This window comes from Bidens hawaiensis, unplaced genomic scaffold (assembly GCF_021521415.1).
Source record: "Bidens hawaiensis isolate Kalapana, Puna unplaced genomic scaffold, B.hawaiensis_p1.1 tig00039051_1, whole genome shotgun sequence".
Taxonomy (NCBI): domain Eukaryota; kingdom Viridiplantae; phylum Streptophyta; class Magnoliopsida; order Asterales; family Asteraceae; genus Bidens; species Bidens hawaiensis.
This window is the reverse complement of record NW_027505589.1, coordinates 75618-138293: the sequence shown is the minus strand read 5'-3', so window position 1 is coordinate 138293 and position 62676 is coordinate 75618. Positions and strand designations below refer to the sequence as shown.

Here is a 62676-nt window from a genome sequence, read left to right as displayed (position 1 = left end):
CCAGCTGAAACAAGTGATGAGTTTTCACTGCATAGGTTTGAAGTGTTTGGTGATCCTTCAGTTTTCAGCAGCTCAATGTGTTGAGAAAAGAGATTGAATTGTGTCTTAAGAGTCTCTATCATATTTTGATCTCTTTCAACCTAGAACACAAAGATTAACGGTTAGATTAGTGTCGAAAACGCCTTTAGATAGAAATTTATAGATCGGGAGTCGGGACACACGGGTCTTACTTGTTTTGATATGTATAGCTCAATCATACCACCATAAACAGGTATCAAAACCTGGGTTCCAATTGTGTCCTGTTAAATATGCATGATAACGTTAACATGCTTGTTCAAATAAAAAATTAATTCACCATTTTCAATAGGGGTGTGCATGAAAACAAAAAACCAATCCCAAACGAAAAATCCAAACCAAAAAAAAATCCGACGGTTCGGTTTTGGTTTTGCATGTAATAAAAGCCAAATAAACAGAACCGAACCAAACCAAACAGAAGTTATAGGTTTTCATACTATTTTTTTTATTTTTAGTAATGTTTAAGAAGTTAATAAATATGCAACTCAAATATTTTAGCCCAAATGTATAATAATCAATTAGATAAAGTTATAAACTAACAATATGATTTAAGCCCGAATTAATTATTTCGGCTCAAACTTTTCAAGCTCAAATAGCAAAACCGAAACCGAACGGTTTTCAAAAACTCTAACCGAAGTTTCGTTTTCCGCTCGGTTTAGCCCAAAACCGACCGATGCATGCCCCTAATTTTCAACATGAATACTGATAACATGCTTACATGACTCCAAGATGGCTGACCCGACAACGCAACTTCCCCATGGATCCTGATTCCGGTTTCAAGTTCAGACATTAAATCAACTTTATACAAACAATTAAACAACCAATAATAATCAATCATAAACAGATAGACAGTTAAAAGATTACCCAGAATACAGAGGCAAATGTAAAGGAATCTTAGCTAGTTTCACACAAGCATTTGTGTTTACAGAGTGCTTATTGTAAGTGTCTCTGCATAGTGGAGAAAGCTTAGGTTTTGTTGCACCAATTTCCTCTTTGACATTTCTACAAACACTTGGTGGGCTGCCATTGCAACAGCAACCAACCCCCTCAATGTACCTGAAACAAGTTCAAAATCTTATAGGTTTAAACAAATTTAAACAGAAAATATTAATGTTTTGATGAAAATACCTAGTGGGATCATCACCAAATTGCCAAACAATGCAGTAGTCCCATGCCATGGTTTGAACAAGAGGTCTTAGCCACTCTGATGCTAATGCCATCATGTTGAATAATAATATTGGTAACTTGGTTGATTTGGGTATGTGTATGACTATTAATGGTTTATATTGGTAAAATGGTATTTGCACTTGGGGAATCTGATATGTACTATCCTTAGGGAGTACGGTTAATATTGACCCTATGTGACAGAGTTTGTTTGATGGAAAATATGATTTACTTTTTGAAATAATATGGTTAAAGTTTTTTATTTGAAAAGAAACTTCGGTTTTCATGTTACTAACAGAGTCTATATGGCATTCGCCTTAATAAGATGTTGTTTAGACCGAGTCTCTACAAGAATAATGATTGTGTTGTTAATTATATAAAAAAAATCAATGTATAGGAGGGTATAGGGATAGTATCCGGGTACCCCTTCCGGGTACTTACCTTTCACGGGTAAATGGTTGCCACCCATTCGGGTAGGGTATGTGGCTTCAACAATCGGGTATGAATTATCTGTTTAAGAGCAGCGGAGATGGGGAATTGCAAGTGGGCCATCATCCATCATTTATATAATTATTTTAAAAAAAATGGATTTAGGTAGTTGAGTGTTTTAGTGTAGAATTGGATAATACATGAATGGAGTGCCCCCTACTCCCAAAGGCTAAGGCCATACGGACTCATCCCATTTTTACCTCACTCCCGGGATCCACATCATCTTCCACATTTCCATGTGTGTCTGTGTGTGGGGGTGGGGGGAGGAGGATGGTGTTCTCGATTCTTTCCGGTCTCACTTTTACCTATTTCTTTCCCAGATTCAATATTTTCTTCTTGAATTTTGATGGATTTTATGGAATTCTTCCCGGTTTTCCCCATTTACACCCTCCAACTCAACTCCCAATTTTTTTTCCCAATTCCCATTTTCCAGAGACCCGAATCCACACTTATGTTGTTACAGTATTAAAATAATTAGAGTATTGAAATTTGGCAGCTACTTTTTATTTCATAAAAAGAACTATTTTGTCTTAGAGCTTATCTTTTAAAAACTAAAATGTTAAGCTCCAAAAAAATCTTTGTCAAACATGTCTTAGTCGTGTTTCTCATTCCCTTATTGAATACAAAAGGTAATTGTATGGTAGTAACCAATAGCCTTTGTATTTCTGTTTTTTCCTTTCCCATCTTCCTCTCCGATTAAGGTTTACGTGAAATTAATTAAATTGTTATTGTGAAATGACTTCATATGAATGTAAGTAGCGTCTAAAGGCTATTGGTTACTACTATACATGAAGTCATTTCACAATCACAATTCAAGTAATAAGTAACATATTTGAGACCTAAATAAATAAAAGAATAATATATTATACTACAGATTTTGGATATTATTAAAAAAAAGTGCCTGCTCAATCTTTTTGGTATTTTGGCAATTACAGTTAATACTTATTACTTCTTTGTAAAAGCTACCTGCTGAGTTTTCTCTAATAAATTTGAAGTTCAAAAAAAAAACTTACAAAGAAGGATAAAACAAATTCAAGAAAGGTGATCTTGAGAAAGCAACCGTTACCTGCAGAATGTAAACTATCAGAGATGCCACATAATGTACCACTTAAAGTAGTACTGTAGCAGAAAAAACATATCATGTTTTGCAGGATTTAATAGGTAATTTCCACACTTTGGTCCCTCTTTTAGTACTATTTATAACTTATAATAATAGTACCAACCAAACAAATAGATGTATTTGTGGTGGAACGGAAATTATCGGATGGGTTAGTAGTCCGTCAGTAATTCAAATTGTCGTTCAAAAAAATGTATTTGTTACTCTAGCGGAACTAGAGGGGGTCCAATTTTCAGTAACATTAGGATCGGCATAGTTTTTAATTAATAAGTGTATTAAACGTCGTGAACTTTATATTCGACTTCCCTAAACAAATAAGAGTTCCCTTTTTCTAAGCTTCATACAACGTTTTTCTAAACAATATAAGGTTGTCTACATAAGATTGAAACGATAATTCAGGTGTCTACTTTAAAATAGTCTTATTGTATTCAAATTTCAAAGTTTGAAATATAGATAATCTGATATTTAAAACTAGTAAGTAATATAAACATAAATGAGTTTTTAGAATCTATAATTGGTAACTATTAAGACCGTCCGTCCGTTGTGGTACGCGGCCAGGGGCGCGAGCAAGCGTGACGTGGCCACGTAGACCACGCACACCATAACGGCAAGCCCACTCGCAGCTGGCATACAGCCGTTAAGATGGGAAGCCCCCCACTGTTGGGCCAAATTAACAAAACAAAAACCATATATGGAGATGATGATGATTGAAAGTGGAAGATGAGTCTGGGAAACAGATACAATGGAAATGGAAGAATAAAACGAAAACCCTAAAAGGCTTTCTTTTTATCACAATTGGGTGCCCAGATTTTGTAAAGCACAATGCCTAGCAATCAATTTTCAAAAGTGTTCTAATTATGTCACTTAATTTTAAAAAGTGTTTCAATTAATTCACTCAATTTTCATGTTTGATTAAATTAAAGGTTTTAACATGTTTTTTTAGCATTTTTCTTTTTTGTTTCACATAGAAAATCTTTTTACCTTGTTTTTTTTAAGTTGACACTGAGTGTCGACGTGAATTTTATTTTTTATTTTTAAATTTTAATATAATTAACGTTTTTAAAATTTTTTTAAATATAACTACATATATTGCAAATTCTGACCCCCACATCTTATCCTTCATTTCTTTTTTGAAACACAAAAAAATCGGTGAGACTTGAGTTGAAGATTTAGTGACCTAATTTGGGGAAAATATGCATCAGTGATCTAATTCGAACACTTTTGAAAGTTAGTTACTATTTTATAAGATTTTCCCTTATTAAAGTAAACATGGATTGGATGTTAGAAAAAGATCAAAGAGAAAGAAAGCAAGAATAAATTTGCATTCTTATATATGTTTTCATTGACTTCTTAAATTGTTATATTGATCGGATATCCGATCAATAGAACAATTTTGGGGAAATATGAAAATAAATATTTGAGAAATTAGAGAGGAAGAAATATGCATTTGTTCTTTTTTTTTTCATGAACGATGTTTAATGTTTTCTTTTTATTATAAAACTATCTATTAAATTATATTATTGTTTTAAATTTTAATAAGAAAGAAAATGTCGTTGAAGCCCCCGTTCACTTGAACCACAACAGGTTCCACAAGGGCTTCAACGAGTGTACATCGGTGTCCAGTCAGTATTATATGATACGATATTACTAGATGAATTCATGATGGGGCTTCAACGGGAACACACAGTTCAACACATGATAATGATTTGTTATTATTGAATAAAAACCCATACAAGAAGACTATATATATGAATAGATACTCTGAGAGTGCCGATATGAACCTTGTAAAAATTATATACCCGTTATTGAAAAGTTCAAAAACAAATCTTTCCTTGTGGAAATCCGAGATTCACCCATTTTGTGGGGTGGCAACGCACAACGCTAAAGATGTTGGATTGCATAGAGCGAAACTCAAGCACCAAATGAAGAAGGGTGCTTGGAGTAGGAAGTTTGAAAGCCGCAAAATTGGGTTTTGCATATGAAGTAGTAGCAAGGGCTAAAAACTGTTCGGGAATGCCTTTGGTCGGACACATTTAATGCCATCCACAACAACAAACATTTGGGGAAATACATTACACTACGTGGAAATCATTGCCAATGTATAATCGGAAATTCGCAATTGTCCCTATTAAATATTAAAATCGATATACTTAGGCTATTAAAAGCAACATTGGATTTGGGAGATAGGATGCTATTTTGGCATGGTTCTTGGGTTGATGAAAAACCTATGAGGTTTTTATTTCCTTATTTCCTACTTCATATGAGCTACAGGTAAACAAATGTGTAAAGTTGAAGATCATATCCAAAGATAACATGACCCAATACACTGGGCATGGCATTGGAAGCGTATAAAGTTGGAGATTACCAATGCATTGAAACTTCATTGATATCGCAACCTAGTACTCCTAGCGCACAACTTCTCGGCTGAAAAGGATAGGTGGGGTGGACCAAAAATGGGTTGGATAACTTCTCAGTTCGCCTAGCAAGGAAGATCATAGAGGAAAAAGTGTTCGACCAATGCAATTACGTACACAATTGGTCAAATCGAGTCCTAAAAAAGTGGATTTCTAAAGGTGTAGAGTAGCCTTGAATAAATTCCCATCAAAATATGGATGGTAATGGGTCGGATTTAGGTAATTCCAAACTCATATCCGATTATTAAAGCCCCTGCTAAACCCGTCCAAAACAATCCCCACGGGTTAAAATAGGTCGTTCATATAACAAGTGTGGTGTGCGGGTGATATTACTTCTCAAGTTTATGATAATTACAAAACAAGTGTGGAGCGTTTAGCAACTTGTGTTTTTTACGCCAATTGAAGCACTTATCAACCAATTCATATGCATGACAATAAGTTTTTGCTTAGTATGCAATGGTTATCAAAATTTAAGCGGCCCACTATTTTTTTTATAATAAGTAAATTAAAATCCAAGCGGCTCACCCAGATATTGTAGATGTCCATTTATATTTTAAAATTTTGAGCGTCTCGATGAGATTTTTGACATATGACGTAGCTGGTTAAAAATCTAGTTGGATAATGATTACTAACATGGCTGCCAATGGGAGTTACGATGAATAGTTTCCTAGAGAGCCGATTCTGATGGACAAAATGGTTACTTTTGATAGAACAATGTCTGATTCATTGCGATTAGGGTTGTAAACGAACACGAACAACGCACTGTTCATGTTCGTTCGTTAAGAAAATAATGTGTTCACGAACACTTATCGAACGAGGTTTTATGTTCGTGTTCATTCATTAAGGAAGTTAATGTGTTCACGAATGGTTCACGAACACAAGCGAACACAAATAAAATCGGCAGAGCCTAGAGATTGAGACCGATGTATTCATCAATGTGAATAATGAAAGCCTGTAAACGAATCGAATGAACACGAACAAGGGCATGTTCGTGCTCGTTCATTTAACTTTAAAAGAACACGGACATTTAATCGAACAAATATTTATATTCATGTTCGTTTATTTAAAAATGGACATTTGTGTTCGTTTGTTTAAAATCTAAACGAACATAACTGAACAAAGATAAATGAACATGTATGAACAAATGTAAATGAACTTAAATGAAAACAATTAAATGAACACAGATTAACAAATATAAAACATTTAAGCAGATTACCTATCCAGATAATATAATTATTTTCTATTAATACATAAACAAACATAAATAAACAGACATAAACGAACGTTCATGAACATAAATGAACGGTTCACGATAGTTCACCGAACGTTCGGTTCGTTTACAGGCCTAATTGCGATAGGTCTAGTCTTTGATATGAATACGTTTAAGATGATTACGTTAAGTGCGTGTTGAAAGTGAATTTTGGCAGAGTAACGATATGAAACTTGATAAAATATGACTTCTGTTAATCATGAAATAGCTTGCAGGGTATATATAGACGATGAGACATTCGTGTCTCATTCGTTAGGCAGGCCTAACAAACCTCTCATTCTTCCCTATACGTTAAGTCATTCGTTAACATCCCCTAACGAATGACACTACAAACGTTAATTCACATTCGTTAACATCCCTAACGAATGAGTACAAAATATGCGGTGTCTCATTCGTTATTATAACTTAACGAATGAGACTTACATTAAATCACCACACTACCTCTATACATTAAACTATTTTCAAAATACATTAAAACAAAGACCGAGACGCAAAACGATGTATTAACAACTTTAACCAATCAGATGGACATTTTGGTCATTGATATTTGTTGGAAATCAGGCCCCAAACTTCAACAAAAAAACACACAATACTTGAACAACTTGTTCCACTCTTTTCAATATTAAACGCAAGAATGCAATAACCCTACACCTCTACTTATATTAACAATAACTCGTTTCCTACTCCAACTATAATCCCTATAATATTCAAACACATAATAAATGAATGTTATTCGAATCACCACTTTAATTCTCGATTAGTCATACTAAACCCAGTTGATATGTGAAATCAAGATTATATAATTGAGTATTATCATATCTTATGATCTTGGTGTCATAATTTGCATTACACTTCCCTCCTCATGTTTAAACATGTTTAAATGATATTTAAACGTGTTAAGTATGTAGAGATTGCGAATCGACTGATATTTAATTTAATTTAATACCAAATTTGGTCTTCTGGAAAGTAGGCAGGTTCTTTGTTGGATCTTGACCCTTACACTCATTATTAGTCAAACAAAGCTGAGCTGGACACCATGAATCTGGACATCTTTCCACCCATCATCTTCTATATATAAATTCATATTCCAACAGCAAAATACATTCAAATATTAATAATATTAATCATGTCAAATTGTATTGATAAAACCATTACAATCCGACAAGTATGGTCTCACAACTTACACTCCGAGTTTAATATTATCCGATCCATCATCGATCAATACCCCTTCATCTCTATGGACACCGAGTTCCCAGGTGTTGTATATCAGCCGTTGGATCAAGTCACATCATACAAGCATCGTCAGCCGTCGGATCATTACAAGCTTCTTAAGTCAAACGTTGACGTTTTGAACTTAATCCAGTTAGGTCTCACCCTCACTGACAAATTCGGTAACCTTCCACGTGTCAATGGGACCCACACAGAACAACGTTGTATCTGGCAGTTTAACTTTAGTGACTTTGATGTGGCGCGTGACGCCCACGCGCCGGAGTCGATTGATTTGTTGAGGCGTCAAGGGATTGACTTTGAGCGGAACCGGGTTGACGGGGTTGACTCGGCGAGGTTTGCCGAGTTGATGATGTCATCCGGGTTGGTGTGTAATGAGTCTGTCGGTAGAGTTGGGTGACGTTTCACAGCGCGTATGATTTTGGGTATTTGTTGAAGGTTATAACGGGGCGGGTTTTGCCCGATGGGTTGTCGGGGTTTTTGGAGAGTTTGAAGGTGTTCTTTGGGGAGAACGTGTATGACGTGAAGTATTTGATGATGTTTTGTCGGAACGGGTTGTATGGTGGGTTGGAGCGGGTGGCGGGTCTTTTGGATGTGAGCCGGGTTGCTGGGAAGTGTCATCAGGCCGGTTCGGATAGTTTGTTGACGTGGCATATTTTTCAAAGGATGAGAGATTTGAATTTTGTTGATGTGGGGCCGGAGAAGTATGCCGGTGTGTTGTATGGATTAGAAGCTTAGCTAATTACGTTTAATTATTTAGGGTCATGTTGGTAAATTTGTTTATTAGAAGTTGATACATTATTTGATAAACATTAACGTGACAATGTCTGAAACTAAAGGCTTATGTGCACGAGTCAATATAAAACATGCTTTTAGGGGATCCTACTACCATTGGCATCTTTGCCGCCTCCACCACCACCATGACACACTACGGCCGCTACCACCGCACACCATCACCACAAGAATTTTTGTAAGCACGTAACCTATTTTAAAACGACTCATTTCAATAAAACAAGTCCTCATTTTGGGTTAGAGCCTGTTTTAGCCCATTTTGGGTCTTTGGAGGTGACCTAGGATGCTGGGAAGTGTTATCAGGCCGGTTCGGATAGATCGTGGACATGGCATGTTTAACGGAGGATGAGAGATTTGTGGAGAAGCATGCCGGTGTATTGCACGAATTGACCACCATCTCCACTCATAACCTGTTTTAAGACTACTCATTTCAACAAAACAAGTCCACATATTGGGTCAGAGCCTGTTTTAACCCAAACCAAACCAAACCAATACCACTTTAAAACGTACCATTTCAACATAGGATTATTTTTGTTATTTTATTAGACCAGGGGTGTGATAGATGGTGTGACCGACGGAGAAAACAGTGATGGTGCCAAACTGCCAATTGACCAAAGGAGTACAAACTACAAACCAAAAATCAAACCAGTTTTATTACACACATAAACTTCATCAAACCTTACATGCATAGCACACCATAACATCACATAATATCACATAACTACAAAGTTAAAACTTAAAATCTTGTAGTACCTCATAAGTCATAACACAAACTCATTTACGAAGCTTTGTAGCAAACATCCCCATCACACACCCACCCTTCATTCGCTTTCCCGTTATCCTTTTCAAGAGCACATTCAGGATGAAGATCAAAGTTACACTCCTCACAGTTATAAGCCCAAATCTTCCCGTCCTTGTCACACTTGTCACACGTAAACCCTTGCGAACGAGTCAGAACAAGCTCATGCTCCTCATGCAACGCATGCTTCACTTTATCCGGCCACCCCTTCGCCATGTCAGCAAACTTAGCTTCAATCTCAGCCAAACGTTCATCCGTGAAGGGGAACACCTCAGCACCATGAAGCATCACAAGCCCTCTAGCCTCCGTTGTGATTGTCTTCCCCGTGGGCCCCAGAGCTACCAACATTGGTATGCCATTGACTTTGAACAAACGGCTCAATGACTGCTTTCGTTTGTCATTGTATGGAAGTGTTAGCCAAGGCATAGTGGCATAGTACTCATCATATGAAGCTTGGTCTCTGTCACTTGAAATGAATATCACTTCAAATGCATCATGTTTGGATTTGATTTCGGCATATGTTTCAACAAGTTTTGGAGTGAATGCACGACACGGTGGGCACCAATGTGCAGAGAAGTATAGCAGGATGTGTTTGCCAACCAAATCAGATACAGGAATCTATGAAAATTATATGAAATTAGTGACTAAAAAAAAGTGAAAATATAAGTATATGATAGCGGCATAACGCACCTTAACACCATCTTTCCCATGTACAAAATCAAGATCGCCCGAAACCAGAACAGACTCCAAAGTTTGTGCTTCTTGTTTAGCCTTTTCGATCTTCTCAAGCTCAGAGAATTTTTCAGGTGTAAAAGGGTACGCGTTAACACCGTGCTCTTCAATGGCATCAGCAACATTGGGATGAAGAGTTTTCCCATCTGGACCAATAACGACTACAGTAGGGAGGACCGAGAGCTCAAAATACCTAACCAGTTTCTCACATTTCTTGTCCTTAAACGGAAGTGAAAACCATGGGACGGATTCAAGCACTTTCTTGAAGGATTCTTCATCATCGTCAAGGGGAATCATTACTACTTCAAAGTCATTACCTTTTGCTTTTAACTCGTCGTATACTTTGACAAGTGTACTAGTGTAATCAGACGATCTTTTAAATGTAGACAGTACGAAGTATAAACCAACTGTCTTCCCTTCAAGTTCGTTTATAGGCACCTTACATAAAAGTAAAGTAATGTGTCACAATCACATAATATATCATGAAATATGAAACAGTTAATATAAAAGTACGGAAAATTGCTCACCTTATCGCCATTAGCTTTAACGACAAAGTCACGAGATGGAGACGCAAGCAGGGATTTCAAAGATTGATTTTTCTTGGCTTCTTCTTCTTGGTCTTTAAGTTCTTTAACCCGTTCAGGGGTAAACGGGTACCCTTCAGACCCATATTCTCCGATGATCTCGACCCCACGATCAGTCAAAAGTTTTCCACTTTCGTCAAGGAACACAAGATGAGGTATTCCATTTACCTTGAAGCATTGATCTAAAGCTTCTCGGGTTTGGGAATCAGAGAATGGAACAGCAAGCCAGGGCATTTTGGAGAAATAACCAGTAAATGATTCTTCATTTTCATCAGCTGATATGAATACAATCTCCAAATCACCTTTTACAGCAAGTTCATTGTATATATCCACTAGATTTGGTGTGAATCTTTGACATGGAGGACACCATGATGCAGAAAAATATAAGCCCAATTTTTTTCCTTTCAATGTGCTAATTGCAACCTGTTAATTACAAAATTTATTAAAAAACATCCTTTAACAAGTGTACCGTAGGAGTGTAAATGAGCCGAGCCGCTCGTGAGCTACTCGAGATTGGATCGTTAGAACTCGAATCAAGCCGACCTTACACGAGCTTGAGCTTTTCTTGACGCTCACTTAATGAACAAGCTCTAGCCTGAGCTTCACATATCGAGCTCGAGCCGGCTTGCAAGACAAAACAACATTTTTATTATATAATTTTAATTTAATATATTTATACATTAACTTTTATCATATACAATTATGATAAAAATAAGGGATAATGACCAAAATGTCCATTTGCCCAACCAATTCCCAAAATGCCCACCCTAAAACTCGTCAGCCCGATCACTTTTTAATCGTTACTTGACGGGAGTGTCTTAACCAGCCAGATTCTATTAAGCGTCATAAAAGTTAAAGGTCGCTATTTGTTTTTTAAAACGTCGGAACCGACAGGATTACTTAGGCGTCTGACAAGATCATTTAGGCTTCTGAAAAGATTTATTTTGGCGCCCGACGAGATTTATTTTGGCTTCCAACAAAATTTTTTTGGCTTCCAACAAGATAGTTGGATAAATAGCTGACTCTGATTGGTTAAAAATCCGTTCGAGTAGTGATTAAAACATGATCGGATCGACGAGATTTAGGGTGGAGATTTTGGGAATTGGTTGGTCAAATGGACATTTTGGTCATTTTTGCTAAAAATAATTCAGTAATATTTAAAACCATAATTATAAACTTATATGTATATAATTACAAAAATATATAAATAAAATAGTTGAATAACTGGTAGATAATAAACGAGCTATCCACCACTTGTGGACTAGTGGTAGAAAGGCTTGGGTTCTCCAGTGGAGCCTCAATTTCGATCCCCACTTGTGGCACTTTTGATGGATTATGGCAATGAAGTATTTGGCTAGGGCTTGTGAGATTGCCAGTCGAATCCCAAGCCTGCCCGGGTTTTCGTACCACCGTGTGTTACACCACTGGCAAGTGGCGGTCGGCGGTATGGCCTCCCGGGGAACGCCCAAGCCAAACTCTGAAGCCAGCGTGGGCCCGGTTAAGATAACATAGTCTGGCCAGAAGCGGTAGCGTAAACACAAGAAAGTCGTAGTACTAAAAAAAGATAATAAACGAGCTGAGCTTACTTACGAGCGGAGCGGCTTGTAAACGAGTTCAAATCAAAGAAATTTAAGAAACTGATGATCTAACAGTCACATATGATCCACCAATTTGTATAAAATGATCCGATTTCAGAGGTCAACACTTAGTGCATCTATAAACTAGCCGAGTAAACCTAATTTCCGTTAGCAGTGAAATCGATCCGACATATATTAATTAAATTGAATACCTGATCACCGTTGTTGCGAACAAGGTAATCTCTTTCAGCGGACGAAAGGAGAGACTGGACATCGTGAACATCAACCTCAACAGTTTCTGCCATTGCGATTTGCGAGTCCGATTATACCCAAAATGTTAATAACGTTTGGGGTTTTAATAAGCCAAAAAAGTTCAGCAACTTCTTGGAAAGAAAGTTGGTAGTAATGAGAGCATATTCCTCACGCTTTAAATCAGAATTTCTTCCTTCTCTTTTTAAGTTTTAGTCATGTTCGGAATTACACGATTCGTATTAATTTTGACGCTATCGGTAATAAAAAAACACAATTACTGAAAAACCTTAAGTTTCGTCATAAAGTTCCAAGTCTAGTCATTACCCCGTGTCATTGAACCAGAAAATGAATTGTGCGACGAAAATGTTCACTTGATCAGTTAATTTATACAAAGTGTTAATTTGACCAACTATTTTTTTTTCTTGTAATGTAATGTCTCCTTTCAGTTTTGTTGACCTCCAAACTTTTTAATCATTAGCTGACGGAGTTTTCAACTAACAAGATTATGCCATACATTATAAAACTGTTAGGTCATTAACTATCTTTTTAAATCATCGGAGCCGCCAAGATTTTTTAGGCGTCCAACGAGATTTGTTTTCACGTTCGACGAGATTTTTTTTGGCTTCTAATTAGATTTGTATCAGCTTCCGACGAAATTTGTTGATCAAAATTTTTTGTTGGTTGAAAACTTTGTCATCTAATGATTAAAAGGTGTGTTAATCAATGAGATTGATAATGGACATTATAAAAAAAATGAAATATTGGTTTTAAATAAGTTCAATTATGCTTTGTTGGCAAATAACAATACCAATTTCACACTCTGCTAGTGGTAGTCACAGCTAAAGATGTATTTGTTTCTAAAGGTCCGCAACTAACTAATATTTAACTCCGTTAGTCTTATGCTGAGGTGGCACCCGTCCACCTTCATCTCCACCAGCACCACGTTGGAAAACTGCAACTCGTCTCAATTCTCCCCGACATCGTTACACTGTCTCACTCACTCACTCACTCTCTCTCTCTGCAAAACACGTTGAAAAATTAGAAAACGAAGCAAATCTTATATTCTTCCTTGCCCAAACCCTAGAACCCGAACCCAATGTTATTTTCAAAAAAAATCAAAATCATTGTTACACGATTTACAAAATAAACACATGGCTTTTATTAACGGAATCAAAGCAAGTCAAATGATATATCAATTACCTCGATTGTGCACGATTGAGGATGGTGGACTTCATCGGAGAAAACGACGGCGACACGTCGGTCAGGTTTCGAATGAAGGGGAAGGTGGCCGGAAAAGTGATCGGAGAGAGAGTGAGTGAGTGAGTGAGTGAGTGAGTGAGTGAGAGAGAGAGAGAGTAACGGTGTCAGGGAGATTGGAGGCAAGTTGCATGTTTCTGGCGTGTTGCGGCCAAATAAGATGGTTGGGTGCCACCTCAGCATAAAACTAACACAGTTAGTCATTCGTTAGTCGCGAACCGTCGGAAACAAATATATTTTTAATTTGGGCTGTCATTAGTGTGAAGTTTGATCAAATAAAAAGCAACTTTGAGATTGCTGAATGACAGATAAATCACAGACAAAAAAATATAATAAATATATATAACAACGGAGCCGTCATAGTATTTTTGAATTCCTCCGAAAGGAAAAGGGATAGAGAAAATGCCTCGAGCCAATGCCTACCTTTTTTGAAACATTTCCGGTTGTTTTGATAGACGGAGACGGGATTGTTAGAGCCGATGTTCTGTTTCGAAAAAGATTATTATTTGTCAATAAGACATAATTAAGATTATTTAAGAATAATATTCTAAAAAAATTGATGAGATGGACATTTTGTTTATTTTTACTTGTCACATACACCTTTTGATATGTTCCTTTTAAATAATGAGATTGATGATGTCGTGATTCGTGACTCATCATGCTCAGAAATTTTGTTTTCTTTCTCTTTGTTTTTTATTATTTTATTAGTGTACTTGTTAAATATATAATTTCCGACGACCATAACTATCGTCAATGTGACAACGTGCTATGATCTAACACATTAAATGAAATAATGAATGGAAAATTTTAAAATAAAATTAATAAAAAAAATATTTTCATCAATCTGGTTTAATCTTATTTATCACTTTCGTTCAAAACATTTTTATAAATAATTGTTAATGTTTTTAGTTTTTAATTTCTTTTTCTTACATGATACATTTTTTGTCCAACTTTATTATTGAGAATCATTTAATGACAAATTTTATATTATTCTACTAAAGACATTGAATTGGTTTAAACCAATCATTTAAGTTTTACTTTTGTTTTATTGTTGTGATTTTTTCCTATCTAATTATATCAGTTCAATTGAACGGCTATGAAGTTTGATTGCTATTTATTGACTTCCTTTTTACAAATTTACTTGTCACTTGGTTAAACTTAGGAAAAGACTGACTAATTATTAATTAGGTTTCATAAATATTCGTTTTCTAGTTTTGACCAATTTTTTTTTTTTTTTTTTTGAAAATTGACTTTCATTAAAAACAGACACAACCAACGACTATCACCAAGACGGAGAAAGACGCCAAAAACCAAAACCAACGATCACGTTACATCAAATAAACACCAACTTTTCCAATCCACTACCCCTATCTTAGATCTATTTTTGTACCAAAGAAAACCCAAAGATTTTATATCCGCAACCATTTCTGCCACCTTAGTGTTCTTGCCCGAAAAAATCTTTTCATTCCTAGCCCGCCAAATCCTCCAACAAGTAATGATGACAATTCCATGAATAATCAATCTTTTATTCCCCGTCGCACCACAAACCTTATGCACTTCCACCAAATCATTGACATGAAAAACAAAAGATCTAGATGTGTGCTCGCGTGATGCAATGGGTTACACAAGTCATGATAATTAGACCATGCATAGTGGTAACTAAGCTTATTGGGGGGAGGTTGTGCGACGTGTGACGTCTCGGTTAGCAATAGTTACTTTTGCAAAAAGTGGTATAATGATAAAAAAAACTTCAAAACCCCCGATTCCAATAATGTAACAATTATTACTTTTTTTATTTTTGAATATAAATTTAATTATAAAAAAATTGATTGGGCTAGGTTTTTCCGCACCACCATTTTATATCTAACGAACTCATCCAAAACTAAGGTGAAAACAAAAGTTTTTCCCAAACTAGTGTTGGTGAAAAAATTATTTACCATTTTGGTGTTCATTAAAAACTATTTACCAAACTAGTGTTTTTCACTCATTTTCTACTTTTTACTTTTAAATCAACATATAAATGCATTTTTATTTCTTCTATTAGTTAATCCATTATCTATTTCTATTTCATACTTACATATTTTCATCTTATTAATCTAATAGTTTCTTTTTTATATATTTTTTTTCATTCAACATTTTCTTTTCTTTTTTTTCTAAATCTTTTTATTTTATTTTATGTATTCTCTTGTTTGATTTTCTTTTGAGTTAATATAATTTCTTATCCTTTTCTTTTTTAAAAGAATATATATTCATTTTACGGTGTTTGTCTTTTGGGTTTAGTTCAGGTGCTGTAACGAACCTAATTAATAAAACTTTATTCGTGTCGAATAGTCGTCGCAACACATAGTTTTACTGATTTTTAGTGCTATTTTTTTTAAATATGTTAATTTTATGATTTTATTTTTCGAGTTTAGTTCTGGTTAGGGGTGCAAATGAGCTGAGCTGCCCGCGAGCTACTCGAGATAGGCTCGTTAAAAAGCTCGATCGAGCCGAGCTTAATCGAGACCAAGCCCGAGCTCGAGCCTAAAAGTAAGCTCGTTTAATAATCTAGCTCGAGCCGCTCGCGAGCCTAAACGAGCTTGTCATTTATATAATTTTTTTAAATATATATTCAATAATAATTAATTAATATGTATAATGTCCTGAAAAAATAAACAAAAGTAACTAAATAAATTTTTATACATAATATTATAATAGAAAACAATATATAAAATAATTATAATTATATAAAAAATAATTGATAAATAATAAACGAGCCGAGCCCGAGTCGAGCTCAAGCTTTAGAATCTACTCACGAGCTTGAGCTCTATGTAAGTTAAACGAGCTGAGCTCGAGCCTAGTCGAGCTCGGGCTCGGCTCGGCTCGTTTGCACCCCTAGTTCCGGTACCGTGGAACATAAATGATACTAACGTGAATTCAATTCCATCAGTAATGGCTAGGTTCGCTATAGTACCGGAATAAACAAAAAAATCGTAAAATATCATATTTAAAGAGGAAAAATAAGAAAAATATACCACGGGTGTTGGTAAAACCCAGGAATTGCGGCGACTATTCGACGCGAACTAGGCCAGTATCGGTTAGGTTATACGATACCGGAACTAAACATGAAAATTAAATTTGTAAAATGAACATATTTAATATATAAAATAACAAATTAAATTGATAAAACTCGGGCGTTGGAAAACCCATACGTCGTGGCTACTATTTGACACAAATTCGATCGGAATTGGTTATGTCCGTTACGATACTAAAACTAAACCCGAAAAATAAAATTCATAAACTGATCAATATATTCTAAAAACAAAACGACAAAAAATTATATATTTTCAAAAAATCAAATAAGAGAAGTAATAAAAAAGAAAGATTTAGAACGAGTAACTAAAGAAAAATAAGAGAAGGTTGAATGAGAAAAAAAATGTATTGTATTGATCAAATTAAAATATATAAGAAAAATAAAATAAAAATAGATAATAGATTAACTAATAGAAGAAATAAAATTACAATAATATGTTGATTTAAAAGTAAAAAGTGAAAAATGGGTGAAAAACATTAGTTTGATAAATAGTTCTCAATGAACACAAAAATGGTAAATAGTTTTTCTAACCAACACTAGTTTGGCAAAAACTCGTGAAAACACAGGGGGTACTTAAGTTGTGGAGCTCGTTTTCCTCCCACAAGTCCACAACTAAACCACTACTTGTGGTCTTAAGGGTGTGCTTGAAACCGAACTTATAAATTTTATTTTTTATTTTAAATTTGAAGTAATATGTAAAATCAATTTATTAGTAACTAAAAATAAAAGTTAGGACCAACATTAATTTTCAACCCAAAATTTTTATGTTTAAAAAGCAAAACCAAAAAAAATAAAAACCAAATCAAACCAAAAACATACAATTATCAACCTCCAATCAGTTGCGTTAACTTTTGTATGATATGAATTAAAATTTGTATTACTTAAAATTTTTAAATGCTCATTTGTCATTCATTATATATCGTATAAATATTGATCATCGCAATGCCACCTCTTTCATCCTCTCTCTCAAATCAGCCCCAATATCCTCCATGGACCGTTCATATTAGGAACCTTCAAAGTAATTTACACAACAGTCATGACTCATCATGCTCAGGGATTTTTGATTTCTTTGTCTTTATTGCTTTATTCCAGTATATTAAATATACATTTAATGCGACGACCATAACCATCTTCAACGTGTTGATTTAACGAACATTAAATGAAAATGAGTAATTTTCAACCCAAAATTTTTATGTTTAAAAAGCAAAACCAAAAAAAATAAAAACCAAATCAAACCAAAAACATACAATTATCAACCTCCAATAAGTTGCGTTAACTTTTGTATGATATGAATTAAAATTTGTATTACTTAAAATTTTTAAATGCTCATTTGTCATTCATTATATATCGTATAAATATTGATCATCGCAATGCCACCTCTTTCATCCTCTCTCTCAAATCAGCCCCAATATCCTCCATGGACCGTTCATATTAGGAACCTTCAAAGTAATTTACACAACAGTCATGACTCATCATGCTCAGGGATTTTTGATTTCTTTGTCTTTATTGCTTTATTCCAGTACTTATTAAATATACATTTAATGCGACGACCATAACCATCTTCAACGTGTTGATTTAACGAACATTAAATGAAAATGAGTAATTTTAAAATTGAAGTATCAAAAACAAAAGGAGTTGCATTACCACAAGACCATTTATGAAATTTACTAAATAAGTTTATATCAAGAGAGAATTTCAATTTGGGTTTATATGGTTTGTGTTCGAGTCGGGGGTCTCACCGGAAGCAGCCCCTCTATCCCTATGGGGTAGAGGTAAGGCTGTCTACATCTTACCCTCCTCAGACCCTAACATAGCTTTGCTATTGGTGGGATATACTGAGTACGATGATGATGATGATGATGGTTTGTGTGCGAAACCCCTTAGATTCCTTCGAATGAAAATGAACCAGTTGACTTCCTATAGTTGGTGAATGGACCACATGCGTCTTCCGTCATCTTTTTGTTATTAACACCAATAAAATGAAAGGCAAAGTGGTCTTTTGTTATTAACCAAACCCTAAGTTTTTCTTCACACTTGCTTGCAACTAGGGCTGACAATTTAGGCACGTACACGAATACACGACACGAACCTGCACAACCTTAACATGTATCGTATATGGCCTTAATAGGTTTCGTATACTAAACAGGTAGACGCAAATCAGCGTGTTAATTTTCGTGTCTAAACAGATAAAGTGTCCATTTACCAGTTAAATATCTGTTAGTACTTGATTATATTTTTTAATCACTAAAAATATATTAATATAATATGTGTTGTGCATTGTACCCTAACTACTTAACGTTAATTCCTTTACACCCATGCCATACCATCGTCCGTCCATCGATAACCACAGCAGCACACTCACTGCCACATCTCTGGAGACCACGTCACCGTTATGTAGATCAGTGTCTAGCATATGGGACGTGGGTCCAAACCAAAGACAGTTAGTTTCACTGTGTACGTAGTGTTTGAGTTTATTATTTAGTTTTGATTGCTCACTAAACAGGTTTTTAAATATGTGTTTCTAAATAGCTTTTATCGTGTCTTATAGTGTATACATAGTATTAACAGGTTCATGTTTCGGTTTGGGAAACAATATACGATAATTTTTGTGTCGTGTACAGGTGCGCTTGTCTCGTGTTTGTGTCTTATCGTGTTGGTGTCTTGTCATGTTCATGACTTATCGCGTACATGTATACATGATATTTCAACCATACTTGCAGCCGCCACCACCACCAAGTTGTTCCTGGTTTGAAAACGAAGTTGCATTATGAAAATGTTATTAAGACTAAATGTGTCTTAATGACGAAGAAATATGAGCATTAGTTAGCGTGACTCACACGACAGCAGCGTAAAAAATTGTGTTAAATAAATGAACGGACAGGATTAGTCATTAGATGTATCAGATGTTTTAGAAGTGACATGATCCAACGTGTCGGTCTCCTTTTTTTCTATATTGTTTATACATACACGTATTCTTTCTTTTGTTCAGTTCACATTCCCTTTTTTAAAGTAATGATTTTTACTTTTTTTCTTTCTTTGCATTACTTTTAAAATAACACTGATCACACTCTTCACAATAACTATAAAATTCTAGTAATCATAAATTTTAGTAAAACTAATGTACTTCTAATATACTGGTATAACTCCTAATAAGATCAATGTTTGTGTTATGGCAAACAAAATCGTAAATTTAGGAAATAGATTATTAGGCGTGCATGAGTTAGCCGTTTTAAAAAATAACAAAAATAAATAAATAAATAGTAATAAACACTCAAATAACTAATGCATACTCATAATATAACAAATTATTACATATAGTATTGTTCTTTATATATTTTACATCTATAGATATATACAACGTTTTTATTTTCATGAATAAATGAACTAAGTAATAAATGAATCGAGTTGAATAGCTCACGAGCGTAGAATTTAAACGCACAATATCTTTCTCACGTCAGGCCCGCCCATTGAATCGATTTTTCACCCACAAAACACTTAGAGCTTTAACCTCACCAGATATATTACAAACAGAACTGGATAATACTTTTTTTATTTAAAATAATTTTAATAAACTAATAATTTTTTTAATAAGCAATTTTTTAAACGGTCAACGAATTTTTCAAATGAGACACTGACTAAATTCACCATATCATGATACACTCGCCTTCGAATCTAATGAAAACCCTCACTTAAGGCCAACAGGCCCAACACCCGTGAACACTCGTCCGAAAGCATAACATTGTAGTAACCAACTAGTGGGCGCCACCTATTCGCCAAATCTCCCGTCATATCCTGCTTTCTCTGAAAATAAATAACGGGATCAGTAATCAAACCAAAATCACATGACAAATCACAAGCTGCTTTTTAATAAACAATTTAAACACCATTTTAAGGTTTCAATTTTGCAAATGAGGAAGCAAATTATTGCCTCCTTTGCCCCACTCATCTCAACCTTCACTTCCACGTTTGTCCGAAACACATCAACGGCTTCCTTCTTTCCCTCGCAATTTCACTCTTACTTCGAACCCAATCCTCGACACAGGGTTTACACCTACAACACAGACATTCAAACCCTGATGAAATCCGGGTCAGTTGACCGTGCACTCCAACTGTTCGACGAAATGCCTCAACGAGACGTAATCACATGGAACATAGTTCTTTCAGGGCTTAAGCGTAATGGGTTGTCACAAGAAACGTTGAATGTCTATACCCAAATGGTATCGCAAGGATTCGTCGAGAGTTCGTCCACGTTTTCGACGGTTTTGGGTGTGTTTAGTCAACAAGGGTTATATCAAGAAGCAGTTCAAGTTCACAACAGGGTGATTGTTCTTGGGTTGAGTTTGAATGTGTATGTGGCAAGTGCATTGATTGATCTTTACTTGAATATGGGTCTTGTCGGTTTTGCGTTGAGGTTGTTTGATGGTTTACTGGAGAGGAATCTTGCGATATGGAATCAGTTGTTGAGAGGTTTTAGTGAATTTGGGATGTCACGAAAGTTGGAATTGTATTATAGGATGAAAAGAGAAGGTGTTGTGGTTAATGCACTCGGTTTTTGTTATTTAATCCGCTCGTTTGGGAATGAGAGACTCGTTGATCAAGGACGAGAGTTGCATTCGTATGCGGTTAAGGTTGGATGGGCCGAATCCGACTTGTTTGTTTCAAATGCTTTGGTGGATTTTTATAGTGTTTGTGGGAGTTTAACAGATGCCAAGAAATCGTTTGAAGTTATTCCAATACAAGATGTGATTTCTTGGAATTCTTTGGTTTATATGTATGCATATAGCGGGATTGCAACCGACGCTATGAAGATCTTTTCTTTGATGCAAGTATGTGGAAAGAAGCCATCGATTCGTTCGTTTGTCGGGTTGTTGAATTGTTCTAGTGGGAATGTTAATATAATCCTTGGAAAGCAGATCCATTGTTTTGTCTTGAAACTAGGGTTTGATCATGATAATTGTTACATTCATTCTGCTTTAATCGATATGTATGGAAAATGTGGTGAAATAGAAAGTTCAGTGTCGTTATATGAAAGTGTTAGAAAAACGCTTGAAGTATGCAACTCGTTGATGACATCATTTGCACATTGTGGCATTGTGGAAGATGTGATTGAGTTGTTTGGTTTGATGGTTGATGAAGGCATTGGGTTTGATGAAGTTAGTCTTTCAACCGCAGTCAACACACTGTCAAAGTCAAATTCAACTTATGCTAGCTTGGCAAGCTGCAAATTGTTGCATCATTGTGCTGTGAAATCAGGTTTTGATCACGATCTTGCAGTTTCTTGCTCTTTGATAGAAAGTTATTCAAGATTTGGAGATGTTGAAGCGTCTTATCAGATTTTCAAATGGATTTCTTCTCCAAATGTTATTTGTTTTACTTCAATCATCAGCGCTTATTCCCGCCACAAAATGGGAACAGAATGTTGTAAATTTCTTGATTTAATGATTAAAAAGGGTTTGAAACCAGATAAAGTGACATTCTTATGCGTGTTAACCGCTTGCAAACATTCGGGAATGGTTGAACAGGGAAAGATGGTGTTTGACTCAATGAAGACTGAACATGGCATTGATCCTGAAAATCAACATTTAGCTTGCATGGTTGACCTTCTTGGACACAAAGGTTTACTTGAAGAGGCTGAGCGGTTGATAAATCAGACACAAGTTAATAACGACTCTGGTATTTGGAGTTCACTGTTGCGTCATTGTAGGGACCGCCGTGATGAAACAGTAGGAAAAAGAATTGCAGAAATTGTAATTAATCTTGACCCTAAAAACCCTTCAATTTGGTTACAAGTTTCAAACTTTTATTCAGAAATTGGGGATTTTGAAATCTCTAAACAAATTAGAGACGTTGGACTAGCAAGGAAAATGCAAAGAGATATGATTACAGTTTAACTAATGTTATGTGAGTGTTTGATGAGTGAAGCAAAAGTATCCAGATAGTGTATATTCTTACACTTGAAGTGTTGGTCATATCAAGTACTTTAAAGCAAAGCCAGATATATGACCCACAAAATCTTCCATTTTTAGCCCTAACCTATACATATAAATTAACATCTCATTTAATTTACACACATCCAACAGTATCCTGAACCTTGTAGAACTCATAAATCAATAAACCATGAGCAAAACCCTATTCATTTGTTTTCTTGCTCTGTTTTTGGTTTGTGAAAACACGGGTATGATTAAAAGTTTGAAAATTGAAGATGACAAAAAAGAGTCATGCTCAAGAGAACATGGCATCAAGATTCTTGTGAATGTTGATGGTTTTGGTGCTGTGGGAGATGGTGTTTCTGATGACACAAAGGTGAATACGAGGATATTATATGACTGTAATAAACCATGTTGACCCGTTGACTTATTAGCTTAATGGTTCTTTAGGCATTTGCAAATGCATGGAAGCAAGCGTGTTCTATATCACAAGCAGTGCTTTTGGTTCCTCCGGACCGTACTTATAAAGTTAATGCAACATGGTATAGAGGACCATGTGCTGAAGATCTAATCGTTCAGGTAATCTTAATCGTTGAATTCCTATAATACACAACATATGTCTCTAGAAAATTGGAACATTTTATCTGTGTGATACAGATTGATGGAAATATTGTAGCACCGGACGAGCCTAAAAACTGGGATCCTAAAAACCCAAGAAATTGGCTCTACTTTTCAAATCTCACGGGAGTCGTTTTTCAAGGGCATGGAGTTATAGACGGATCAGGCGCAAAATGGTGGGCTGTATCTTGTAAAAAAAACAAAACAAATGTAGAATTATTCTTATTATTTTTTTATCAAATCAACCAATAAGTGAAATATTGACAACCCTTTGTTTTTCCCCTTTTTGGCTTTTTGCGTCGTCTACAGCCTTGTGTACGAGCTCCAACGGTAAGAAATATTACACTTTTAAACATTTTTTTTGTAAACAAATTAAGTTTTAATGTGGAAGGCTAAAATGATCAATGCAGGCACTTACGATTGATCAAAGCTCAAACATAGAAGTGAACGGTCTTACGGTAAAAAACAGTCAACAAATGCATTTTACCGTGTCGCGTTCAGAATCCGTTAGAATTTCTGATGTTATAGTTTCGGCTCCTGAAGATAGTCCAAACACTGATGGAATCCATCTTACCGCATCAAAAAATGTAGTTATTCAGAACACTAAAATTGGAACAGGTTTTTGACTTTTTATTTATTTTTTAACTACACGGGGTTTCGCCATATTGCAACTTTAGTCACCAAGTTTCAAAAACTTTAGACAAGCTGCTTGCATGTGATACTTAGGTGATGATTGCATCTCAATTGTGAGTGGTTGCTCTAATATCAAGATGAAGTCTATATATTGTGGGCCCGGACATGGAATAAGGTGCTTATTTATTTATTTTGTTAATTAGCATTCTGTATTCCCAGATAATCCCAGTTAATTTCGACAATTTTGATTATGTCAGTATAGGAAGCCTTGGAAAAGACAATTCCACCGATTTTGTAACCGCAGTAGACGTTGATACGGCTGTCCTTAAAGGCACTACAAATGGTCTCAGGATTAAAACATGGCAGGTATTTTTTTCAGTAGAAGTAATTTTATTTTTTTAATAAAAGTAATTTAGAGGGTTTTATGCATTCAGAATGCACATTAGTCTACTAACTTGTTTCTGGCACAGGGAGGATCTGGTTATGTGAGAGCCGTGCGGTTCCGAAACGTTCAAATGGATGACGTGGCAAATCCCATTATTATTGATCAATTCTACTGCGATTCACCTAAAAGTTGTAAAAATCAGGTATTTATATGGCATGAGAAAAGAATAAAGGATGATAATATAATAACCGGTTTATTTATTGTTATGAATAGACATCAGCTGTGGAGATAAGTCAAATAATGTATGAGAACATTCATGGAACATCAAAGAGTCCAAATGCTATGAAATTTGCGTGCAGTGACACGGTTCCCTGCAAGAGCATTGTCCTTATTGATATCAACTTAAAAAGAACAGATGAGAAACCAGCTCAAACGTTCTGCAACTCGGTTAACGGATTTACCTTTGGTTATGTTCAACCACCTGCAGACTGTTTGATGTCAGTTAACAACTCGGTTATCAAATCTGAAACTGAACTAAATTGTGAGTATTTGATTCATAGTGAACTTTAGTTTGTTTTGTTTATATTTCTAGTGGTTCTAGAGGGCAATCTGCATAGCATTTGAAGATTATTTGAGGATTTGATTGTCGTGTTTGTATATCGGGTATTTATTTTGAGTTGTAATGAGAATAGAATATTGGTTTTGGGCATGGCTAATCAGTTGTATAAGGGTTTTATAACAATGCTTATTGAGTATATAGTGGCTTGGGCATAGACCAGAAAGTTTTAAACTTTATACCGGAATTGTGTTTACATTAGGACTCCGGAACGTCACCATCTTTTTCATCGTCGTCAAGGACATTTTCGATTTTCACATTATTATCTTCTGCATCATAAGGAACATATCGGTCTCTACTGGTGCATACAGTTCCACAAAGAATTCATAAACAACATCGTCGTCGTCGTCTTTTTTCAAATTCAAAGGACTTACAAATAAAAGTTTAAACCAGGAATAAACTCATGGGTAAAATGTTTTCTAAGCATCTAAAAGCACAAAGCACATATTAGTTTTGTTTTTATATGGTTAGAAAAATATTTTTTTAAGAAATCAGAAAAAGCTAATAATGATTACTTCAAAAAAAAGAACAAAACTATTTTTTAAAATGAAGAGTAAAAAACCATACAAGTATCAAGTATGAGTAGAGTTTGGTTTATATTTAAAAAGGAAAACAAAAGCTATATAAGCAAAATAGATAGAACAAAAGTTCGAAGTTTATGGAATAAATAATCAAGTGTTGTTTAAGTGCTGAACTAAAATCTCTCACTTTTTTTAATGGAAAAAGTTTCAACTTTTAGGATATGTTTTGTCGAAGGTAATGAAATGAATAGAAAATGGAATGGACGAAAGAATGGAATGTACAAGTAAATGAAATAGATCATTATCATTTTTTAGTCTTGTTTGGTTAACCTATGGCCATGAAATAAATTATTCATTTATGTTGTTTGGTATCCAAAAAAATTATAGGAATAAAACAGAAAATAATAATAACACGCATCTCCCTCTCTCTCTCACTCTCTCTCTCTCTCTCTATATATATATATTTAAGTTTAGAAGAGAAGTCAAGTTATTGTGAAAAGTCGATGTAGCCAATCAGATTTTTTGTTTTTTTATTTTCTTTTAATTAAATATAGGGGCAGTATGGTAAATCATCATATTTAGTTTATATGGAAACTATTGTTGTAAATTCACCATTAATGTTGTCGATGCAATCTTGCTTTGATACATGTCTTCTTTAAACTCATTAAAATTCTTTTGAAACTGATTAATATAATGCTTGACCTGAAAATTCCCATCCACTCTCTAATTTTTTTTTATGTTACACAACAGCTACGCATCCACCATACTAATAAGCCATAATAATTATAAACACGACAACATCCTACACAACAAATGACATTCCCTACACATTAAAAACTAAAAAAACGTTCATACATAATTTCGTAGTTACTAACTACACAACAAAGTAAGCAACCTGCATACATAACTAAAAAAAATTTCCTACATAATTTCATATACTCACACAACAAAGTAAACAACCTACACATAGAATGTCATAAACAATGTTACTGTATAAAACACAAACTAACTTATACCTATACAAGTAACTTAACATCTACCAGTATTCGTAATGGATCCCTACAAATTGAAATATATATCCTATATTACATAACTGATAGTCACACAAAAATATTTATATTTAGTAACTACACAATAGGCTCAAACATGTGTGTAGGATTAGCGGTCTAATTAACATTTTTTAGGGTTACGATGTTTAATAATTTTACATTTATTCAACTACATAAGCATTAGAATTCTTTCCAACATGGTAGAACGTTTTCTACACAACAACAACAAAGTAAAATACAGGCTACATACATAAGGTAGAATGTTTCCTATACAGTTTAAGCATAGACATACACAGTGTAGGTTGAAACTTCATATGTGTAGGTTAGAAGTTTCATAGAGCTACAAAATTTCATATATTTAGGAAATTCCATGAATGCATCAATCATTTGTCGTTAATTTTTTCCCCCTAAAGTAAGAATTTAAATAAAAATCTCTAATTAAAACGTAAGAAGATGTAGGGAGAAATAAATAAGATTGGAGAAAAAATGAAGAATGTTGGACTTTAGAGAGATACACAAGAAACGTTTAGGAGTTACTATTTAAATGCTATAAATTGATTGAGAGCATACTTTTCTTATCAAACAGTAAGATTAAAATGCCATTTCTCTTAAAAACATTTCATATTTTTTTCCTTTTTCATTTCAAGTTTGCCATCATAGTTATAAACCATTGATTAAACAAAATCAATGGTCTAGATTGATTTCTACACTTCTCACAATAATATCATTTCTCTCCTGAACCATCCCCTATATAAGTATAGAATGAAAACCTAGTTGAGTTGTGAAAACCTGTGAAAATCCTATGTAACATCCTTTTTTTTGTTTTTTTGTTTTTGCACACGTAATATATGTTGTAACATTTAATACAAAACATCGAAAAATAAAAAATAAAACCCATGAAAACTCAAGTGGGTTTATATATATATATATATGGTATAGCTAAATTGAAAACCCATTTAGGATGTAAGAGCATTCTCATCCAACCCCTCATATTATGTGAAGGGTGTTTTTATAATTTAGAGAGTGATTCAGGGTGTTGTGAGTGAAGAGTTTTTATATTTTAGAAAAAGTAGTGATTTTTCTGTATATTTGAAAAGTTACTATTCATCCCCTATAATTTTTTAATATATTTTGAAAGTGGTTGTGAGTGAAGGAAAGAGAAAAGGTAACGATAAAAGGTATAAAAAAATATTATTTAATTGAAACAGGGAGAGAAAATAAAGTACCAAGTTTTAATGTAATTTTTGATTTAGAGATATGGGATGGGATGAGAATGCTCTAAACCTTGAAAACTCTAAGATGTCCGTTGATCTATTAAAGCAACGGCGGAGATATAATGGAATTATTTTGAGAGTTTAAAACACCAAATAAAGTACAATATGGGTAGAGTTGCAATTTGACTTTTTTCTTTCTTCCCTCTCTTTTTCTCATAGACTTCACTTGTCATGTATTAAAAAAAACTGCAATGGTGACGGTGGTGTAGCTCCGGCAACAAAAATGATGGTGGCGGCGGTAGAATTGGTAGTGATGGTCGGGTGGCGGTGACGATGGTGGTGGTGAGGCAGTGACCCTGGCGGCGACGGTGATCGTCAGCCGGCGGAAGTGACAATGGTTGTGGTGGTTACGTCGACGATGGTGGCGGCGATGGTAGTAGCGTTGGTGGAAAGGTGGTGGTGGTGGCAGCGGCGGCTATGGCGGTGACGGTTAGGTGGTGGTGTTGAGAAAGTAGGGTGAAGGAGGAATGAAATGGAAAAAAAAAGAAGGGGGTGAGAATGAATTGTTTTGATGAAATGAGATTCATGTGTAATTGATGATTCCATTATATTAACACCTCCGCCGCAACGCGCGGTTACTATCCACTAGTTTTTTTATAAAAATGAAAACTTATTATTAAATGGTTAGTTGTTATTATTATTATTGTTATTTTATGTGGTTTTATATATTTTTTGAGCGGCCAATAAATATTTCAAACGGATTATTGGCTTAATATCTATATCGGGAAACACCCATCTTTTGATATGAAAAAAACCCTCACATATCCCCTGTCCGTAAACATTCGCCTTAAGGCACGATAATGTGTTGAGATGAACCCCGTTCAATTTCAAAAATCCAACTAGTAAACTTTACATACTTGCCTAATCTTTCATAAAAACTAAATGACCCAAACCGCTTATGACATGTATGTAAGTTAGAACACAAGTGTCCCTTACCGCTAAATTATGTGCTTTTATATTGTTAAAACTAGGATAGTGGCCCGTGTTACACACGGGTGGAAAAAATTGCAAACGTCATATATATATGTATGTATGTATGTATTGGGTCATTTCAGAAGTTTTTTTACAGAGAGAAGTGCGAGAAGTGATCACAACCAATCAAATTTTTTCTTTTTCTTTTATATTTAAATTATGTATAGGGGTATCATTGTAATCTCTCCAAATATTATTTTTGGTAACTAATAATTTTAGAGGGTTACAAAATATATTAATTCTTTGTATTGTTTTTATTTATGTTTAAATTAAATCTAAAAAGAATCATATTTTTACAGATTTACAGTATTATATTTTTTAATAATTTTTTTATTCAAATTTTATTATCATATTTAAATTTATTTTTTTACTTTATCAACCAACCAAAATTCTAATAATTTAACCATACATAATTCGAAATACCACCAACACAGTACATGGATGAACCTACACATGATAAAATTTACACATATGCAACTCAAAATATCACATGCACAATACATATATAAACTTACACACGATATAATTTACACATAGACAATTTAAAATACCACTTACACAGTACATATATGAGTTTACACACTCAACGCACTCTACACAGTAAAGATTTATTCATGCATACCATACATAGTAAACAAAATTATCCTACACAACCAATATATAAAGTATTTTATCCTACATACTCTACATAGTAAGCACAATTATCCTACATATGTAATATTAGTTACTTGTCGGTGAAAATCAAATGAACTAAAAATACCTTAACATTGAACTAATCCCTACATGGTATAATATATGTACCTACACAATACACAATTCGAAATACCACCCTACACAGTAAATAATTATTCCTACATATCACACAATACACTACTATATAAGCATTTATCCCCCCCTCCCCCACACACATACAAATTTGAATTCAATATGTAACCACACTTTCACAAACCCCCATACACAAAACTATATTATTCTAATTTTGCTATGTATGTACTATATGAAAAATCCATAATATACAACGTCATGTTGAAAAAATTATGTGCTTTATAAATAAATCTTAAAAACAAATAAACAGCTTATACAACCATAAATTTCAAAGAATAAAAATCACTTTATTTGCAAAATTTTAATGAGACAAATTAAATAGTATTAGTCATCTTATGAGCATTGATTATGCAAGAAAAAATAACCGCTGAATACATTAATGTCTGGTTTAATGAGGTTAACACCACAAAAGACATGAATGTGCTTTTTAATTAAAAATATGTCATAAATATGTGTCTTTATTTACGATAATGTCATTTCTATTGTTGACCATTGATTAAACACAATCAATGGTCTAGATTCATTTCTCCCATTTCTCGCTATAATATCACTTCTCGCATGATCCATCCCCTATATATATATATGTAGCTATCATAAGAATTCTTTATATTGTTTTCTGCAAAACCATAAGATGTAGGAAAAATATGTATAAATTGTGTGAATGAGAAACTGTATTAATATACAATCATTGAATTGCTAAAATAAAATAATAGTCATACTAAAAAAGGTAGCAAATATTAGTTATAAATAATTAATTCTAGTCAAAATCGGTTTTTAAATCATTTGAAAGGAAATAGTTGGTTATGATTCTAGAAAACATTAATTAGTGAAGTTATGATTCTAGAAAATGTTAATTAGTGAATTATGTGGCAATTCTAGAGATGGAAACCTTGTAAGCTTATGGGGACATTCTATTTGAAAGCCATGTGGATATCTTGTTTTGTTTTAATAGTATAGTAAGAAGATTAGCATTAGGATTAAAATTAATTGATTAATTATGTGGAAATTATAGCATGGAAAGTGGATGACATAGAACATTATGTGGACACCCTAGAAGAAGGACAAGTGGACAAATTGGTGTTCCTTTAATATATTAGTTATTAGATGTAATAAAGTTAAAATAAATGTTAAGGCGTGTCTTGAAAACCAACATGTATTTATTCCTTTTGCTTTTAAAACTTTTGGTTTCCTCGCGCCTGAAGCTGTGGAGTTACTTACCCATGTTCAGCGGGTCATGTATAGTAATGTTATGACTCGAAAATCAGCAAATGCAGTTTTTAAAAGATTGAGTTTGGCAATTCAAAAAAGGGTAGCGGCGCAGCTTGTTGCCCGCTTGCCTTCTGTATCGATGTAATCTAAACATTGAAATTTTTTATATTTAGGTTGGTTAAAAAGAATGTTAAGTTATAAATTCAAAACTTTAAATGTTAAGTTTGACCAATACTTGGGTTATATATTGGTTTAAATGTTAATTAGCATCAGGATTAAAATTAATTGATTAATTATGTGCAAATTATAAGCATGGAAGGTGAATGACATGGAAAATGGACACCCTAGGAGAAGAACAAGTGGACAAATTGGTTTTGCTTTAATATATTAGTTAGATTAGATTAGATTAGATTAGATGTAATAAAGTCAAAGTAAGTGTTAAGTTATGAATTCAAATCTTTAAATGTTAAGTTTGACCGATGCTTGTGTTATATATTTGTTTAAATGTTAAGAGTAAAGTGCCAAAATCGTCCTCGAGGTTTGGTCAAACATGCGAATTTCGTCCAAATAGTTTTGTTTTTGCAACTGGGCTACTGAGGTTTCTTATTTATTGCCAACATCGTCCAAATCACTAACTCAGTTAGTTTTTTAATGTCAACTCGAGGACATTTCTGTCTTTTTACCTCACCACTTCATCTTCCCCGCCACTTCATTCTAAAGAAACCCTAAATGAAAAACAACTTCAGCTTCCACCACCACCTCTCCCTACAACCACCGGCGCACCACCAAGGCCGCTACCGTGTTTTACTGCGTGGGACTTTCACTTGTATGGTACAATACCATGGTGGTATGGAACCTAACGACGGCGATGGTGATTCCTCTGATTTTCAGACGAGAGTTCAACACCTAATTTCAAAAACAAACACATTGGCGGTTACTAATTGAACTCGTATTGTAAGGCCCCGTTACCGGTAGCCCTACTTTCGTGTTGGATTTGCTCATGAACGCAGTTCTAAATATCAGAGTTAATTAAAACGTTCGCGGAATATAAAAACTTTCATAAAACATTTCATAACAAAACACGTCTTGTCTTAAAACATCATTTTGTCTTTCAACATTAAAGCATTAAAATTAAAACATCATAAGTCTTCAGATGCCAGACTCTTGTTCAATGCCACGTGTCTCCTCAAGCGAGCTGCCTCATCCTACTCACCTGCGTGCATACTAAAAGTCAGCTACGCTGAGTGAGTTCTAGTTAATCATACACTATACAATACACATAAAATTATATTCTTTCATTCATACTTTCATACTTTCATACTTTCTTTTGTATTAACTTACCTTCATATCTTACGTTATAAAGAGCATTACGCTCTACATTCCTCGAGTATTATTAGGGCTCGGTACCCTCCTTCCTCGAGTATTATTAGGGCTTGGTACCCTCTTTCCTCGAGTATTATTAGGGCTCGGTTTCCCTCTTTCCTCGAGTATTATTAGGGCTCGGTTTCCCTCTTTCCTCGAATATAAGTAGGGTTCGGTTCCCTAGTTCTCGAATATTAGTAGGGTTCGATTCCCTCTTCGTTACCATACAACCATACATCATACCTCGAGTATTATTAGGGCTCGGTACCCTTTTCGTAACCATACGACCATACAACCATCATTTCCTTCTTTTATTAAATTTATCACGTTCATACACATAAGCGTACATATCATACTTACCTTATACATAGCGTTACAACCTGACAGTACGTGCAATATCCGAAGATCGTTCACGTACCATCAAGCAATCATTCATACATATCACATCATTCACATAAGGCATACACTTAGCTCTTAGGATAAGCGTATTAACAAACATATCGAGTATGCACACAGCCCCGAAAACATAACACATAAATGGGGCTAGAAACTCACCTGAACACGGTTACGTTCACCGTTAATCGTAATCCCTTTCTTCAGTTGTGCACGGCTGACTGTATAACAAGTATACGTATCAATTAACTATCACTTCTCATAATGTATTTCTATCTTTATATGACCCACAACGAACGGGGGTCCGGGGGCAGCGCCCCTGGCAGCGGGGTCTAGGGGCGGCAGCCCCTAGCAGGGTCCAAGGGGCAGAGCCCCTGGCTGGGGTCGAGCTGCCAGGTCAGCTTGGAAAAATTTTATTTCCATTAACTGTCTTAACACATTTTTCATTAGATTTTTAATTTATTTTCTAAACGAACTTGACTTTAAGCGAAGTTAAACCTTAGGCGAACTTAGCTTTAGGCGAAGTTATCAGGCGAACTTGGCTTTAGGCGAAGTTAAACCTCAGGCGAACTTAGCTCTAGGCGAAGTTATCAGGCGAACTTGGCTTTAGGCGAAGTTACCAGTTAGGCGAACTTGGCCGTAAGCGAAGTTATCAATTAGGCGAACTTGGCCTCAGGCGAAGTTATCGCTTTGAAGGCGAAGTTATCGCTTTGAAGGCGAAGTTGCCCAGTTGCAGGCGAAGTTGCCCAGATCAGCCACGGCTTTGATTTCTGTCCAGCATTTTGGGCGATTTTAACACCCTTGTTATGGTTCGACATCACCCACTACGTTTCCCAACCATTTTCGGTCGTATCTACACTATAAAACTTGGATCTTTAAACTTCAAAGATCAAGAATCATACCTTTTTGAGCTTGTTTGGATCTCGTTTACTTGTTTAATCACAACCAACGCTCTCTCTCTCTCAGATCTGTCCGTTCCTCTCCTCGGCCGGCCGGCGGTGTTTGGTGTGTGGTGTGTGTGTCTTGGAGTGTTAGAAAATAGATGGAATGAATGATGGTTTGGGGTTTTAGGGGATATTTATATCCCTTAAATCCCATGGACCTAAGGCCCATTCTCATTTAACCCATCTCAATTATTCCAAGTCCATGATCCGCTCCTTACTCGATATTAAATAATTAACGCGAAATCACTAAACATAACTTTCTTTATTCAACATTAAAATTTTAGGATGTTACACGTATTCAGGTGCCCCCTATTACAGATCCGGAGAACAAAAATCATTGAAGGCAAAATTGAACAACAAATTCTTTGATCGTAAAATCAAAGAACACAAAATCGTTGATGGTTGAATCGAAAGGCAAAATCATAAAGGGGTTTATGGAAACAGATTTCGACGCGAGGTTTCCGAACTATCTTTTCCTCTTTCAATCGATTTATCATCTCTCACTCCCACCAATTGAATCCGATTTTGTTAGTTTTTGTTGCCGAAGATGGCAAGTGGCGCTAGATGCGATGTCTTCTGAAAATTAGATGTCCAGGGTCAAGTCTTCAAACAAGTTCCAATACGATGGTGATGGAGAAGCAGAACAGGAGGAATCGGATATTCAAATTGATGGTGAACTGGTGATGGGGGGAATTGGGGGGGGGGGGGTTATTTTATTTAAAAATAAATAAATTAAAAAGACAAATATATCCTTTATCTAACGTTAAAAAACTAACGGAGTTAGTGATTGGACGATATTGGCAATAAATGAGAAACCTCAATGGTCCAGTTGCAAAAACAAAACTATTTGGACGAAATTCGCATGTTTGACCAAACCTCGAGGACGATTTTGGCACTTTACTCAAATGTTAATTAGCATTAGGATTAAAATAAATTGATTAATTATGTGGAAATTATAAGCATGGAAAGTGAATGACATGGAACATTAGGTGGACACCCTAGAAGAAGGACAAGTGAATAAATTGGTTTTGCTTTAATATATTAACTAGGATAGTGGCCCGTGCTACACACGGGTTGAAAATATTTCAAACGTCATACATATATGTAGATATCATAAGAATTCTTTACCTTGTTCTCTGCAAAACCACAAGATATAGGAAAAATATGTATAAATGGTGTGAATGAGAAACTGTATAAATATACAAATCATTGAATTGCTAAAGTAATAGTCATATTAAAATTGTAGTCAAAATCGGTTTTTAAATCATTTGAAAGAATGAAATAATTGGTTATGATTCTAGAAAACATTAATTGGTGAGGTTATAATTCTATGAAGAGAAAATTACTGTTTGAGTCCCTGTGGTTGCAGGGCGGAGTCATATTGAGTCCTCGAGAAAAAAATTAAACTGGTTGAATCCCTGTGATACCAAAACTGACCCAAACGAGTCATTCAGTTATTTTTTTGGTTAAAAACACTGTTAAAATGAGGGGTAATGTAGTCTTTTCACCTATAACACAAAAGTAATATATATTTAAATTACAAAAATAATTAAAATAATAAATTTGGATCCCACACTACCAATTCATCCTCCATCTCCATCAAATTACCGCTACCTCCACTACCACCCACAAGCCACCTCCCCAAACACCCAACCTGTGTTTTTTATGAAATAATCTCTACAATGTCTATTTAAATTAACTAGTTCAAGATTTTGTGCATCAAAGTGAAAAATCCCCAAACCTTCCACATCATATATCGTCGGAGGAGACGAACATAATTACTTCCAGGCGCATGTATACAAGACAAATAGGAATCGGCCATGTGTACAACTTACCGTCGAGCTGATGGAGAAGCAAGCAAAAGGTGCGAAATCGCCAAAAAAAGGGTTTTGATGTCCCCGTCGGATCTAGTCTTCTGACAACGATGTCACCGTCGAGCCGACGATATCTCCTTATTATTTCATCCGACGACATTCAACTTTTTTAGGCCGGTCGGTGGCAGCTCCACTTTGTTGTCCTTGTCCGGCGAGTAAATGGAGAAGAAGAACAGTAATCCCTTTTTGGTTTATTAAAAAGCCCAAATAATATTTTATATATTTCTTCCCTCTGAAAACCGTCCTTTGAACCGGCGAGCAAGGCGAAACCCTAGCCGCCGCTGTTACTTATGTCACCACCATACTCCGTTCGCTGTCACAGGTCGCCGTTACTGAGGGATTTGTGTAAATGTGGTGAGTAGAATGGAACGATTGGATCTTCGACGTCAGTGAGGGGAAATTTCGGCGGTTGGATTTCCGGTCCAGATCTGGAACCGACAACCACCACCAAGGGTGGTTTTGTTCTGGTTTTAAAGTGAGCACGGTTGAAGGAACGAGGATTTCCGATTTAAACTTTCATGACTAGTTATGCCTTTGCTAGATGTGTTGCCGGAAAGCCAAGGGTCGCCGGAATTCAGTTTAGATGGGCATGTCATCTTCCTCTATTCTTAGATGTATGTATGGAATTACTTTTTGCATTTTAAATATGTATTATTTTTGTGTTGTAGATTGAAAAGACTACATTACCCCTCATTTTAACAGTGTTTTTAACAAAAAGATAACCGAAGGACTCATTTGGGTCAGTTTTGGTACCACAGGGATTCAACCAGTTCAATTTTTTTTTCGGGGACTTAATATGACTTTGATGGTATTTGAAGGCATCTTGTTTTTCTTTAACAGTATCCGAGATTGATTTTAATCTACATACATGATCTCTTTCATCACTTGGATTAGGCAAGCACAATCAAACACCAAATTCATCATCACACCTCACATATTCAATTCAATTCCATTAAACACAAAGCCCCTAATTAATAATTATCTATCTTCCAATTCCATAACCCATAATGACCGGTAACGAGTTCCGATTCTTCTTATCCTGCGACATCAATCTTCCGGTCACTTTCAGAATCGAAAAGCTAGAAGGCCATTTACCTTCCACTAATAATAATAACAATACCTCCACTCCAGGTAAGTATTTTAGTTTCTTTAATGAAACCCTAATTTATGGCATGGTTTAATTGGGTATTTGAATATTATTATGAAGCAGCAGATATAGATCGTGGTGTTGAGGATAAAAAACCTGAGCTCTATGTGGAGTGTGCTTTGTACATTGATGCTGCTCTCTTTGGGCTACCTATGAGAACTAGGTTTTCTCTATTTCTATCTTTTGGTTTCAGTGTTTTTATATGTTTTGCACTTGGTTAACTAGTATTGATGAATTTGTTAACTAATATATTATAGACTGGGAGATTAGCTTTAGTTATAACAAGTTAAATAAATAAAAAAAAAGAATTAAATGCATTAATAAAACTTTACTAAGCTGATAACTCTATTAAAGTTCAGAGGTAGAAACATAAATCGCTTAAAGAAAAAGAATTATTAGAGTTCAGGGTCTTATGATGATTAAATTAAAGTTCAGGGGTAAACTGGTACATTAGTTAAATAATACTAAAAAAAGGGATACAGGTGTAAATCGTTTATACGAAAACAGTTATTAAATATTTGCAGCCATGCGATAACTTTCTTAAAGTTCAGGGGTAGAAACGTGAATTGGTTAAAAAAAGTTCATCTAATAAGGAAACGCCATGTGGGCCTCTCTTGAATTACAACTATTCACGTTTTACATTCTCAAACGTGAATAGTTGTAATTCATGATAGCTTCACGTGGCATGCCCTTAGACCATGTGAAGTGGTGGAGGGGGAAAGCGCCCCCTCCTTCTTCTCCATTGGCTTTAAACTTCCTTGGCCCCACCTTCTTCTCCTTCAAGCGTTGTGTACAAAACGCTCACAGACTTTTTAAAGCCAGAACGCCCCAAAACGCCCTGGGGCGGTGTTCCCCGGCGTTTTGGGGAGTTTTCCCACCATCACAACGCGCACTACGTTTGGTCTTAGTAGTCCAACTTTATTAATGAATTTACGTTTTTACCCCTGAACTTTATGAGAGCTGTCACACGTACTTTAATAATTCTTTTTCTTTAAACAGTTTACACTTCTACCCCTTCTTTTTATTTAACCAATTTACGTTTTAACTCCTGAACTTTAATGGAGTTATCATTTTAGTAAAACAAACAACAACAAACGTACCCAGTAAATCCCACAAATAGCAAAAGCTATTGGTAGGGTCTGGGGAGGGTGTGATGTAGGCAGATCTTATCTCTATCCATGAGGATAGAGAGGCTGCTTCCAAAAAGACTGATAAAACCCCTAAACTTAAACAATAAATAAAAGGATAGTTGACCCGATTTGAGATGGGTTAGTCTCCGGTTAGCCGATTCGAGATGGCAATTCTCCAAATACAAGGATAACAAACCCCAATATTTTTTATATATAAAACATGGATATCTTATAAACTACGACAAGAACATATATATAACCCGAATGGTAGTAATAATTGAAGCGGTTACTTAGATCCTTCGGCTTCCTTTAGCTCTTCATCTTCCCTGGACCCTTCAGCTCCCTTGAATTCGAACGGGTTCGTATCAATACTTCCGGCCCGGAAAATCGACTTGCCCTCAAGTCGAAAATTTGATAATAGTTGTGCCAAGCGATCATCCATTCAATTGTAGCCACACACGTTTCATAGACCCGCTTCATAGAATGCGGCATATTAATGTCACTCCCGTTTGGATTTGATAGCCAAGCGATTAGCCATTCAGTTGTAGGTTTCCTGGCGTCCTAGACCCCGCGACTATTTTGAGCTGAATGAAGTTGAAAATCGGTTTCCCAATCTATGATAACCGGTGGGGAGGAACTTATAGATGTTGCTGGGACTCGAACCAATGCGTGTTTCAAGATGGCTACATGAAAAACCTGATGAATAATGGACTGCTCCATTGTAGGCTGACTTGCATCATAGACCCATCCATAAGCTAAAGCGGATTGTGAAGGCCTTGCAATTTTCTTGTCTTTTGCATCTGGACCGCACCTTTTGTTTTCTAACTGATTTGGACCCCATCTAAATGACCGTTTGATGGCATGCTTAATTTCAACCATTTCCTTCTTATCATGTGTGTTCCCTTCAATCACAAGTGGTTCGGTATTTCCTTCCTCTCCCCCTAATTCCAACAGTTCACATGTTAGGAATCGCGCGTCTCTAGAATTAGATTTGCGTGAATGGATTTTGAGAGTGTATATTGTGACGACTGAGGTTTGGCAGGTGAATCAAGTTTATGGGATCTAATTTCCAGAATCTGATCATCACCCTTCTAGTTATCAGAGCCGACCATTTCACCTTTTTTGTCGGCCATTAAACTGTCCTCCGCCACTGTGTTCTTCCGATCCTCATGGTAACTGCCATCACCGATCATCTGAGTCTTGATTGCTGCAATATCATCCTTCAGATTTGCTAGGATGGAGTCTAATCATGATGCAATGGCTGATAATTGGGTAGCGATAGCCGAATTCCTGGTTGTAAGCACCATTCGAATTTCCCGGCAATGGAACCAAATGATAGAACCCCTAAACTTAAACAATAAATAAAAGGATAGTTGACCCGATTCGAGATGGGTTAGTCTCCGGTTAGCCGATTCGAGATGGCAATTCTCCAAATACAAGGATAACAAACCCCAACATTTTTTATAGACAGAATTACAAATTTTGTCCTTTAAAATAAGACGAATTACGGTTCGTGTCCTTTTCTAAGTTTCCTTGCAGGCGGTGTACTTTAAACTTTTTTTTCCTACAAGTTTTGTCCTTTACGCTAACTGGGTCAGTTAAATGCCCTCACGTGAGACGCATGTGAGGGCATTTTTGTCTTTTCGTCTACCCTGCAACTTCTTCTTCCTCCTTTCTTCATATTTTAAAATAAACTCTCTCTCTCTCTCTCTCCAACTCATCTCCATCTTCATCTCCATTCCACCTCCAAACTCTTTCATTCTTCCACCACTCTCCCGGCCACCATCACCACCGCCACCACCTGCAAGGCTGCAACACCCAACATCACCACCGCTTATCCCCACCAACAAGTGTCACCATCTCTGTGACCACCATTAGATCCGACCACCGTTTATCCCGGCCAACCTGCAACCATAAACCCAGATTCCGGTCAAACTCGCCGGAGAAGACACAAACCCAGATCCATCTTCCAGATCCATCTTCACCGCCGCCACCAACCACTCCGGCCACCACCACAGCTCCGCCACCACCGCTCCATCTCCGTCACTGCTTATTCGCCACCACCACAGCTCCGCCACCACCGCTCCAGCTCCGACCATCACCACCGCCACCACCTGATGGTCACCTGAACCATCACCTCCGATTTCCCCAATTTTAAGCAAGCAACAACTGAACCCTAGCGTAACCGGCCGTAACCCACCCAAATCCGTAACCCTAATCGCCGCATCATAACCCCCTCCAGCCACCCACCAGCACGTTGTCTCAGATTGTTTCTGGGTATTCTTCATAACCATCTAAATTATCAAAGCCCTAAGTTAATTTCAAGAATTAGCATATAGGTAGGGGGTATTTGATTTAGTTTTGTTTCTGTTGTTAAGGTTTAGAAATGGGTCAGGGTATGGTGGCCGGAGTGGGTCATGGTATGGTGGTCGGAGTGGTTGTGGTATGGTGATGGTGTGGTGATGGTGGTGGTGTGGTGATGGTGGTGGCGTAGAGAGAGAAAGAAGAGAGAAATGAGGGGAAGGAGTTATAAATTTGCAGGGTAGACGAAAAGACAAAAATGCCCTCACATGCGTCTCACGTGAGGGCATTTAACTGACTTTTTCTAACCCAGTTAGCGTAAAGGACAAAACTTGTAGGAAAAAAAAGTTTAAAGTACACCGCCTGCAAGGAAACTTAGAAAAGGACACGAACCGTAATTCGTCTTATTTTAAAGGACAAAATTTGTAATTCTGTCTTTTTTATATATAAAACATGGATATCTTATAAACTACGACAAGAACATATATATAACCCGAATGGTAGTAATAATTGAAGCGGTTACTTAGACCCTTCGGCTTCCTTTAGCTCTTCATCTTCCCTGGACCCTTCAGCTCCCTTGAATTCGAACGGGTTCGTATCAAAGACCCTCGGCTCCAAAGCATGCAACATATAAACACGCAAGTACCGATAACAAAACTTATGTGATAAAGTGGCACAATCAAATACCAACACATATGAAATCATAGAATCCCAATAGACATACCAACGCAAGAACAAATATAAGCCAAATCTGCCTAAAAAGTAGAAGAGTCTAAGCCCATATGCTAAAACTAAGATACAAAAAAGACCTTCTCTAAAGTCCTTAACCTTAATTCTACGTCTCCATGAACACCTATCATGGACCATGTCCTCAGAGAGGTGTAACTCTAGCAAATCCTGCCTAATCCGCTCCTCCCAAGTCAATTTGGGTCTACCTCTTCTCCTCCTTCCTTCTATCATTTTAGTAAAGTTTATAATAATAAGTTAGTAATAAACTATGTTCAGGCTAGAATCTTCTGGTCCGCCATTTTGCTGGAGTGAACTAATTACATTGAGTACCAAATACCGAGACTTAACCGCCAACACTCAACTTGCAGTGACAGTAAGTTATTATTAATCAAGATTTTTCATTTGGTAAAACCAAGATATTCTGAAATTAGTTGTTGTTTACTGTAGGTTTGGGATGTTTCATGTGGGAAAGATGAAGGTTTAGTTGGTGGGGCCACTATCCATCTTTTTAATGTGAAGAAACAACTCCAAACAGGGAAGCACAAACTTAGGCTTTGGCAAGGGAAAGAAGCGGATGGATCAATTCACTCTACTACTCCTGGAAAGGTTATTTTGTACACACATTATATTTCTAAATCTATAGTATCGAATGTTACTTATTACACGTTATTGAATATTAATGTGTGTAGGTTCCTAAAGAGGAACGCGGGGAATTGGAGCGTTTGGAGAAGCTTGTGAATAAGTATGAACGAGGGCTAATCCAACGAGTTGATTGGTTGGACCGACTCGCTTTTAAAGCTATGGAAAAAATCAAGGATCGTGAAAGCAGTAAAAACGGAAGTCATTTGTATCTGCTTATTGATTTCTGCAGTTTTGAACATCGAGTTGTTCTGCAGGTGCTATATAATTATTGATATTATTATTATTTTTGTTATTATTACTATTTTATTATTATTTTTTAATAATCTGATACACAAATTGGTTGGTTGGTTCTGACTTTTGTGTTTTGATATAATAGGAATCGGGGCCAAATTTATTAATACCGGCTTCTATAACTTCAACTAATGAACTGGTTACTGTGTGGGATCCGGAAGTGGGGAAAATTAACCCTTCCGAGCACAAGCAATTGAAGCTTGCAAGGAGTTTGAATCGTGGTATTATTGATAGAGATCTTAAGCCCAGCTCTACTGAAAGAAAGTAAGTTGTGTACAAAATCTTGTTATTCAGTTTCATAGATGTATGTATAAATAGTTAAATACCTTTGTATATTGGTTATCAGGTCAATACAAAGAATATTAAAGTACCCACCGACACGAACCTTAAGCGGAGATGAAAGACAGTTATTGTGGAAATTTCGGTTCTCGTTAATGTCCGAGAAACGGGCTTTAACGAAGTTTCTGCGTTGTGTTGAGTGGAGTGATGTTCAGGTACAAAAATGATAAAACAACCCCACGCAACACACACACAATAGAGATGTACTGATCTATACATATATCATTATGTATTTCAGGAAGCAAAGCAGGCAATTGAACTGATGGGTAGGTGGGAAATGATTGATGTATGCGATGCATTAGAGCTTTTATATCCTGTTTTTGAGAGTGAAGAGGTATGCTGTTAGTTGTTACAAAGTTCAATTTACACCAGTTGTGATCTAAATTTTACTTATATCAACAGGTTCGTGCACATGCTGTCCGTGTGCTTGAACGAGCTGACGATGAAGAACTTCAATGTTATTTACTTCAGCTGGTTCAAGCTTTGCGGTTTGAGCGCTCTGATAAATCCCGTCTTTCTCAATTTCTCGTGCAACGTTGTAAGCCACCTGTCACATTTATAAATATAAATTTTAACTTAATCTCTTACTTGTTTCTGAAATCTGATATTTTTCTTTTGATTCTTTGCAGCATTATCCAACATCGAGTTTGCTAGCTTCCTTAGATGGTATGTTGCTGTTGAACTTCGTGATCCCGCTTATGCAAAACGTTTCTATTCCACCTATGAAATGCTGGAAGAAAATATGATGAAGGTAAGAAAATATGATTTAAAAAAATCAATATAAAATGAGCAAATTATGATTGTTTTTGCTTTTGACTTCACAGTTGGGAATGGGAGCTGTTGATGGTGGTGATGTTTATAAATTATGGCAGAGTCTGGTCCGCCAGACGGAACTGACAGCTCAGCTTTGTTCTATAATGAGAGATGTGAGAAACGTAAGAGGCGGAACTCAAAAAAAGATTGAAAAGCTTAGACGTCTGCTTTCTGGGCTTCTTAGTGAACTTACTTACTTTGAGGAGGTAATATTATATATTCTAGAAGTTTCTAAACATTTAGCGTATCATGCGTGACACGTGTCACTGAATTCTTGACCTTGTTTTGTAGCCTATACGATCGCCTTTGGCGCCTACGGTTCTTATCACGGGTATTATTCCATCAGATTCATCAATCTTTAAAAGTGCACTGCATCCTTTACGCCTCGCGTTTAGAACATCCGACGGTGGATGTTTAAAGATTATTTTCAAGAAAGGAGATGATCTTCGACAAGATCAGTTGGTATATATTATAAGTTGATCTCTTCTCTTTTCGGTTTTGTGGGCCCAAATATGTATGATCATCTTTGTAGGTTGTCCAAATGGTATCACTTATGGACCGTTTGCTTAAACTGGAAAATCTTGATCTACATTTAACACCATACCGTGTGTTAGCAACCGGACATGATGAGGGCATGATGGAATTCATACCATCCAAGACTTTAGCTCAGGTGTGTATAATTACCATTTTGGTCTTTACCTGTGACAGGTGTTGTAAATTGTAGAGTTATATTAATGTATTTGTGTACAGATTCTTTCAGAGCATAGAAGTATCACAAGCTACTTGCAAAAATTTCATCCTGATGAAGAGGGCCCATTTGGGATTACAGCCATGTGTCTTGAAACGTTCATTAAAAGCTGTGCGGGCTACTCGGTGATCACATACATACTCGGCATTGGAGACAGGTGACTTGCTTGTATATAATTTATTACCTTTGCCACACAGCACTTCTCTTATTATTATATATTTGTAGGCACCTTGACAATCTTCTACTTAGGGACGATGGCCGTCTTTTTCATGTTGATTTTGGTTTTATTTTGGGTCGTGATCCGAAGCCTTTTCCACCACCTATGAAGCTTTGCAAAGAAATGGTGGAGGCTATGGGTGGAGCAGAAAGGTATAATAATAATATTGTAATAATAATAATAATAACAATAATAATAATAATAATAGTAATAATAATGCTCGCATTAAAATGTGAATAACAATTTGCATTTCCACATCACGCATGCAGCCAATATTACACGAGGTTCAAATCCTATTGTTGTGAGGCGTATAACATCCTTCGCAAGTCAAGTAACCTAATATTAAACCTCTTTCATTTGATGGCTGGCGCTAACATTCCAGATATAGCTTCCGATCCTGAAAAAGGCATTTTGAAGGTGTGCTATATATAACTTAAAACATGTTAACAAGTCAAAGCCATTTATTAAATGGGTTGTTTTTACGTTAACCATTTACTAAACTTTATCTTTGTTGAATCTTTGTTGACTTTTGTAGCTTCAAGAGAAGTTTCGGTTGGATTTAGATGATGAAGAGTGTATACACTTCTTCCAGGATCTTATTAACGAGAGCGTGAGCGCTTTGTTCCCGCAGATGGTTGAGACCATTCACCGTTGGGCACAATACTGGAGATGATCATTGATCATATACAGGTTTGATTTATTGTATTGGTTTATCTAACTTTATAATAAAGCTTATTATATTCGTATATTCAGTTGGCTAAATGCCACTTTTTATTCAGGTTGTAAAGGGCTTCTTGAGAGACAAAACACAAACCTGTATAGAGTTTGTAAATAATATTAATATCTATGTATATTATTATTGGTTTAATTAGTTTGTAAAATGTTGACAGGAATTCGTCTTGTGTTTATCTTTCTTCCAAAGTAAACTAGCACATTAAGGAAACGAATATTCTTTATTTTTTTTTTACTTAATTCTAATTCTCGATAAATTCAAATTTGGTGCCTAGAGGTTGTGTTGTGTATGATGAAAGCTGGCCAATAAAAATGAAACAAAGAATTAAGAACCACCAATATTTCTTGTCCTTAAGCTTTTCATTTTCAATATTGATATTAATTGTGTTAGAAAATCAGTGACACAAATTGAAATGGGTAAATCATAAAATTATCAATGTTATCCTATGACATTGTACCAAATTTGTAATTGGAAATAAATAATCCCACTGTTTGTATATTGGCTGATAATAATTTCAACTTTAAAATTCACTACCAGCGGTTTGACCTTTCAACTATTTTGTCTCAATGGACCTCTGTCAAAAAGCATTTAACGTTGTTAAGATTTTTCAAGTTTCAAACTGATGTTTTACGGTTTTTGATTGGAAGAATATATGAGTCGACTGATGTAAAACTTATCTCGAAATGGTGATTCAAATGACTTGATTTTTGTTAATTGGAAATTCAAATACCTAAATCGAAACACTGTTTCGTCTTTTGGATCATCATTTCAAGATAAGTTTTACGTCAGTCGACTCGTATCCTTGTTCTCATCAAAAGCCCTAAAACATCGGTTTGAAACTCGGAAAAAAAACTTAACGACGTAAGTGTTTTTTTTAATGTAGGTCCATTGAGACAAAAATAGTTGAAAGGTTGGACCAGTAATAGTGAATTTTGAAATTAGGTTTATTATCAATCAATATATAAAATGTGGGACTGTTTATTTCGAATTTGCATTTTAAAAATGCAATGATCAAAATAATAACATGTGTATCACCAAAACTGGCAAAACATGGGTGCAAACTCTTAACACCAACCCATCCTCGTCCCTTATTCAAGAGTCATACCGTCTACAAGTGGTCATTGTCTCCTATCTCTAGTTGTTCACTCCCTCCTTTAATTTAAAAGGCATGTTTCGTGCCACAGCACTTTGATTGGCCCACATGACGGGATGTGGTGTAGTCATTTTAAATTATATATATATATATATAAAATTATTTTTTGACTTACTAATTTATGTTTATGATTGTCGATTATTTTAATTATTTTTTAAAAAATCTAACTTATCTTTTTTGGGGCTTGCTAGTTTACGTTTACGATTTAGTGCTGGTACCGTCGCTACCAACCGAATTCGCATCTGTTTACCGCCACAACATGCAAGTTTTATTTTTTTTATTTTAATATATTAATTTGCTGTTTTTGGGCGTTTAAAGAATTTATTAATTTGTTTGCTTCTTTTCTATATCAGTATAAAAATTGTTTGTTTGTTGAGTTTACTTTTTCTTTTTTTTTAATTTTATTATCGTGTATCGTTATGAACCTAACCGACGGGGGTTTTATCAGCTGGTTGAATAATCTAAAAAGAATTAATAAAAGACAGAGAGGAGAGGAGAGGAGAGGAGAGGAGTTGTGAAGATGTTTGATGGTTGGTAGCAATACCCGGGGGGTGGGCTATATAATCTCCACATACTCCCCATCGGTTTTGTCGCCCTCTTTATTCATTCATACCTCATTCTCTCTCTACTTTCTCTTCGATTAGATCCATCGATCCTTCTCGAAGAACCTCTCTCTCTCTCTCTCTCAGGTAAATCAATTCAGATCCAGATCTCTTTTCTCATATCAGATCTCAGCATTTGTAAGTCAGATTCAAGTTTTCTTTCCCATTCCTATTAATTAGGTCATCGCTTCATGGTTTTCATTTGGATCTGTACGATTATTAGCCAAATTCATGATTTAGGTTTATGCATTTCATATTTGTTCTCCGATCTGGATAGCTTCTATACTGATGTTAATTGCCTACCAGATCCATTAATAGTTAGTTTTCTAAAGTGTATGTATCTCTGTTTTATTTTATTTCATTTCATTTTGAAGGTTTCTAGATGGCAGACCTTGTTAGGTTTAAATAATAAAAGTCTCTGTCTAAAATCTAAATCTTCACATTTTATTGAATCATATTTAATTGTTTTTGTGAATTATTTGGTGCATGATGACGTTTGCTTATTAGGTTTGCCTTGTTGAAGCTTTTGATTTGTTATATTTTGATCTGAAGTTCTGAATAATATATCGTATCTCGGCCAGAGGCTTTTCTTTGAAATTAAGTATAATGTTGATCTAGGTGATGCTCATTTAATCTGTATTAGTATATGTGTATAGTTCTAACGCGTGATAACTTTCGTCTGTTGTATTTTAAGATCTGTTTTGGAAATAGATGTACCTTGAATGTTGGTTTCAGTTATCTGTTTTAATCTTGCAGTTCTGATTAAGTGTTGTTCTTTATAGGGATCCTAACCAACAAGAGGATGGGGCTAACTTTCACCAAGCTCTTCAGCCGGCTCTTTGCCAAGAAAGAGATGCGTATATTGATGGTGGGTCTCGATGCGGCTGGTAAGACCACCATTTTGTACAAGCTCAAGCTTGGCGAGATTGTCACCACTATTCCTACCATAGGTAATCATTTCATGTAATGGTCTCTGTTTTTATTTATACCTTTATCGGCTATAAGTTGTTACTTATGTTACTGATATGTAGTTGTTAACTCGCCTACAAGTTATGTTATCACATAAACACAAAGTTAGAACTTTAATAGCTGATGAGGTTATTATTGGCAGGTTTTAATGTGGAGACTGTTGAGTACAAAAACATAAGCTTCACAGTGTGGGATGTTGGGGGTCAAGACAAGGTAGATTGCTTACTTATTTGTGACAAAAACTTAATATTTGTTTGGATGCTTAAGATTTCTTGTGATCATTACTGTTTTAAGTGCACATGTGACAATAATTTATTGTTTATGTAGATTCGTCCATTATGGAGGCACTATTTCCAGAACACCCAAGGTCTTATCTTTGTGGTTGATAGCAATGACAGGGACAGAGTTGTTGAGGCGAGAGATGAATTGCACAGGATGTTGAATGAAGTGAGTTTAAATTTTTTAGAACTTTTTTTTGCCTCTTATGAAGAATTTTACAAAAAAATGTCGCTAGGTTTCTTTTAAACTTTTAAAGTGGGTCTCTCTGTGTGGAATGGTAGGAATTAACATGCCAGTATCTCAATTTCGTATTAAATTTCGGCAATATTAATATTGGTTTCTGAAATGGATCTGGCCCAGATGGTTCTGATCAATGCAAGTGTTGATCTGTTTAAAATGCATCAATCTGTTGGGTCATTTAATGGGTTGGTGGGATTGTAGAGAACAAGATATGCAGAGCCAATTTTTGCATGAATTTTGTACTATTGCTACAATTAGGATGCTGCATGGTTACTAAGGTGCCATATTTTTTGATGACAGGATGAGTTGAGAGATGCAGTTCTCTTGGTGTTTGCTAACAAACAAGATCTTCCAAATGCAATGAACGCTGCCGAAATCACTGATAAGCTTGGCCTCCACTCTCTCCGACAGCGCCACTGGTAATAAACATCAAGAGCTTTTATCCAATCCAATAAGCATTATTATTATTAATATTTTTTATTTTTTTTATTATATTGTTATAATCCAATTGGCTGGTTTACAAACTCCTTTATTCTTTTGCTCAGGTACATCCAGAGCACTTGTGCAACTTCTGGAGAGGGACTTTATGAAGGTTTGGACTGGCTTTCCAACAACATAGCAAACAAGGTAAGTACTACAAGTTTTGACATTATTTATAATTACAAAAGGAACAGAAACGTGTGTGCATATCGGCTAAAATTGTTAGTAAATATGCAATATTTGTTAATTTTTTACAGGCATGAGGTAACGGTGGAGCTTGGCAGTTTGTGGTACTGGTTTTGGAAGTTGTTATTTGAAAGGGTAATTTGCTTTAATATACATTGTTTGTTCGTTTGGATTGAAAGTATGCTTTTGGTAGGTCGGTTTGGTTATTCTTTTAATCTGAAATTGTTATGTTTTGTGGTGGATAGATTTACCATGTAGTTTGTTGGTATGCTATTTTATATGATATGGTAAATTCAGTAACTCTGCTGATGCTTCATGTTATCCAATAGGCGCCGCTGTTTTTCTACGGAAAATTGATTGTGGATTGAACTTGAGTTAGTATGGGATAACAAATTTAATTAATCTGACTTAGTTATTAAATGCAAATTGAAAACTTTGGTGGTCTATAATCAAGAAGGTTTCTAAAGAGCAACCAGAAAAGAAACATAGTTGGGGGGTAGGGATGGTAGAACTTTTGAAGCCTGAAATGTTTTGAGATGCTTATTTAGTTATGAGAGTGAATACTCGAGTATGATATGTGAGGCAGAGAGGCGCACTGGATTGTTTGAAACCAGTCTGATACCTGTTTGTGTTATTAAAACCAAGTGTGTTATATATAAAGGAGAACTTGGAGCTGAGTATGAAGAAATTAATGACACTGCTGGTACTAACATGTATAAGTTCATAATCCTAGTGATTGTGTTCATATTATTCCAAAGTGAACTCAAATCTCATTAAGCATGAGCATGCATACAAATTAGCTGAAGAACGAAAGTATTTCAATAAACAATCAGATGATTAACAAGATGATCTGAATAACTCCAACACTACAATCTACTGGATTGGACAATTCAACACCTTGAATCAAAATCTAGATTACAACAACTGAAGATAATCAATGAATTGAGAGAAAATGTGAAGTGTCAAACTCAAACATTCACACACATTCACTCTTGTACAATCGAGATTCCAGATAACAAATTGGGTTTGCCACGTTCTCACGACCTGTGCGTTCTTCAGAGAGAAAACGGGTTAAAACGAGTTATCTCAGCCCTCGGGAATAGAGGTGTACAAAACCGGTTTTAAACCCAAACCGAACCGGTTTATACACCGAATCGGTTTGGTCAATGGCTTGTCAAAACCGGTTTGACTCAAACCGGTTCGGTTTGGAAGCAAGATAGGGCGGTCTGGTCACGTCGGTTCGGTCCGGTTTATAAACCGGTTTAACTAAAAGCGGTTTGGTAGATCTTAAGGGGAACCGGTCCTGAAACTGGTGGTTTGGGTCGGTTTGGGTGAAACCGATTTTAAACCTAAACCGGTTCGGTTCGGTTTGGACTGGTTTTTTTTAACACCTCTACTCGGGAGTATGGAATCTATGGATAACAGGAGGGCCCAAATGTCTAACTCAGCATCCAAGCTCCGGTCCATTCCATTCAAAGCATTCAGTAAGGTCAAGTCCAGTCCACACACTCAGCAAGCCCAAACCAGAAATCTTAAAAACAAACAATAACTTGTAATCTTGTATTAGTAGATAAATAAGTTAAAATCATAAGTTTAACGCTGAATTGGTAGAGCACCCTGCACCCATACATTTCAACAACGTACAAAAGTTTTTGTTATTACTTACTACTGGTGTTGTATAGGTTATACTAGGCTAGTTGTTTGTTGTTTAGGTTCAATTTGAAAAACGTACTTTAAGTTTTTACAAACTATACATATGAAAATCAATTTAGCCTGGTCTTTCAACTGACTACTTTCAAAGAAACATAAAAAAGTTCTCGCCTAGAGACTTACGCCAAGGAGTAGGATGGGAACGTGCCGATCCCGTGCCTTAACGGAAAGAATTGTTTAAAATTGAACATCGTTAGTCTCGTCACAGTTACAAGAGAGTTCTTATGACCAACTTGGAATGTGATAACCAGTATGTGTAGATGAGAGTAAGAATACTAAAGGAGCAGAGTTAAGGGTGTGATGAATGCTACATAAGTTGTTTAGTTCTATTTATAATGCACAATTGTGCAAGCTCTCATCTCGTAATCGTTTGAATTGTATTGGGAAGGCATGTAGTCGTCTATCTCTGTATGGATCTCCTCGTGTAGGGAGATTGGTCCTTTATGATGTAATGGGCTTGCATGTATTATTAATGTTTTGTTCGTATAGTTAACTTAGTTTGTATGTTCATCACAATTACTTTTATTATTAATCCCAAACCATGAATGTTTAGATGAGTGAAGAAAACAGATAACAAAATTTGATCACTAACACATAGATTTACAAACAACCGAATACATTGTGAACTACAAAACTAGAGAATCATCATAGTGACGACACCCTAAAACAGATGAAAACAAAGATGGGGGCTCCGACAGACAAGGCCAGAGACGAGTCACATTTTGATGATATAGAATGATCTCACTTGAACGTGTGTAATTCTCCCATATATACGAAAGAGACTCAATCACATGCGTTCGAGCCCAGCCGCATACATAAGCCATATTAGCTCCGCGCCTCTGCTTCAAGTCTTTAGCCCATACAAACTAGCCAGCCCAAACCCATCATTCTCAATTTCACATGAAACACAAAACAAGTTAATCATTAGTCTGGACAAAGAAAACCACATGTTTGTTATTTAACTGAAACATACACATAATTTAACAGTCTCGCCGCCTACCTCATCTAGTTTCGATAAGTCTTGTCTTTTGGTCACTCCCTAGGAGCAGCCTATATCATATTGTGGCCTGCTATGACCAATGACTGATCCAGACATGTACCCTTGTTCTCGCTTTCTATTGGTTTATCTTCTTGTGCCTTAAGATTTTACCTTAGATTACATTTTAAGTGTGGGTGTGCGCTTTGTGACTTGGACTTTCCAACCGTGACTGGGACATGGGTCCTTTTACTAGAGTGTTATTGTAGAGTCCCTTACTTGTCATGTTATCATGACCGTGACATGGATCCTTTTTTTAAGATGTTGTCAGACTAGGACACGAGTTCCCTTAACATGGTGTTATGTTTATATGACTTTATGTGGTGTAAACATGGATAATTGAGATCTAACCCCTTCAACATTGTTTATTCATTCAAATATTAATTAAGGATACTTATGTGAGGCATAATTGGGGCACTGAGTTTTCAAGAGTTAACCATCATTTCACTTGGTGGATACGGGAATTCAGCAACGCTTTACGGGAACTATAAATACACATCAAGTTGACCTTTTTCACATGTTTATATCTTTTCTCATTAATGTGAACATGAAACTTGATCAACAAAAAAGTAAACAATAATCATGTTCGTAAATATTTGTATTTAACCTTTAGAGCATTTCTTACACAAATTTTAGGGAAATTTCCAAACATACTCATTTTAGGTGTGAGATTCTATTAATATCCCCATCGTTTGTTAACTTCCAAGAATGACTCGTTCCAATCTCAGCGTGCTGATGAAATTCAGCGTGCTGCACGTGTGGCATCAAATTACACGTGACGATGAATTTTATGCCAAAAAGGATTGTGACGATGAGTTTAAAAGAAAATCATGCGTGACGATGGAATCATGCCCATGATATGTTTTACCGGAAATATGGTCCACAATGGTAACTTCCTTTTTTTTGATTTAGAATATTTTATTAATATAACTAATTTTACTGATTTTGAAAAGATTTTATACCAGCACGTAGATTAAATAAACACGTCTTAACGGTATATTCAAAATTTTGTAAAACTTTGTGTTTTAAAAGTTATCAATGAAAAACTAAATATCAGTAAAATTAGTTATATTAATAAAATATTCTAAATCAAAAATAAACCTTTTGTTTTAAAGTCGTCATGGCGATGAAACTATGGTACAATTTAAGCGGTCATGATGGAGTAGAATGGGTTATTCTTGAAATTAAACAAAAGAGGGGTTAAAAGTGAACTCTTTCTCCAAAGATGAGTTACTTCGAGAATTTTCCTTAAATTTTATATTCTTTAGGAATCTTGATATACATTAGACGTTAATCAAGTTAATTTTTTTAAAATATTTTTAAATCATATGATAACAACTATAAATATTATTAAACCATATAATAACAAACAAAGAAAGTGTCTAAACCTTTGTTTTTAGAGGTGATAATGCACAATTTATGTGCTAACTAAAATTTCTAGAGTGCATAAATTCAATATTAAGATAAGATAGTTTATATTTCAATCTAAATCATGTGTCGTACACCATCCAAATTGTGATAAGATGCCATCTGAAAAAGACAATATTCCAACCCATTTAAACTATTGGAAATGAATACAACAAAACAAAATAAACTTTTTTTTATCGTGTTTAACGTATACGTTTCATACTTGATACGTCTTTGTAGTGGCCTCCACAACTCGGTATACCTTTTGAATGTTCGGTGCAAATGATACAAAAACCGGCACACAAGAAACTGCGTAGAACACAACATTCTACCCTAAACTTATTCGTGAATTCACACTATGACAATAACTACATATTAAAACAAAGTCACAAAGAAAACACAACCCATAAAGTCACAAAAGTATCAAGATGACCTTTTTTAGGGTTATTCTATAACTAAAAACAATATTGTTATGATTTATACAAGGCTGGCCTATAACCTAAAAAACAAGAGCTTTAAATTTACTTATTTAAAAAATATTATCACTTTTATGTACTTACTACCTTTTCTTCTTTTCTTTTAGAAAATGACAACTCACTCACACATTCTCGAACTATACTGTTAAATTACAGTTTTCTTATATTCACGAGGCTTGAAACTATTTAAAAAAACAAAGACTATCAAGCATACCGATACCGCTAAGCCAACGTCTGTTACTAGTTAATTGTTGTAAAAAGGTAAACCATGACAGCAAAATTGAATGCCCGTTTAGATATAGTCATATACACCATCTAGATATACAAGATTACAAGTTGCATAGTCAAAAGAAAAGTCAAATCAAAATCAAGAAATAGCACAAAGTAGATGGCTCCGGAAATTTGACATTGAGGTACCAATAATATTTGAAAAATATACTCATGTTGTATATAAAATTCGAAGTTATCAACTCCTTTAATTATGCAAACTACCAATTGGAAGCATTCCAATTTCCAAATAATGGTTCGAATGGAGATAAAAGATGATGTCTACTTTTTATATGTTACGTGAAATTATATGATTGTTTTATATTGTACACTATCAATACCAGATGTTCAATCAGATATTGTATGCATATAATTAAGATCTTCTTTCATATTCGTTACACTTTATATAACTTGGTTTTGTATTTGTTAGGATTACATTTTCTTTGAATAACAGCCTACAAACACATTTCCGCTACTCCAACGGTTGAACAATAACCTACAAACACATTTACGCTACTCCAACGGTTGAATAATAACCTACACACACATTTACTCTACTCTAACGGGCCTGTAAATAAACCGAATGAACATGAACAATGGCATGTTTATGTTCGCTCATTTAACTTTAAATGAATATAAACACGAACACTTAATCAGACAAATATTTGTGTTCATAGTCGTTCGATTGAAAAATAACCATGTTTGTGGTCATTTATATTTGTTCATTTAAATATAAACCAACACTTCACGAACATAAAAGAACATCCTTGAACACATATAAACAAGCAAAAATGAACATATATGAACAAACATAACTGAACATCGGTGAACACACAAATGAACACAGACAAACAGATACAAAACATTAAGTATATAATTCAACCAAAGTTTCATTAAAGATGAACATAAACGAACATTCAGGAACATAAAATATGAAGGAGTGAAACATGCATTCATGTCCGCTCGCTTAATTAAATGATCACAAACTTCTTGTTCATGTTCGCTCATTTAACGCCGAACGGTTCATAAATAGTTTATTGAACGTTCAGCTTGTTACAGGCAAGACTCATACCCTCAAATTCAGAAGGGGGGTTCCTTGTAACAAACCAAATACCTTTTGGTAATTTGTCTGGTTTACATACGTTTTAATCTTTTATCATGTCCCAGTTGTCTTTCGATTATAATGTCTTCGCTTCGTACAAATCCTAATTCACTTTATACTTATTGAATTTAATGCACATTTAATGCTTAGCATATATGGAAAAGGGAAAAGTTAGGTTGTGCTCAATTTTACACATTCAAATAAACATTTTATGCTAATCTATAAAAGGGGCCCTAGCTAATTTGAGTGGTATTGGATTTAGTTGACTTGTTCTTTTATACCCATTCTCTTTTCCCATCTATGTATTTGATTTATTGCTAACAGAAAGTTTCAACACAATGTTGTCTCCATTCTTTGTATTGCAGCATCAAATTTAATGTAATATATTTCTTTTATACCCAAACAACTTGTCATAGCATAACTTTGTGTTATCAAATGATGCAAATGGCGCACCAAAATTTTAATCAATCAACAAACCTAAATGCATGAGGTAGGTTTCTATTTATTTTTATTTGTTGGTGGATTATATAATTACAAAGAAAATTTATGGAGGTACATGCAAAACAAATTTAAACCATTTAAGTTTTTAATTATTCTATTTCTTACAAACATAAACATATGCGTGATTTATCCACGTTAAAAACTATTAAACTTCATATGTTACATACACATGCGTAGTTTATATACATAATCAACCTAATACTTTTAAATCTTTTTTTGAATTTTAAAAAATGATAATGAGAACCAATGAATATTGCATGCATATAAGTCTTTTATATTTAAACCTTTTTAGATTGAAAATATGAATATTTAATTTTGTTTGGGGACTGGGTATTCTCGAAACTATTCATAATATACGTTGTTATGCATAACTTAAGGATGAGAGAGGTCGTTGTTTACTTGATATGGTAACCAAGTAAGTCAGGGGACAATATCCCCTTAAATCGAGTAGCATGAGTGAGGTTGGGAGCTCGGTCTAGTATTGCATAGTAATGGTCATCAGATCGTTGGGGATGATTTTCTTTATTTTTTTTAAATAAAAAAAGAAACCTTGTAGATATCCAAAATTTCCATAAACTTGAACCACACTCACCTCTACACTTTATTCTTCTCTCTATACTTTCAAATCATTTCAAAAAAAAAAAAAAAAAAATTAATGGATCCAAATGATATTGGGTTGCCATCGAAGGTGAACATTATTTCTACACGTAACTTATTCACAAAATTCCAAACAAAAATTAAGGGAAAGCAAAAGTGTGAAATCATATTATTTGGCACAAACACATCACTATTGTAATTTGTGTGATTTCATTTTAAATAATGTTGAAATAGTCATGGGGAGTTACCTAAAATTATCGGTATTGCTCGATCAAATTAAGTTCAACAATTGATATTAGAGTGGGTGACGTTAATTGAAGACCTAAAGAGAAAATCTATTGTCGAAGGGTGCCCCTTTCCAGTTAAGTCCAACAATCACAACAAATATTCTTATTCTTTCAATTTATTGCTTAGTTGGATAACTAATGTCTTAATAAACGATGCCATGTGAGATCACTGATTTAAGAAATAATGGAACCCAACATTTCAAGATTAAGCCAATGTTTCAACATGACTGAAATATTAGTAGACACGTGAACAAAGTTATTGAAATTTATAGGCTTGCATGCTTTACAAACATATTTGATCGGCATGGGTGATGAGATACTCATGTTTTCAATCAGTGTCAGAAACTGCATTTTCAAGATCAACACGAAAGCTTTTCCATCCATTAAAGCTAACTTGTGCCAAGCTAGTTGTCACATGTAAGGTTTTATCAAGCCTAGAGTTGTAGAAAATAACTACATTGCTGCATATTATCTTATCCACTTTTAGTTACGTGCCTTTTATAATGCCCACAATTTATACATACATTATATTATAAATTAGTATAATTGAAAACTTTGATCCCACAAAGTTTAAGGTTATGACTTTGACTATTTATATAATTAGTTTCAAAAGTTATTTGAGTTGTTGAGTTGGTTTGATGGTTGATGAAGCTTTCTAAGTCTTCTCCTCGTTGTATGCCCAAGTTCAAGTCTCTATTGTGTAGCAACTATTATTTTTAGTTATCCATGTATTGATTGTTGTATTAGGTTTTTTTTAATAATGTTTTATTTGTTTATTTTTTTAAATATGATGAAATTATTTTTTATGATTACTTTTTGTACACGTAATGAACCTAATTGATACCGATGGAATTCGCATTGAGCCGTCGCCGTAACGCACTAACGCCAATGTTTTTGTCTTAATAATGTTAACTTGACGTAACTATTTTTTAGGTTTAGTTCCGAAACTTAACAAACATAGATGATACCGATCAAATATAAAGACTGTGTTTTATCGACCGAATAAACGTTGTTTTCAATATGTAAAATTTTTGTATCATATGTTATATAGATATCATTACTATTCTACGTGTTTACTAATTTGTGTGTTTGCGTTTAATGTATGTTCAAGTACGAACCTAGATGGGACTAACATAATTCGTGTCCATCATCACAACGCGACAGGTTGCTACCTAGTTATTTAATAAAGTTAGTTAATAAGGGCCGTCTCTGAAATAGGTTGGATCTCAATCGTCGCTAAGGGCTCGTGAGGCCCAAAGCTTTAAAGGAATATATATATATATATATATATATATATATATATATATATATATATATATATATATATATATATATATTGTTAGAAAAGCCTTTCAATTCATATAACTTTTCTTTTTCTTGTTTATTGTTTAACCAGATTGGATTTTAATAATCCAAATTAAATGGTATTAGTCAATAACAATCTCAATTGAGTTTATTTCTACCGCTGGTCCAAAATTTAAAAATGTAGGCTCCCAGTGGTCACTCATTAAAATAAAACTTAACGGAGTTAAGTGTTTTTCCGAATTTCAAAATGAATATTTAGGGCTTCTGATCGAAAGGATGATACGAGCCGATTAAGTTAAAACTTAGCTCGAAACAATTTTCCAAACGACTTAATTTTTGTTAATTGAAAGTTTAAACACCCGATTTGAAGTACTAAACAAGTTGTTTGGAGCATCGTTTCGAGCTAAGTATTACATCAATCAACTCATATTCTCCTTCCAACCAAAAACCATAAAAATTCAGTTTGACAGTCAATAAAAACTTAACGCCGTTAAGTTTTTTTAATGGAAGATCACTAAGAGCCATTTTTTAAAAAAATTTGGGATCACCAGCGAGAATAAACTAAGTTTGAATTATTATCGGTTAATAATATTCTGTTGAGATTATTAAAATCTAATTTGCCTTTTATTTATACTCGTCTAGGACATCCGAAATCTTGAAGATAACCCTAACAATAATTATGTGTGCGTTTAAAAGTTAATATGTACCTGACGTTGTTTCAACAATACCTGCAACCTTATACTTTATATTTTTATTATTGATAAATTGAAAAAAAGAAAAAAAAAGCTCAAAATTATATTGTATTTCATTGTGTCCCAACTCTTAATACAAGATCAAGAAAGTAGAAGGACCAAAGTGTCAGATGGTAATAGTTGATGGGTAATGGTATGGTAAGATTGTGGGTCATCATCGTGTTGTCAACCAACCGCTAATATTTACCCGCCAAAAACAAAAGGAGGTGGGCCCCACTTTCTCGTTCTTGTGTTCTGCTCATCGACTGTACATGTACATCCGTCCCGGAACATCGAACCGACCACCGCTCTTTTACCTTAATTGACATAAATACCCCCACCCCACATCGTCGAACAACATTTATGGATTTTCTTACACATGGTCATTGTAAGTCACAACATTTATTTTATTTCACAAAATAAATTTATTTTCTATACTAATGATCGTAAGTGGTATATTTGTAACACCTTTAAATCATAGAGTTATGCTATGCCAGATTACTTAAATCAATTTAAATTTATGGTAGCAAATGTTGATTTGATATATAGTCCGTGACTTCAAACATACCAAGATGCTTTCAGTTTCCTACTTTAATTAACGTGTCACGAATTTTTATATACTACATACAGCTTAAAGCATTTACAATTCATTTCTATCTTTTTCTATATAATTTAATTCAAAATCAACGTTCTCATGCCTATATCTCTCATTTATTAAAAACCATCCACATGCTTGAGTTTCAGTTGACGAATGGTGAATCCCCGTATAGGATTCACTTTATTTTGGAAATGGGTACACGGATGAAGTATAGGTGATTTCCCTGTAAAACTGTCGTTGTGGCCTGTCATCACAGCCGTGAGTGGCCTGACGCAAGCCAGGTCAGCCAAAAACACCACAACGCCTAGCTGCGACCGGCCTCACGAGCCGGCTCGCGCTGGCTAAAGTAAACGTTGGGACTAAGGACCCGAGATTTGACCATTGGGCTTGGAGTAAATTAAAATAAAAGAATTTTTTTTAAAAAAAATTATACCTATATAAACCCCCTATTAACTTTAAAATATTACCAACACTCTCAATTCTCTATACCCTACTTCAAAAAAAATATATATACCATATTACTCATCTACCTTTTTTTAAAAGTATGGATTAATGGGGTGGGTATTATTGACCGGAGATGCCTTTTGGTCAAGACGACGACAGCGTGTTTGGCACCACCGGGATGGAGCACAACTTGAGTCAAATGCCACCATCGTCTCCCGACTTTTTGTTCCGGAGACACACGAGGTTCGTAAAGAGGCTACCAAGGGCAAGCGAGCCCAAAAAAGAAGAACCAAGGAGGAGCGTGAGGCTTGATCCGAGCGGTCGAGAAAGTCGTTACAAAAAGAAAAACAACTCCTTGGACAAAAGAGGAGAAAAAGGTTTGTGCCGTGTTTGGGTTGAAAAATATCCGAAGATTGACAAGCCGATATTTTCTTTAACCTTTATTTTTGTTTCGTATAAAATTTTAAAAATATGTTATAAACTTATCTTTATTTAGTTGTAGCGGAATATCAAAAGCACCGTATATTTTGGGCAAAGTGCGAGAGTTGTTCTATAGGATGGTGGGAAGTATGAACCGTAACGGCAACATGATATCGGGAAGATGGCCCGACACTCGCAAATTTGTCGGACTTTTTACAAATTTACGTAACGATAACGGTTGTTGAATGCGAGCGAGCGGGAGCAATGATCTTCAAGTTTACAAATCCACATGCGACGAATGGAAAGCTGAAGTGTTCAACAAGTAAGGAACGGTAAAAACGTCGGGCGAGGACTACTTGTGGCAAATACTCAAGTTGTGCTTGAAATGGGTCGAGTTAGTTACACCGGACCATGATGGTGGCTCGATGCCAAAGCGTATGAAAATTACTTCATTCGGTGCATATGTCTCATCTAGTAGCTCAGATGCTCATGTAGGGATCGACCTAAACGTGTCCGGGCAAGATCAACCACAAGTCCTATGTCAAACACCCGTGAGGGACCGGACAAAAAGATCAACCACAAGTGTAACACCCCGACCAAAGGCGGATTATACATCGGGGCGCCACATATTGTTTCATTACTCGTGACACTATTGGTGTCAATATTTATTAATACACATTTTATCGCGCACGCGCAGCGGGGAAAATAAAGAACATAAATCAAACATAAATCAATATATTATAAATTATAACATTCAAACAACATTAACTTGTCTTGATACATTTTAATTCTAGGTCCAAAAGTGAAAACGTCCTACGTGTCCACAAGCTCCAAAACAGCTACTGCAAACCTGAACATGTGTTAAAATAAACGTCAAACACTTGCGTGTTGGTGAGAAATCAAGTTTAATACAATACATAGATAACAATAAATCTGCGCGCAACATGTGTATGTCTGGTTTTCAACAAGGGTGTAATCTGATCGGGACCAACTCTAAGAGACAAGACTGCCAGTGCTCACAATTGAGCTCACAAACAAGACTAACTGTGCATGTGTATACAAAAGAGAAAATCATAAACGATAGTTCTCCCGTGTTCATCTAATGGTACCATGAAAACTGCGGAATAGACCGTCCATACGGTTAATGATCCACACATACAAATAAACAGCCAAGTCTACGTCCTCAACACATGGGATACTGCGCGACTAAAGTTCATAAACAGTTTAAGACTCAAGTTTTGTATGAACACATGAACATCCCAAAGCATTTAAAATAAAAAGGGATTAGATACGAGATAACTCACTTGCTAAACGATGCGGTGTAAGATAAAGCAAGAACCAACTTTAAACAAGCACAAGTTAACCTATAAATAAGATTATTGTTTTAATGATCTGTTTTAAGTCTTGATAATAAGTTAGCATAATTAATAAGTAAATTATTATATAATATATATATATTACCGGAAAAGCAGGGCAGAACAGGGAGGAAGACGGAGGCAGAGAGGAAGACGGCAGAGAGAGCAAGGAGCAAGAGAACAGGAGAGATTAAGTGTTTGTGTGTGATGTGTTATGAAAATATTATTATTATATATAGGAAAACCCTAGGAGACACAAACCCTAGAAAAAGGGGAAAAGATCTCAAAAAGTAAAAGAAAAGATATCAACGGTAAAAAGTTCTGAAAAGTAAAGATATCAAAAGATATGGCAGCTGCAGGGGGCAAGATAAAGCTGTCAGGGAACAGTAAAAAGCATGGGCGGGTCAGATAAAGGTACTGGTCAAGCATGGCAAAAGCAGATCTCAAAAGATTATGTCAGTCACTTTATCTGTCAACCAATGGGGTTGGTGCGCATGCTGCGCCGAAAGTAACTATTCAGACATTAGATGGGTTAGGTCAACGGCTCAAAAGATAAGACAACACAAAAGCAAACGGCTAGATTTAAACAGAAGATACAAGGGTTAAGCGCGGGAAGGCTGAGTGCGCGAGCGCGAAGGCTGGCACAACAATCCTTAGCGCACTGCGGGAAGAATCACAAATCCTTCGCGTGCTGCGTGAAGAACAAGAATTCTAAGCGCATCGCGGGAAGAACATACATTCTTAGCGCATTGCGGGAAGAACATACATTCTTAGCGCGCTGCGAGAAGAGTTCTCTCCACGCATCGCAGGAACAAGATGTCTTCACGCAGGCTTCCATGTAAGGAGTCTGGCGCGTGGAGCTGCAGACATCCTTAAGCGGGAGGAACCAAAGGACAAGCAAAGAGTTAGAAGAAAGAGGAAACAAGGCTTAAGGGCGGGACAGCGACAAGAGGGAACAGAAGGCGGAAAGAGAGAAGGAAGAGGGACGGGACGGCGGAAAGAAAGAGAGAGAAAGAGGCGGAAAGGAAAATATATTATTATTATTAAAAGTAAAATATAAGTATAAATAAATATTAAATCATAAAAGAAAGAGATCGGGTCAGAGAAACGGGTACCTGGGTCGGGTCGGATCGGGCAGATGTCACAGTCTCCCCTACTTTAAGAAATTTCGTCCCGAAATTTATCTCGAAGTAGGTTGCGCAGAGAACAGGTGCGGGTACTTGATCTTCATTTGATCTTCCCTTTCCCATGTAAACTCGGCTCCGCGCTTGGACTCCCAGCGAACTTTCACGATAGGGATACGACTGCGCTTGGTTTGCTTAACCTCGCGATCCATAATCTCAACAGGCTTCTCAATGAAATGCATAGATTCATCAACTTGAACTTCATCAAGTGGAATGTGAAGGTTCTCGTCAGCTAAACACTTCTTGAGATTGGATACATGGAACGTTGGATGCACATTACTGAGCGCGGGCGGCAGGTCAAGTCTGTAGGCAACTTTTCCCACACGCGCGAGAATCTTGAATGGACCAACATAACGAGGAGCAAGCTTACCCTTCTTCCCAAAGCGGACAACACCTTTCCAGGGCGACACTTTGAGGAGAACAAGATCACCAACTTGAAATTCGAGAGGCTTTCGCCTACGATCTGCGTAACTCTTCTGTCGGCTTCTGGCAGTCAGCAGATGATCACGGATCTTGGCGATTTTATCGGTTGTCTCTTGAACAAGTTCGGGTCCTGTGATTTGAGCTTCACCCACTTCGCTCCAACAAATCGGGGAGCGGCACTTACGACCGTAAAGTGCTTCAAATGGGGCCATACCGATACTGGAATGATAGCTGTTATTATAAGAGAACTCAATCAAAGGCAGGTGCGAATCCCAATTACCTCCAAAATCAAGAACACAAGATCGGAGCATATCCTCAAGAGTTTGAATAGTTCGCTCAGACTGACCGTCAGTCTGAGGATGATATGCCGTACTCATGTCCAAGCGAGTTCCTAGCGCAGATTGGAGAGA

At 35.5% G+C, this 62676-nt stretch overlaps 6 protein-coding genes and 1 pseudogene across 6 annotated transcripts; 5 read left to right on the top strand and 2 right to left on the bottom strand.

Moving 5' to 3' along the window:
• Positions 1–5: 5 nt before the first annotated feature.
• LOC143614131 (transcription factor bHLH90-like) lies at positions 6–1298 on the bottom strand (the record flags this gene model as incomplete). The annotated part of the gene is made up of 5 exons (XM_077087652.1): positions 1204–1298; positions 940–1131; positions 794–839; positions 231–299; positions 6–140 (listed from the first exon to the last, which is right to left on the bottom strand). Coding segments are annotated over exons 1-5 (537 nt in total), but the record flags the coding sequence as incomplete, so codon positions are not given.
• Positions 1299–7648: 6350 nt separating this feature from the next.
• On the top strand, positions 7649–8805 carry LOC143614124 (putative CCR4-associated factor 1 homolog 11 pseudogene; annotated as a pseudogene).
• Positions 8806–9315: 510 nt separating this feature from the next.
• On the bottom strand, positions 9316–12578 carry LOC143614127 (putative nucleoredoxin 1). Its single transcript, XM_077087649.1, has 4 exons — positions 12453–12578; positions 10607–11086; positions 10038–10517; positions 9316–9965 (listed from the first exon to the last, which is right to left on the bottom strand). The coding sequence occupies exons 1-4, from the start codon at positions 12543–12545 to the stop codon at positions 9327–9329; spliced, it is 1692 nt and encodes a 563-aa protein (XP_076943764.1). The 5' UTR covers positions 12546–12578; the 3' UTR covers positions 9316–9326.
• An 8140-nt stretch (positions 12579–20718) lies between these two features.
• LOC143614117 (pentatricopeptide repeat-containing protein At1g74600, chloroplastic-like) lies at positions 20719–22716 on the top strand. The gene has a single exon (XM_077087641.1). It carries the CDS (start codon positions 20731–20733, stop codon positions 22711–22713), a length of 1983 nt encoding a protein of 660 aa, XP_076943756.1. The 5' UTR covers positions 20719–20730; the 3' UTR covers positions 22714–22716.
• Positions 22717–22726: 10 nt separating this feature from the next.
• LOC143614122 (putative polygalacturonase At1g80170) lies at positions 22727–25092 on the top strand. The gene is made up of 9 exons (XM_077087647.1): positions 22727–23125; positions 23200–23328; positions 23407–23577; positions 23677–23697; positions 23778–23985; positions 24094–24175; positions 24258–24366; positions 24471–24587; positions 24659–25092. Exons 1-9 carry the CDS (start codon positions 22940–22942, stop codon positions 24953–24955), a joined length of 1320 nt encoding a protein of 439 aa, XP_076943762.1. The 5' UTR covers positions 22727–22939; the 3' UTR covers positions 24956–25092.
• An 11313-nt stretch (positions 25093–36405) lies between these two features.
• Positions 36406–44667, top strand: LOC143614116 (phosphatidylinositol 3-kinase, root isoform-like). The gene is made up of 18 exons (XM_077087640.1): positions 36406–36555; positions 36632–36734; positions 41008–41104; positions 41179–41337; positions 41421–41627; positions 41750–41928; positions 42011–42158; positions 42242–42337; positions 42406–42541; positions 42633–42754; positions 42828–43022; positions 43108–43278; positions 43349–43486; positions 43567–43721; positions 43790–43933; positions 44051–44198; positions 44317–44471; positions 44561–44667. Exons 1-17 carry the CDS (start codon positions 36432–36434, stop codon positions 44452–44454), a joined length of 2460 nt encoding a protein of 819 aa, XP_076943755.1. The 5' UTR covers positions 36406–36431; the 3' UTR covers positions 44455–44471; positions 44561–44667.
• A 2358-nt stretch (positions 44668–47025) lies between these two features.
• LOC143614118 (ADP-ribosylation factor 2) lies at positions 47026–48723 on the top strand. Its single transcript, XM_077087642.1, has 6 exons — positions 47026–47219; positions 47381–47451; positions 47566–47685; positions 48058–48176; positions 48303–48384; positions 48495–48723. Exons 1-6 carry the CDS (start codon positions 47072–47074, stop codon positions 48498–48500), a joined length of 546 nt encoding a protein of 181 aa, XP_076943757.1. The 5' UTR covers positions 47026–47071; the 3' UTR covers positions 48501–48723.
• Positions 48724–62676: the final 13953 nt, after the last annotated feature.

Coding starts and splice junctions, on each gene's coding strand:
- LOC143614127 (XM_077087649.1), bottom strand. CDS start 12,545: ATGGCAGAAACTGTTGAGGTTGATGTTCACGATGTCCAGTCTCTCCTT. Junction 10,518..10,606: donor TTAAAGCTAATGGCGATAAG/GTGAGCAATTTT, acceptor CTTTTATGTAAG/GTGCCTATAAACGAACTTGA. Junction 9,966..10,037: donor ATGGGAAAGATGGTGTTAAG/GTGCGTTATGCC, acceptor TAATTTTCATAG/ATTCCTGTATCTGATTTGGT.
- LOC143614117 (XM_077087641.1), top strand. CDS start 20,731: ATGAGGAAGCAAATTATTGCCTCCTTTGCCCCACTCATCTCAACCTTC.
- LOC143614122 (XM_077087647.1), top strand. CDS start 22,940: ATGAGCAAAACCCTATTCATTTGTTTTCTTGCTCTGTTTTTGGTTTGT. Junction 23,578..23,676: donor GTAAAAAAAACAAAACAAAT/GTAGAATTATTC, acceptor CGTCGTCTACAG/CCTTGTGTACGAGCTCCAAC. Junction 24,588..24,658: donor CTAAAAGTTGTAAAAATCAG/GTATTTATATGG, acceptor TGTTATGAATAG/ACATCAGCTGTGGAGATAAG.
- LOC143614116 (XM_077087640.1), top strand. CDS start 36,432: ATGACCGGTAACGAGTTCCGATTCTTCTTATCCTGCGACATCAATCTT. Junction 42,755..42,827: donor TGGAAGAAAATATGATGAAG/GTAAGAAAATAT, acceptor TTGACTTCACAG/TTGGGAATGGGAGCTGTTGA. Junction 43,023..43,107: donor AACTTACTTACTTTGAGGAG/GTAATATTATAT, acceptor CTTGTTTTGTAG/CCTATACGATCGCCTTTGGC.
- LOC143614118 (XM_077087642.1), top strand. CDS start 47,072: ATGGGGCTAACTTTCACCAAGCTCTTCAGCCGGCTCTTTGCCAAGAAA. Junction 47,220..47,380: donor CACCACTATTCCTACCATAG/GTAATCATTTCA, acceptor TATTATTGGCAG/GTTTTAATGTGGAGACTGTT. Junction 47,452..47,565: donor ATGTTGGGGGTCAAGACAAG/GTAGATTGCTTA, acceptor TTGTTTATGTAG/ATTCGTCCATTATGGAGGCA.